This window comes from Podarcis bocagei, assembly GCF_964188305.1.
Source record: "Podarcis bocagei genome assembly, chromosome: 4".
NCBI lineage: Eukaryota > Metazoa > Chordata > Lepidosauria > Squamata > Lacertidae > Podarcis > Podarcis bocagei.
Genome location: NC_138128.1, coordinates 38,458,379 through 38,519,326, shown reverse-complemented (window position 1 = coordinate 38,519,326; position 60,948 = coordinate 38,458,379). Strand labels below are relative to the sequence as shown.

Below are 60,948 nucleotides of genomic sequence, written 5' to 3'. Positions count from 1 at the left end.
AGCACTGGTGGAGGGAAGTCACAAAGTTGTATTATCACCCACCTATTTTATGTACTTCTTTCTTACCTTAACTTTTCTCTTTCGGTTTTTTTAATCCTTTTTTCTTTTCTTTTTCCTTGTTATTTTTTGTTGTCATTATGTTATTATGGTTGTAAGTGTACGTGTATGTGTAGTAATGTTTGTATGAATGTCTAATCAAATCAAATAAATATTTTTTTTTAAAAAAGAACAATGTCTGCTTGGATCCATGTGATGTTTCCCCTAATCCAAAACTGACCCTAATCTAAGGCTCCTGCAAGATGTGATTACAGTAATAGTAGTTACCAGAGTCTTCACTGATAGTCACATATAATGCAGATGCAATTCAGTTGTACTTGAAGAAATGGTGCAGCGTAGATGTTAGAAAGAAAACAAAGCCGGAAGTTTGTTGTTCTGGATAGAAGGTTCAGTTTGGATGAGAAAGACCAGGATTCAAAATCCTGGCTTGACTGAGCTTTGAAGCTTTTAGCCTAGCATGCCTCACAGGGTTGTCATGAGGATAAAATGATATTAACTCAGGTATCCTTCCTTGACCTCCTTGGAGGAATGGTCAGAAAGAATTTTTGCTATTAGTTGTACTAGTTCTTCCGTCTATGAGTCTACAAATGCTTTCCAGACAAGAGTTAGTGGGATAGGGGATAGCTCACTAGCCCTTAGGCTGTTATGGTGGGAGCTAGATTTGTGTCATTACAGCTATGAATAGAGTGCAAATGCTTCCAGATGATGACAAGCAAAGGCAGCATCCTGGCAGTAAGACATTTGGCTATGGACTTGTCTTCCCTAGGGAGATTATTCAAGTTCCACCAGTGGAATATTTAACAAAACTGCAAAAACCAGCAGAACCACAATGCAAGGAGTCCTCTTCCACTCCATCTTACTTTGCACTCCCAGATAGAATACTGGACAGTTAAATCACCTAGCCTATCATCTTGAGACAGAGACCATCTTGGCTGTGAGTCCTGGAAGACCTACAAGCCTTTTCCCACATGGCCTGGGAGTATGGGTTCCTGATTGACTCAGCTTTCTATTGATGTAGAAATTGTTCATTTTGGTTGTATATCTTTTTATGTTTTATTTTTTGTAAAATATTTCTTTTGTTACGTTGTAATTATGTGTTTTTTCATGTTAGCCTCTTTGAGCATGATCTGAACTATGAGAATGTGGCATGCAAATAAAATTACGCATGTACGTATGCATCATTTGCAGACACAAAAGGAGTCAAATAGACGAGTGTAATTTCTTTTCTTTTCCCCTCTTTGTGAGACTTGATGCACGCACTTCAAAGGAATGTTGCAGGCACTGTCCATCTTCTCACTGCCCTTGAATTATCAGCCTTCTAACATGATGCTATTTACTGTGGTCACTGATAAAATAAGCTGCAAGAAATACGTGAACAAAAAGGAAAGCCCTTCCATGTTTTGTCTTCTCTCACACAAACCTTCAGAGAAACATCTGCTTTTGTGAGTTCTGGGTAAAGGCTGCAATCAAGTGTCAGAGAAACTACAGAACCTGATTCAGAGGAGATGCTGAATATACGTCAAACCTGATTCATTTGGCCTGTTATGATGCTCCTGGAGGGCACAAGGAGAAGGGGACGAAAGAGGACAAGATGGTTGGACAGTGTTCTCGAAGCTACCAGCATGAGTTTGACCAAACTGCGGGAGGCAGTGGAAGACAGGAGTGCCTGGCGTGCTCTGGTCCATGGGGTCACGAAGAGTCGGACACGACTAAAGGACTAAACAACAACAAATTGCCAGTGTTACTGTTCCTGCATTTTCCTGTGATTTATTTTGCACTACTTTTATCAGTCTCTACACAGACTTAACCAGAGTTATAAATCAAAATGTTGAGACTGAAGCTTAGACTTGTGCTTACCACATTTTCCTGAGCAAAGTGGTGCATACAGCACTATCCTAACCATGTCTATTCTGAGTAAACAGATATAGACTTAGACTGTGCATCAGCTTAAATCCAAATGCTTTGGCTTAAGTAAGCTCTGAACCAGAATGTAAATTTCCTCCAGATGCAGTCATCAGAGTTCTTATATTTTTCTGCTTTTGACTGTTTTCTAGGACATGCCAAAGCTTCTAGGAAAAAAGTTAAATCACGGCATGAGTCTGCTATAAAAATTCCTTCTGAAAGCCCCTTGTGATCTCACTGGCTTGTGGTATTTTTTTACACAGGTTAATATCGTATTGATATTTTGGATACGTTTACTAGCCAAATTGTTGCTAAACCACTAAAGACGTTCATTTCATAGCAGGAGCAGAACATTCTTTCCACCAAAGAAGTTATTTAAGCTGTCCAACAGGACTACAAATTTTGAATGTCTCCTTTTTGCTTACCCGATACTTTTCACAAAGTGATGATTTCATGTAATAAACAAGCCTTCGGATGTGGGGAGGATAAACTTTTTGGGTGAAGACCTGTGAAAAGAAAACAAGGTTCAGAAATTAGGGTGAATTCAGTTCTTGAATGTTTTGCTAACCTACTCATCTCATCTCTGTCCTTTTGTCTAGCCAGAGTAATGCTGATACGAAGATGACAGGGAAAACTAGTTCAAATAGTTATACTGTGTGTCACAGAAGATGCTCATAAGAGCCAAGCTTTGCAATCCACTTTGGTTTCTGTCCTAATTGATCCCTTAAATGGTTTGACATCTGGTTACTTTAAAAACTGTGGGAGAAATCATTTTTAAAAAAAAAAAAAAAACCATAAAGGGCAGCAACTGCTTCTACTTCCTTTTAACATTATTGAAGCTTAGGACCAGCTTTAATTAAACATTTTCTCATGGATTCCAGTCTCCACACACACACACACACACACACACACACACACCACTATTCTTCTTCTTCTAGCCAGGCAGATGGTCAGACAATCAGATGGTTCTGCTTTGAAGGCAAAGAAGTAAATGATGGGACTGGGGACTTCCGGGTTAGCGCCATCGGCGAATGGCGGAGTTCCTCCGACCGGAGGAACTGGCTCCATGGAAACTGGGTCTTCCCGCCGCGGCGAAGGTGGGGACCCGCTAGAAATCCCAGGTGGAGGAAGCCTGTGAATGTGGGGTTCGGCAGGGCACCAGGAGCGCTCCCCCTACACACCGGAAACCCCATTTTGGGGCTCCGGAGTGAAGTGGGGTGAGTGGCGCGGTGCTGCGAACTGATTGCTACTTTCACGGAGTGAAGCCGCACAGCCATTGCCGGAGAGCGCTGACTTTTTCCTGTGGACAATTGGATTTAAAACAAGTACCCGTGAGTAGAAACGGAAAATTGGATCAAGAAATATCTTAATTTGGCACCGAAGCGGGAAGGTTCAAAACAGGAAGTCCGCCTTCCGCTTTTTGTACATAGACTGAAGCAAAAACCTTGTAAGCTAAAGTCTGGAAAGTCATTTAAAAAGTTTAAATTTCCTTCATTTATAATTATTGAAACCCCCTTGGAAGCAGGAGAAAAGGGGGGGGACTTTATTTAACGCCTGCAGGAGAGAGTGAAGAAAGATAAGTTTCCACCGTCTCTAACCTGGGAACGGGGTGTCAGAGACAGAAATTCTTGGAGAGGTTCATTGACTGTGAATGGAATACTTTGATAGATAGCTAAAGAAGAGAAATAAATTGATTCCAATGTTGCCTTCTGCATTCTAAAGAAACAAAATATCTGAAAAATTAAATGAATTTTCCTTTGTTGGACTTGCCTTAAAAAAAATGGATACAAATAGAAATTGTCTCCTCTAGAGGGAGCTTGCTAAATTGTTGCTGCGTCTACTTGAGGACTCTACAGCTGTCAGATTAAGATCGAGGGACCAGTCCTTTTTGACCTTGACTAAATATGAGCTGGGAGGAAGTTTTGGTGCTTGCTTTATGCAAGATAAGTGCCTTGCTGGAACAGATGCATGAGAAGATGGATTTGATGAATGAGAAAATGGATTTGATGACTGTTGTGGTTAATAACTGTGGACAAACAGGGAATATTGATACAGAAACTATTCAGGGACCAACTCAGGAACCTGTACTGATTGGGCAAGTGCAGAAGATAATGGAGGAGGTTGCAGTTGCACCTCAAATAATACAAATGGAGAGACCCGAGGCCCTACAGGAGTATAAGCCGCTGTCTTTGAAGATTGAAGTTGGAGTCGGCCAGGGGGAGTCTGGAGCTGAGGAGGTTCTTAACTTTGGAGAGACCTCGAAATATGTTTTAAAATATTTTTTGGACTACATTGATGATTGCGGGGAGTGGGATTCTGGGGTATGGGCTGGTTGGATGAAGGGAGACGAAGATAATTTTGGGTTGGAATCCCCCAGAGACCTACTCCCCAATGAGAAAGGAAAGAAACTAAGAAAGAGACCAACAAAAGACAAGGAAAAGTGCAAGTATAAACAAGAAGAAGAAGATCTGCAGAAGGGACATGGAAGAGACTTAAGGGCCTCGGACATTAGATTACCAGGTTGATGGACTAGATGGAATGGACAGTAAGGACTGACACGACCCGAGACCAGGAAGATGAGACGTTGGATGAAGATTGGAAGAAAATTTATAAATATTTTTTTTCCCCTAGGGAATTAGCCTAAAATTAATGAACATTAGGGAAAATGTTGGAATGAAACTATATGACTCTAGTAGAAAAGATATCAGGAGTTATGTATAATCGAGTATTAAGCGTTAAGCTCTAAAGTATTTTTTGGTAAGATAAGGTTAAATAACTTAAGGTAATTTGAATAACAGAATATGGGGAAAGGATGGAAAGGATTTGTTGAGTTAATTAATAGGTTAAATTGTCAAGATAAATTATTTAGTAAAAATTGAGAAAGATGGAAAGAATTTGCTGAAATAATCAATCAAACTAGAATACAAAAAGGGAGGTGTGAGGAGGTCAATGAAACAAGCAAATGGAAGTTAAAGACATGTAATATGGGATTTGTGTCTTTTTTTCCTTCTTTTTTATCTTTTTGCTGTATTGTTGCATTGGTTTTTATGTCTTTTTTCTTGTTTTTTTCTATGTATTGTAGTGTTTTTAATTTTTTTCTTTTTTTTTCTGTAATTTTGAAATTATTAATAAATATTATTTTTTTAAAAAAGAAGAAGTAAATGATGGAACTGAGCCTGCAATGTGGAAGCCATGTTGGAGCTCTGGGCAAAACATGCTCTGATATCACCACAGCTAGGTGTAAGTGCTAGGAATTCAAAACTCAACACTAGGACATGGAATACAAAGCAGAAACCAACTGAATAGATAGAAAGTGTGTGTGTAAAATCTACAGCCTGTCCTGCTACACATTCACGCTATAGACCGGGGTAGCTAACAGTCCTCAGGCATGAGGCACATTGACACAAAGTTTTTAAAGGATACATTTTGGAGGTCAAGAGTAGCAGTCTCAAAAAGAAGATGGCCGCCAAGAGGTCAAAAAATGTTTGCCATGATAGAGGTCAGTTTAAAAATTGTGAGTGGACCTTGTGGTATCACAATGGGGTACCTATGAGAGCAATTAGTAAAAAAACACCAAAAAAAAATAATTAATGGATGAAGTTGAGAGGAGGCAACAACAAAAAACACCTTTTGGCATCAGGAGCACAGTGGGGATTCCATGGGTTCATCAAACAAATATTTAAACTATTTATACTTTTACTTTATTTCTACCAATTTGGAGGGTGGGGGGGCAGTAAAAACATACTGAGGGCTATATGTAGCCTTCAGGTTATGGGTTAGCCACTTCTGCTGTAGATAATGGATTTTGTGGTGTGTTTTGAATGGAAGCATACAGATATGTAGGTTTTCAATATAAAGTGGTATTTATGCATGCCCGTTATACAGCTGCACAGCGGTTCAGGTGCTGAGCCTGCAGTGAAGATGCTTGTATTTGGTAGGCATTTGTGATGGCCTGGGACTTGGGCTCGGACTCGGAACAGGAGGAGTCTTTGTACACACCAGATTCTCTGCCTCAGGCAGCAGCTGAACCGAGTCTGGGGCCTGATTCTGAAGAACCCCAGTCTGCACAGGTTCCGCTGCAACAAGCACCAGCTGAGCGGAGTCTGGGGCCTGAGTCTGCCCTGGCTCCAGATGCGGGAATTACCTCATGGCCCTCTTCTGGGCAATCACGTGCAGCTGCTCCACTACCAGTTGAGTCAGGCGAGGATGAGGCGGCCTTTGGGTCTAGTAACCCACTGACATCTCCCGAGCTGCAGAGACTGAGGTCTGAGAGAAGGAGAGACCTGAGTAACCGCAGGAGTGCTTGCCTTCGGGTGAGACAGGGAGGTGAGTCACCAGGGGATCAGGACCGGCCGTTACCCCATCAGAGATAAAAGGCTGTCGGACCCCGCCCCAGGTTGTGGGAGCAACATTGCTGCTTGCTGGAACCTGCCTGTTACCCTGTGCCTGACCTAGCCTGGTTTCCTGCCTTGGCCCTGTTGGACTGACTCCTTGTGGAATCCTTGGATTCAGGACCGGACCTGGACCGCGTTGCTTGGGTTAACCCCTGGGCCCAGCACAGCATTCTACACTGAGAAGAGAAATTTCTTGTTGTTGTTTAGTCGTTCAGTCGTGTCCGACTCTTCGTGACTCATGGACCAGAGCACGCCAGGCACTCCTGTCTTCCATTGCCTCCTGCAGTTTGGTCAAACTCATGTTGGTAGCTTCGAGAACACTGTCCAACCAAGAAATTTCTTACTTGGGATAAATTTGCTTCCATGACGACATTTTTTAGGATGATGGGGTTGTGTGCTTGCTTGCTTAGAAAAGCTGAATTAGTAAGCTTTTCATTCTGGTACAGAAGAATGTTAGCCTGGCTGCAGGTGAAAGGAAGGAGATCGACGTGACAGATGGTTAAGAGCGTTCATGAATTAAATAGTACGCCAAGAATAGAACAACTGCATTTATGAAACTCTCTCACTCATTCAGAAAGAAAATGCAAGGCTGGCTTGCCGAGGTGAAGAAGGCATGGCTAGAAGCTAGAAAACTCTCATTCCCCCACAGGTGGCTGCTTTCAGAACCCAAAACATTCTTTTTATTCAGAGGGAGAAGCAGCAACTATAGTATTCAAGGTCTCTTGTGACCTCAAACAGCTAATTTTCTCAGCCTTTGCATGCCTGGGTGTTGGGAGTGGGGCGAGGGAGGGGACACAAGTTGCCTGCCTGCTGCTGCTGTTGTTCATTATGCCATAATTTTACAGTTTAATACAGATGGCACCCCTAAGGGCACTGAAGCATTTGGAAAGGGCAAAGACCAGAATTCACAAGTCAAACCAAGAGTTTACTCTTTCATAGGAATCCTATATGTCAGGCATGGGATAACCTCCTTCAGACCAAGAGCCACACTCCATTGGAGAGTGGGGCCAGAGAGAAAGCAGCGAGTGGAGCAATGGATATGGCTTTGTATCAGGGTGGTAGCCATACGTGGTAGGGGAGGCATTTATTGGTTTGGTATGTTGTTGCTTTTATTGTGTGTTTTGTGTTTTTAATTTGTATTTTTTTATGCTGTAAACCACCCTGAGGTATTTGGATGAAGGGCGATATACAAATTTAATAAATTGGGGGGGGGGAGGAGGTGTTGTTGTGAGGTAGTTGCCTCAGGTGGCAGATTGGGAGACAATGAGAGAGGTGACAGATCTGAGGAGCATGCCAGTGTGATGTAGTGGTTAAGAGCGGTAGACTTGTAATCTGGTGAACCGGGTTCGCGTCTCTGCTCCTCCACATGCAGCTGCTGGTGACCTTGGGCTAGTCACAATTCTCTGAAGTCTCTCAGCCCCACTCACCTCACAGAGTGTTTGTTGTGGGGGAGGAAGGGAAAGGAGAATGTTAGCCGCTTTGAGACTCCTTCAGGTAGTGATAAAGCGGGATATCAAATCCAAACTCTTCTTCTTCTTCCACCACCACTGCTTGCTCCTCCTCCTCCGCTGTTGCCACTGCCTACTCCTCTCCAGCTTTCTTTTTTCTCCCACGACAACTTTGATGGGGGCAGCTTTAGCGGCAGTAAGCCATTTTCTGTTTCACCTCAAGCAGCAAAACGTCCCAAGCCAGCTCTGCTTTGTACATTAGGCTACATAGTTACATTTCATCCACTCAAAATTCACTAGATTACACACAGTTACACACACACACACACACACACACACACACACACACACACGTGTGTGTGTGTGTGTGTGTGTGTGTGTGTGTGTGTGTGTGTGTGTGTGTAAAATTTCTCTGCCTTGGGAGATGCTTCCCACAATCAAGATGCAGGAATCCTACTGCTGACTCTATATTGCTATAGTTAATTCAGCATGTTTTTCTCTGTGTTAATGGCAGAAACATGCAGTCAGAATTACAAGATAAGCAGCATGGTTTTATTATCCAAAGCTCTCAGTTTGAAAAGGAGCTAACAGAAAATGGGGGGGGGGGGATAATCTCATGGATGTATATGATTTTGTTGGAATGGGAAACCAAAGATGAAATGGTTAAATCTGCTTTGATTCACTGGGCTAGAGATGTGGGACATAATATCCAGATGGAGTCGTGGGGAAAATTGTGGAAATCAAATCTGAAATTCCCAGCTTGTTATCCTCTGAAAGAAAATTTTATGAAAATGATTCATAGATGGCATCTGACACAAAGCAAATGAGCAAAAATGTATAAATCTGAGTCAGGCATCAGAAATGTAAAGAAGTAGAAGGTACATTTTATCATATGTGGTGACATGTAGAGTGGCTAAGGATTTTGGGGTGATGGTCTATAACAGGCATAGGCAACCTTAGGCCCTCTAGATGTTTTGGCCTACAACTCCCATGATCCCTAGCTAACAGGACCAGTGGTCAGGGATGATGGGAATTGTAGTCCGAAACAACTGGAGGGCCGAAGGTTGCCTATGCCTGGTCTATAATGAGGTAAAGGAAATATTTAAAGTGACTCTTCCGAAAAACACACACCCCAGAAGCACTTATTTTAGGGATAACTGGAGCAGATGTTCCAAAAAGGCAGATTAACTTATTTTTATATGCAACAGTGGCAGCAAAGGTACTATGTGCGCAAAAATGGCGAGAGGAGGTGGTACCTACTAAAGAAGAGATGCAATTAAAATTGACGGAATATGCCAAATTGGCAAATGTAGCTATGAAAATTAGAGATCAAGAACAGGAAGCTTTTAAGGAGTATTGGAAGATATTTGTAGAATATCTAAAGCGCTATTGTAAACATGCAAAATTGCAAGTAGGATTTGAATGAAGAGCAGCAGTAAAATATGTATCTGAGAATAAGCAGAAAGAATAAGGCAGAGTAATAATATGCAACAATATTAGAGAATATGGGGAAACCATGGAGGGGTGGAGGGGAAGTCAAATGGTAAACGAATATTAAATAGAAAGTATGTAATGTGTATTAAATTTGTAAACCTTTGAATTTCTAAATGATTTTTTTTAAAGAAAGAAAAAGAAATGTACAGTTAGAATATGCAATAAAATGACAGGGAGAGGATGGAACATGTTTAAAAGAGATAATTGGAATGAGAATTAGTTCTTCCTATGAATTTTGGACTTTGTATTTTGAGGACTGCTGTCTTTCAAGACGTTTTGGGGCCAGTCTTTCCTATTCATAAGCTTCTGTCTACCTGAATCCTTTGTCTGCAGCTCAAAATGCAGAGTATATCCAAAAAATTCTTTTCTCAGTTTTAAAAATTATTCCCTGCCCAAGAAAAAAACTCTCCTTTCTTCTTGGGGAGCTACAATCTCTCCCAGAGAATTTAGTTTATTTGAGCTCTGTGGGTAGTTTTATTTTATTTTTTGTTTAAGGTGCTGAATGGAAACTTAATGTTCCATATCTAATTAGCAATTTTGCCTGCACCTGCCCCTTCTTTCTTTCTCTCTGCCTCACACTGTCATCCCTCTGGCCATCTGCTGTTCCAGAGTCCTTGCAGATGGCAGCAGCTATATGTCTGGGCAGCTCTGTGCCCATGTGTGTCTCAGGGAAAACAATTTAAAGACAAGAAGAGGCTTATTTCAAATTCAGATGTCAGTGCCCTTGAAAACAGCAGGAGGGTCGAGTGCCAGCTACATTCCTCTGTGCCCAGAGGTTTTTTGTTGTTTTTTTTTAATGCCCTGAGAAGTAATCTGAGCAGTTTCTTGGCATCTTTTGTTAGGCTGTAAGCTATTCATACAGGAGCTTTTGTTTGTCCTAGGGAGTGCTCCACATGGCGATTTTGCCAATCCTCAGGCATTCAGAAACAAGGAGGCAGCTTTCCAAAATTCAAACCTTGGTCCTGAAACCGTGGTGAAGTAGGAATAATGCAAATGGATGGAGCTAGCTTCCAAGTAATGTGTTTGGGTGTTCTCAGATCATTTGGGGGGGGGGTCTTACATACAGCTCTGGTGACAGCAGTCCAGTAGCAACTTACTTGTTATGCAGAATCAGCAAATCATTAGGCTTCAAGCCTTTGGGTTATCTCGGAAACACATTTTCTGTATTTGCTCAGATGCTGTTAATTCCAGTATAGTGGTACCTCAGGTTAAGAACTTAATTCGTTCCGGAGGTCCATTCTTAACCTGAAACTGTTCTTAACCTGAAGCACCACTTTAGCTAATGGGGCCTCCTGCTGCTGCCGTGCCGCCGGAGCACGATTTCTGTTCTCATCCTGAAGCAAAGTTCTTAACCCAAGGTACTATTTCTGGGTTAGCGGAGTCTGTAACCTGAAGCGTATGTAACCTGAAGCGTATGTAACCCAAAGTTCCACTGTATATATTGTTTCCAGAAGTATGCAAGAAATAAGGTACTTCTTTCTGTTAAGAGACACTCTGAAGTGGGCATTTTAGAGCTCTGGGGTTTTTTTATCCTACAGAAGAACATTTCCAGATCACTAAAGTGGGAGAAGATTATCTTGTGGACATGTGCATTGTTTTTGTGCAAGGGAGCCTTTGACAGGTAATCAGAAATGATGTTCTGTCCTTGTAGTCTGTAATGCGCTATGCTACTTACGTTTCTCCTCTGAAACAGAGTAGACTTCTTAACTCTTCATCCTGTACATCAATATTCAACCCCTCCCAAATATATATGCAAAGTTAGACTATATTGTATGACAATGCTGGTTAGAGTGCTCCCCCTCCATATATCCATTCTTTTGTTCTGCCAGTTCTCCAGAACAGCAACATGAAATTTGGTCCAGTCTAGGACCCTCTTCATACACATCAGCAGGAAACTGAACTACAACCTCTAAAATTGGGGTGCTCTCCAAACCTGTGCCAAGGTTTTGAGTGATTTGCAGCACCCCATGAACTGAGCAACTGATACATCAAACTCGGGGTTTGTACTTAATATTGGTTTGGAGAGAATCCTAGATTTGGGGGTTCATAGTTAATATTACGGTAAATACAAGCCCTGTGTTTGATGTATCAATTGCTCAGTTTGTCGGGCACTGAAAAATGTGGCGTTTTCACTGCAAAATGCTGCAGAAAACCCTCCTGCAAAATCTTGGCACCCGTTTGGAGCCCAAGGTTTGGGGTTCGTGGTTAATGTGGCCCACATTATTATTATTATTATTATTATTATTATTATTATTATTATTATTATTATTATTATTTATACCCCACCCTTCCCGGTTCAAAAACCGGGCTCAGGGTGGCTAACAACAAATTTAAAACACTTAATTGTAAAAGCAGCATAAAATACAGTATAAAAACATGAATAAAAATAAAATTCAAAGTTCAGAAATCAATTTAGGGGAAATCCATCCAATAAGCATTAGATAATCCCCAGGGCTAGCTGAATTGGTCCTACTTGGGCCAGCGAGGAGACCAGGGGAGAATTAGCTGTGGGGTCTCAGAGTGGGTAACCTTCATAAAAGGGGAGGGGGAGGGAAGAGAAGGGAAATAAAAGATCAGGCTGAATTCAAATTAAAGGCCAGGCAGAATAGCTCTGTCTTACAGGCCTGACAGAAGGAGGTTAAATCCTGAAGGGCCCTAGTCTCATGGGACAGAGCATTCCACCAGGTCAGAGCCATCACTGAAAAGGCCCTGGCCCTGGTGGAGGATAGTCTGACTTCCTTAGGGTGCAGGACCTCTAAACTATGGTTATTCATGGACCTTAAGGTCCTCTGCGGGGCATACCAGGAGAGGCGGTCCTGTAAATACATCAGCATGTAAGCAGAGCCCCTTTACAATCCAGCTGAATGCAGGGATGACTGCAGGACTGACTTCTGTGTGTATTGGTGGCAGCGCACCCACCTCCCCATGCATTCTTTCAACACATGGAGGGGCCATATGAACCCTGTAGGTACTGTCTATAGACAGGTTCTGTCTGTCGAGGCAGATAACTGCCTGTTTCTACTTCAAATGTAGAAATGCTTCTGGTTACACTGCTAGAAGAGCCACAGTGGCAGCAAGAGGCCTGTGCTTTTGGCATGTGCCAAAATGTGTCATCCAAAGTATGTGCTTAGGTTGCACTTTCAGGCATACTAGGAAGGAGCATGGGGAAGGTTTGCGGGACAATTGCTTTCAAAGTAACAAGAAAAATCTGTAGGTTGATCACAGTTGTTTGCTGATTCATGTTTTCCTTGCCAAATATTTTAGATGATTCACTTGGTAGATATTTCTACCAAGTTTGAGCACCTGGGGGAACCATATGTGTGTATAGATGTACATATCTGAGGAGTGTTTAAGAAGGTTTCTGTTCACTCAGGTGGTATTATGTAAGAGAGGACAACAGTAAGATTGAATTTTATTATGTATCATTACTATTATTTAAAGCCAGCCATTTAGTAAAGGTAAAGGTACCCCTGCCCATACGGGCCAGTCATGTCCGACTCTAGGGTTGTGCGCCCGTCTCACTTAAGAGGCCGGGGGCCAGCGCTGTCCGGAGACACTTCCGGGTCACGTGGCCAGCGTGACGAAGCTGCTCTGGTGAACCGGCACCAGCGCAGCACACGGAAACACCGTTTACCTTCCTGCTAGAAAGCGGTACCTATTTATCTACTTGCACTTAGGGGTGCTTTTGAACTGCTAGGTGGGCAGGAGCTGGGACCGAAAGATGGGAGCTCACCCCGCTGCGGGGATTCGAACCGCCGACCATGCGATCGGAAAGCCCTAGGCACTGAGGTCTTACCCACAGCGCCACCCGTGTCCCAGCCATTTAGTAGTTAGTCTTAAAAACATATTCCTTTTACCTAGCTTTTATTTATTGTTCTGACTAGAAGGCAGCAACAGCTGAGGCTGCAAGCAATTTGGAAGTAAATTGTTCCTCCATTTATAAGCAAAAGCTACTCTTGAATTCCCCCCACCTACCTCAAACTCTAATCAGAAATGCTGATTGTTTTTTCTGAAATGAATCAGCATGAAGAGGTTTTTAAAGTAACAAAATCCTACTCCAAGTGGCTAACAGTAATACTCTTGCCAGAAGGCTGAGTTCAGAAGGCAAGAAAAGGCACAGGAGATAACATGAATGAATTGGTGATCTCAGACTTGTGATTTGTCCCACAATCACTTCTTGATGCTTTGGATGATAATGCATGGCTTCCTAGTGTGAGACCTTTCTTCACCTCCAGTTCTAAAGTCTTGAGAATTGGTCTGACAGAAACCAGAAGCTCCATTAAACAACCCAAGCCATCATTTACTGGTATTTTATCATTCTCGCCTACTTGTTATATGTCTACTACAAGATTGTTTCCACTTACGGTGCAGACTCTTAGCACTTTGTAAGCCCTTGGTCTCCCTGACATTTTGCCTCACTTGAATCGTGCTCAGGGATCTCTATAGATTTCTTTTCCCACACAGTGGTACCTCGGGTTAAGAACTTAATTCGTTCCGGAGGTCCTTTCTTAACCTGAAACTGTTCTTAACCTGAAGCACCACTTTAGCTAATGGGGCCTCACGCTGCCGCTGTGCAGTTTCTGTTCTCATCCTGAAGCAAAGTTCTTAACCCAAGGTACTATTTCTGGGTTGCGGAGTCTGTAACCTGAAGCGTCCATAACCCGAAGCGCCTGTAACCCAAGGTAACACTGTATTGTTAGCAAGACAGTCTAAGAGCCGCTGTCCATTTTCACTGGACATTTAAAAAGCTTCCTCTTAAATGCATTGTCTTCCCCATTTGTATTTATTATTACATTTATACCCTACATTTCCTCCATGGAGTTCAAGGTGGCTCTCCCCTTCTACATTTTATCCCCACAACAACCCTGTGAGGTAGGTAAAGCTGAGATACAGTGACTGGCTTTTACCCAGTGAGCTTCACGGCTGAGTGGAGATTTGAACCCTTGTCTTCTGGATCTTAGTCCAACACTCTAACCACTACACTTCCCTGGGTCTGTTGTTTCTTCTAAGGTTCTTATCTCTCTCTTTTTGCACTGCAGAAAATTGAACTTTCTTTTAAAAAAAAGAATGGAGCACCTTGGATTATCTCCTTGGAGATTTTCTTCATTTCTAAGATGAATTGTTACCATGTGTGCACTGATTTATTTTGTGGGAGAGCCTATGACTGATCATCAGTTGTTGTTGTTGTTGTTGTTGTTGTTGTTAATTAAATTTGTATACCACCCTTCATCCAAAGATCGCAGGGTGGTTCACAACATAAAAATACAAAATAAGAACACAAAATACAAACAACAGAAACAAAGAACCGCTCTCCCACAAACACATGTAAAAGGCCATTGATTGTTTAATCGGCCAAGATAATTAACTATGAACCCCAACAATTTGGATCCTCTCCAAATCTGTGTGAATGTTTTGCAGTTGTTCTGCACCAAAACCCCCAAAAAGCAACAGTGTCCAAGTCACTTCAAACCAGTGCCAAAATGGCAATGGTTTTGCTGTGTTTTGCAGTGGAAACCACACATTTTACAGCACCCCACAGACTGAGTAGTTGATACTCAAAAGGAGGGTCTTAGCTATCACTCCAAAACCCAACATTCACTCCAAATCTGTTCCAAAGTTTGGCAACAGTTTTGCAGCAAGGCCTGGTTACATAGAAACATTTTTGTCTGGCCCCTAAAAGTTATGGAATGAAGGTACCAGACAAGCCTCCCTAGGCAGAGTATTAGGCACATAGGCACAGATTCACATTATTTCCCTGCTCTGCAGTCTGTATGCAGAATGCCCCAGGTTAAATTCCCACCATTTCCAGGTGGGGCTGGAAATGTCCTCTGCCTAAAACCTGGAGGGTCACTGCCATTCTGTGAACTAGATAGACCAATAGTCTGTCTCAGTATATGGCAGCTTCCTGTGCTCCTGTGCTTCTAATAGTGCTTTGGTTGTAAAAAGACTGTAGAAAGACTCACCTGCTTAGCCACACAGCACTGTCACACCTTCTAGAGCAAAGGGAACAGAGTGAGATGTACATACACACACACACATAGGCTCTACACCCTCTGAAGCAAAAAAAGTCAATTGCAATTGTCCATGCAGCTTATACCGTATTTTTCGCACCATAGGACGCACTTTTTCCCTCCTAAAAAGCAAGGGAAAATGTGTGTGCGTCCTATGGAGCGAATGCAGGGGGGAGGCAGGCGGGAAAAGCCCTCAAGAGCCGCACGCAAGCTTCGTGCGCTCTTGCGGGCTTTTCTCTAGGAGGGAGAAGGGACTGACTGGCTGCAGCAGTCCCTTCTCCCTCCTGGGGGAAAAGACCCCAAGAGCGGCACCCTCTTTAAAGGCTGCGCAGCTCCTGCAGGCTTTTCTACTAGGTGGGGGAATCCCCCCACCTCCCAGAAAAGCCAGGAGAAGCCGCGCAGCCCCTTTAAAGAGCGTGCGGCTTCTGCGGGAGGTGGGGGAAGCTGCAGCAGATTCCCTCCTCCCGGGCTCCCTTTGAAGCGGCAATGTGGGAGGGGAGCAGCTTACACTCGTGTAAGCAGCTCCTCTCCCACTTTCCTGCTTCAAAGCAACCACGGAGGAGGGAAAGAGGGGACCCATGGATCCTCTTCGCTGCTCGAGGCTGCAGCAGATTCCCTCCTCCCGGGCTCCCTTTGAAGCAGCAATGTGGGAGGGGGGCAGTTTACACTCGCGTAAGCAGCTCCTCTCCCACTTTCCTCCTTCAAAGCAACCACGGAGGAGGGAAGGAAGGGGACCATGGATCCCCCGCTGCTGGAGGCTTCAGCGGATTCCCTCCTCCGTGATTGCTTTGAAGCAGCAATGTGGGAGGGGGGCAGTTTACACTCGTGTAAGCAGCTCCTCTCCCACTTTCCTCCTTCAAAGCAACTACGGAGGAGGGAAAGAGGGGACCCATGGATCCTCTTCGCTGCTCGAGGCTGCAGCAGATTCCCTCCTCCCGGGCTCCCTTTGAAGCAGCAAAGTGGGAGGGGAGCAGCTTACACTCGTGTAAGCAGCTCCTCTCCCACTTTCCTCCTTCAAAGCAACTATGGAGGAGGGAAGGAAGGGGACCATGGATCCTCTGCTGCTCAGGCTGCAGCGGATTCCTCCTCCTTGATTGCTGGGAGTTTCTCTGGGCAGGAATTCCCTCAGCTTAAGTGGGGTGGGGGAAGTGTGGCAGGTAGGGGGGGTACTGAGAGACACATGTCTCTCAGATGAAAATTGGGAGTGGGCATTGTGTGAAGTGGCTGTGGATCTCCTGCCGCAGAACTGTAGGACTGTATAGAGTTGGGAGGGCCACCCAAGGGTCATCTAGCCCAGCCCCCTCACAATGTAGGAATCACAGCTAAAGAACGCCAGGCAGATGGTCCCCCAACCGCTGCTTAAAAGCCTCCAGTGGTGGAGACCCCAAACACCTTCCGAGGTCATAGAATTGCAGGGTTGGAAGGGAACCCCAGGAGTCATCTAGTCCAGCCCCGGTGGACAGCAGGCGCAATCCATCCCGTTGCACAAGACTAAAGATGCTGTGCAAGGCTAAAGAAGAAGCCAAGGCAGTGAGCGGGATGGATCGCGCTTGCTGCCTTGTCTTCTTTAGCTGCACTGGAGAGGTTTAGCTCCTGGCTGGAGAGGTTGCGCGGCTATGGATCCCGTGCACTGTCTTGGCTTCTTTGCTCTTTGGGGCTGGGGGGGGGAACCCGGGCTTCCCCCGCAGCCCCGAGAAGCTCTGGGAGAAGTGGACAGGCTGCATGCAGCCTGTCCGTTGCTCTTTGGGGCTGGGGGGGGATAATATTTTTTTCCTTGATTTCCCCCTCTAAAAACTAGGTGCGTCCTGTGGTCCGGTGCGTCCAATAGAGCGAAAAATACGGTAGTTGAAGAATATTGTTAAATACCCCGAAGGCAGATTTGCCAGCTTGCCAGCTACAAGGAACCAGGCAGAGGGCCTTCTAGGTAGTGCCACCCACCCTGTGGAATACCTTCCCCTCAGATGTCAAAGAGATAAACCACTACCTGACATTTAGAAGACATCTGAAGTCAGCCCTGTTTAGGGAAGTTTTTAATGTGTGACATTTTTATGTATTTTTCATCTGTGTTGGAAGCCGCCCAGAGTGGCTGGGGAAAGCCAGCAAGACAGGCAGGGTACAAATATTAAATTATTATTATTATTATTATTATTATTATTATTATTATTATTATTATTACTCTTTGAAACCTATTGGCTACCTCTGCAAGATCTGCCTTTCATCTGCAGATATTCGCATGAATGAGTGTTCATCTCCATGTGGTGGTTCTTTCTAGAATATATCCAGGAATTAGTCAAACTGCAGATTATGATGATGCATGTTTGGCTTTCATGTTTAAGACCTCACAAGAGGTCTTAAACAGGATTGGGCCATTGCATTGGTGGAGGGTTGGTTTTTTAAAACCCTTTACCCCTGCACCCATTGAAAGCTCCATCTGCACTGGAAGGGAAGTTGCCACTGGTGCTGATGACAGTTCCCCTCTGCACACAAATACAGCTCAAGGGTGATTGTGTGTGATGATTTTCATTGGGGTACCACAGTGAAGATATAAGGCATTTTAAAAGAACAAAAACAAAAAAAACCCCTCCAGACACATTGCAGCCCCAATCCTGATTGGGGGCAGGTACCCGTCAATAATTTCGATCTTGGCATGGCTCTTTCACCTATCCGCTTACAGCCTTTAAATACCCTGCTGAAAATATACCCCGATCGTGAAGCCGCACACTATTTATGGGAGGGTTTCTCCAAAGGTTTCAGAATCCCGGTCGCTGTTCCCCCCAATTCCGGCGTACCTCAAAATCAAAAATCAGTTAGGGAGAGGCCCGATATAGCTAGGAAAAAGATAGAGAAGGAGATCAGGGCAGGAAGAGTGGCCGGTCCCTTCAATGAGCCACCCTTGGCAGGACTTCATCTATCTCCCCTAGGCATCGTCCCAAAAAAGGCTCCTGGTGAATTTCGGATGATTCATAACCTCTCATACCCTAGGGGGGGCTCAGTCAACGATGCAATTCCCCAGGAGCTTTGTTCGGTTAAATACGCCTCCTTCGATCAGGCAGTAAAAATGATTCGGAGATTTGGGCAAGGGGCATTCTTAGCAAAGTGTGACATCGAGTCGGCCTTCCGCCTTCTCCCAGTGCGTCCAGAGGACTTCCGATGGTTAGGCTTTAAATTTGAAGGGGCTTATTTTATTGACAAGGCGATGCCCATGGGCTGCTCCGTGGCTTGCGTGGCCTTTGAATCCTTTAGCACATTTCTGGATTGGGCATTACAACACAAAACTGGGTCGCTGGGCGTGTCGCATTACCTTGATGATTTTATTTTGGCGGCTGACAGTAAAGCCCGTTGTTCAGCACTCCTCGAGGCCTTTACAGCCTTGGCGAAGGAATTGGGGGTACCTCTAGCCGCCGACAAAACGGAGGGCCCGGCCACCTGTTTAGTGTATCTGGGTATCGAGCTGGATACTGTGGCCCAGACCTCACGGTTGCCAGTAGATAAGCTCATGGCACTCAAGGCATTGATCCAACAGCTGTTGCCCCTAAAGAAAATTACCCTGAAACAGATTCAATCATTGCTGGGTCATTTAAATTTCGCCTGTAGGGTGGTGGCGCCGGGGCGCCCCTTTTGTAACCGCTTGGCCAGATTATCGGCGGGCCTTAAGGCACCACAGCATAGGGTACGCCTATCCAAAGGAGTCAAGGCTGACCTGGGCGTCTGGCTGCAATTTTTGGAAAGGTACAACGGTATATCTCTATGGCAGGACTCCATGGCACTGAGCACGGACTTCCAGGTTCAGTCAGATGCGGCAGGGTCTCTGGGTTTTGGGGTCTACTTTAAAGGCCAATGGTGCGCCAGACAGTGGCCCCAGGAATGGCGAGGTCAGCCCATTACCCGCGACCTTACATTTTTGGAATTTTTCCCGATAGTAGTAGCGGTACATCTTTGGGCGGAGCAGTTTAGCAATCATAGGGTTTGTTTCAATACAGACAATCAGGCAGTGGTTTCGGTCCTGGCAAGACAATCCGCGCGCTCCACCAGAGTAGGAAACCTCCTACGATCCTTTGTACTTCTGTGTCTGGAACGGAACATATACTTTTCGGCCAAATTCGTACCTGGCGTTAATAATGACATCGCGGATGCTCTGTCTCGTTTTCAGATGGAGCACTTTCGCTCTTTAGCGCCGGACGCGGAGCAATCATCGATGCCTTTCCCGGAGCATCTCTGGAATCTTGGGAGAGAGAAGTAATGAAGGGAGTATTCGGTGCTGTGGCTCCGTCCACAATGCGTTCATACAGGAAGGCTTGGGCGGATTTCCTAAAATTCCGTAGTAATACACAGGGCGCCAGGCCCTTCGCTACACCTTCAACGAGAGAGGTCCTCCACTACTTGGCTCACCTGAAGGAGTTAGGCAGGGCACCCAAAACCCTTAATATTCAGTCAGCAGGGATTTCTTACTTTTGTAAAGCCTTTTTTGCGACTGACCCGTGCGCGGCTTTTATCGTACGCAAGACACTGGAAGGATGGCGCAGACAGCACCCCCCTAGTGCAGATAGGAGGCGGCCTATAACGTATGACATCTTGTCACAGATGCACAAAGCATTACGCTCAGTGTGCTGGTCTAAGTACGAAGCGCGCCTATTCTCGGCTGCGTTCTCTATATCATTTTTTGGTGCACTACGTATTGGGGAGGTCGTCTGCGAAGGGGGGGTCAACCATACACAGAGGGGCATCCTGTTAAGCGATCTGACCCTGTCACAGTCAGATCTAATAGTTAGGGTGCGGAGCTCAAAGACAGACCAACAGGGTAGAGGGACTCTTCTCCGCCTTCCAGCAGCCCAGGACAAGGGCCCCTGTCCGGTAAGGGACACGAGACGCTTTCTATACCTCAGGCCAAAAAACCCGGGTCCCCTGCTGATCCACGCAGACGGGTCACGATTGGCCAGGCAGCAATTCACCAGGGTGATGCGTATGGCTTTGACGGCATGTGGGCTACCAGCGGCTGAGTTCGCGGCACATTCTTTCCGCATTGGGGCGGCCACCACTGCTGTGCATCTGGGGCTCTCCACCAACAGGATTAAAGAAATGGGGAGATGGAGATCCAATGCTTATAAAACATATGTCAGAAATAGCGTATGACTAAGGGGTATGCCGCTAAACCCCTTTTCCCTGTCTGCTTGCTTTCCAGGATCTAAAAAGGTGCGCATCTGGTTGGTGGGCCACAGTATAGTTCATTGGGCCAGGACTCGGGCCATGAATACAGGGCTAGGGCAAAATCTGAAGTTGCCTGCGAAGGTGGAGCTGGCGTGGCTAGCGCGGAGAGGGATGCGCTGGAGTGAGTTCAAGCCAGCAGTGATGGCGAAGGCTGCCTCTGAAGGGCCTCCTGATGCACTAGTGATCCAGTTGGGCGAGAACGACCTCGCATACCGCAAGGCGATAGATCTCAGATGGAACATTTTTGATGACCTGTCCGAGCTGGTGACAGCGTACCCAAACATCAAAATACTGTGGTCCTCGTTGCTTGAGAGGAGGACATGGAGGGACTGTGCGAGCCCAGTGGGTGTGAATAGAGCAAGGAAAGTTTTAGAGCGGGCAGTTGAACGTAGAGTGGTGGCCTTCGGCGGGTGCATCATCCGACACCCAAACATACAGTTCAGCAACGAGGCCCTCTACAGGCGGGATGGCGTGCATTTGTCCGATGCTGGGAATGATATATGGCTGGGAGATATCATAGCAGGGATTAGGGGTTGGTTACAGGCCTGAAGGTATTGGCGGCGAGCTTCGCTCGAGTGGCGGTTAGGCATTGGCAGGGGTCTATTGTGATGCAAATGGATGGGGGGGAAGGACACGCCATCACCTTCCCCCGAGAAAAGGGTAGTCCGGTAGAGGACTCCGGGGGCGTTTGCCTTGTCCGAGACCTAGTAAGGTGAGGGCCGCCGGCACGCCCACGAGCGGTGACACCCGTGGGGGTCCTAGCTGGCGTACTCCAGCAGGGCACCCCCACGGTTAGTGTTCAACCCTTCCCGGTTCCCATGCCGGGTAGTCATAGGAACCAATGCCTAAGGCCAATACCTTCAATTCTGTAATCAATAAAGTTGTGGCCATTTTCGCCCATTAACCTTAACTAACGTGTCCTGTGTCTTCATTTCTTTGGGGGAGGGAACTTGCCACGCAAAGCCATTTCCGAGTCTAGGGAGGAGAGGGTGTTGCGGGCTGGCCCCTCCCACAAGCGCGGGGCTGGAGTTTGGCCCCGCGAGAGCCAGGGAATCCCCGGGGGCGTGCCTCTCCGCCTTCCCCCTGCCCGCAAATAGGCGGGTTGGGGAGGCGTGGCCTGGGCTATTTAAGGCCAGGCACGCCCCGGGATCTCCCTCTTTCCCCTCAGCAGCAGAGAAGTTTTCCCCAGCCCACCCACCCTTAGGTTAGGCAGTCTTGACCTTGCTATGGACTTCGGTTGGTCGCCGCAAGGGGCCTGGTAGGAATTTTTCCAAGTTGGCGACTTTGCAGCCTTTTGGTTTTTTCGCCTACCTCGTAGCAAATCGTCACAACTTTCACGGTTTTGGCGGTTAGGCATTGGCAGGGGTCTATTGTGATGCAAATGGATGGGGGGGAAGGACACGCCATCACCTTCCCCCGAGAAAAGGGTAGTCCGGTAGAGGACTCCGGGGGCGTTTGCCTTGTCCGAGACCTAGTAAGGTGAGGGCCGCCGGCACGCCCACGAGCGGTGACACCCGTGGGGGTCCTAGCTGGCGTACTCCAGCAGGGCACCCCCACGGTTAGTGTTCAACCCTTCCCGGTTCCCATGCCGGGTAGTCATAGGAACCAATGCCTAAGGCCAATACCTTCAATTCTGTAATCAATAAAGTTGTGGCCATTTTCGCCCATTAACCTTAACTAACGTGTCCTGTGTCTTCATTTCTTTGGGGGAGGGAACTTGCCACGCAATTCCCCTCTGCACACAAATACAGCTCAAGGGTGATTGTGTGTGATGATTTTCATTGGGGTACCACAGTGAAGATATAAGGCATTTTAAAAGAACAAAAACAAAAAAAACCCCTCCAGACACATTGCAGCCCCAATCCTGATTGGGGGCAGGTACAGCAGCAATTTAAAGATAAAATAAAAGGGCAAGGCCCAGCCCTGCATTTAATGTAATGTTTATATAGTTCAGCAAAATTAAGATCTAGATAAGCCCTGCTCTCAGGCTTATACTTTTAGAAACTAGATACTCAAGGGGAAATGAGTGGAAGGAGATGATTAGAGGAAGATTAGTCTGAGAGATGCAGTTTAGATTCAGTCAGGTTCAGGTTGGTTTTACTAGGAAGAAGAAAGCTACCCTGAAAACGTCACATGAAAATCAAAGAAAATTCATGGGCTGAGGTAGAATCCAGAAACCACTTGCCATGTGAAGGAAACTGCTGTGGTGTCTTAGTGTGACTGTAGTTTACAACAGCTTTTGATGGGGACTGGATAATTCGAACGGTCTCCAAAACAACGTAGATGAAAATTCACACATTTAAATAGGTGGTATGGGATATACTGTATGTGAAACATTTGACCTACATCAAATTTTGGACCATTGGTGTACTGCATATTTGAACCAGTCTTTGTGTACATATGAATCCGGAAGGTTTTTCTGTTTGGCTTGTTCCTTCTGTTGCTGTAGTACTTTTTAAAAGAAGAATTTTTATAGCATGCTTCAACCATATTCTTATGCTGGCTTACAAAAAAGAATAAACTAAAGGACATATTAATTAGGAAGGACTGGTGGGGGGCTTTTAATATGGTTGTTTGGGTTTTTTTTACTAAATCCACCGAGAAGGGTCAACTTCAAGGACAAATCTGGGAGAAGGTTTTGTGGGTTCCCAAACTCAGGGACGCTTCCCTAAAATATCCTGTATGGTCCTCTCATCAGACTAGGAGTCTGAGGGATGTTTTTCCCCATGGGTTATGGTGAAATAAACCCCAGGGCCAGCTTTTCAGTTTCCAAAGCTCTCCTTACCTACCAACAATCCACCTCTCTGCAGAGAGGGGTCTGAACAGAAGGGCCTGTTGGAAATTAGGGCATAAGGAGTGCGTGAGAGAAAAGCTTTTTCATACCAAAGGGACTGATGTTACAGCAGGTCTCCTGATGAGAAGGAATGGCTCTCTCCACCCCCCTGCTGAGATAATGGGATAGTGAGAAGGAATATACAGCAGGGACTCATGGTGTTCAGGGAAGGGCATGAGAGTTAGTCTTTGACCTGAGGTGAGCAAATTGCTGCCTTTTGTCCCCTTGCATTGTATTGGGAACAGAAGAGGAAATAGCTGCATTCCAGACATTACCATGTCAATGTAAACAGCGGAGGGGAGGGGGAGAGGAGGAAGGCAGTGTGTGTGTGACTTTATACAAAGGGATGCCTGTCTCCCTCCCTAGAGCCCCTCCCACGTTATTAAGAAAAATAATTTTGCTTTGACATGAAATGAAGGCTACACTTAAACATAAAAAACGACCTTGATGTTGACACTAAAACTACAGCATCACATGCATCTAGGGACAAAGTTTACTCCTCACCAACTGGGGTCATGCGAAAAACACATTTTCAAAAGCATGTGACAAAGCAGCAACCAGAATTGTTCTGGGCTGGGAGCAAATAATCCTGCCCACCTGTGCAGGAGGCACAGTGGGGAATGCCGCAGAGAGCCTACAAAGAACAGTGGCTTTAATGCAGACTGAAGCATAAGGCCAATAAATGTGTTCAGAAAAAGTGTGTGATTAGAATGCAGATAGAAGCTTCTTTCTATCGTACTCCACATTTCCCCACAATTGAACTTGAAACAGCATATATTAGGCTCTCATCTAGGAAATGACCAGGTGCTCACCTGCTTAGCACTGTCAGGGTTGCTGCATCATATGCCTTTAGACCACTGGTGGGGAATCTCCAGCCTGTGTGCCCAGTTAAGCCTAATAGGGGTCCGATCTCAGACCATGAGTCCTCAAACCCACTGACACCACACCTGATGTCATACTATAGGCACAGGTAGGAGCATCAGGGTAGCCAAAATAGTACCCCCCAGATCAGTCTTTCTCAACCTTGGGTCCCCATCCTGGTTGGGACTGGTGAAAGTTGTAGTTCACAACACCCGGAGGGTACCAAGTTGCTTATCCCAGGCCTACATGAAATCTGCTCTTTTTCTGCTAAATATGTTTAGCAACAACAAATACGAGCAACAACAAATGAGCAAGAATGTGAATTAAGATTGCAGAGGCTTGGATCACTCAGTGGTTGATGCTTATCAGCCTATTCCAAAGCCCTTCAACTAAGACTTTTCTGTTGCGTTCCAGAGATAGCATCTGTTTAGTGGCATCTCTCACTTCCATGAAGAACAATGAAAAGTTGGAAGGTGAATCGGGCTTCTTACTATTCAAAGATAATTGTGCTGAGGCAGGAGTACATAAGGGAACATGCTGTCTCCTATAAATCAGTATTGCACATTGTCTTTGAAACATCTGCAGCTGCCTCTGGGTCTGGAGGGCCAAGCGGACAGAGAGAATTGGAAACTCATCCATCACACAAAGGTCAAAAGATGAGTTTTCCACTTTCCACCATCTGCAGTGCACTCTAGTTTCATTTCTATTGTGTCCTGTGCTTTATTTTCAAGGCGGCTTTGACTTGGCTCTAGCCACAGTGATTATGCAAAAACAAAACAGAACCTGAAACTACCTAATCAGCAAACCGGAAAGTAACCTACAACCTTCTTGATGTGTTGGGCTGTGACTTCTGTAGTTTTAGTGGAGCGTTCAGGCTTGCTGTAGCCACCTGAGAATGATTCCCTGCCAAGCTGGAGATATTTCCCACCCTCTGCTCCCAGAATTTTTCATTCATTCTAAGTTGGCCTTGTGCAATGGATTTGCTAGATCCATGCAGTGATGCATGTTTTAAACTCTGTCACAGTGAACCTCTTCTAAGGCCGAGGCCAAGCAAATCAAAGGAAAATGGAGGAAGTGTGGTGACATGAGACCCAACAGGGAGGGAGGGAAATAGCTATTCCTACAAGACGGTGGCTAAAAGGGGTTAGTTCATGGTTGCCCTGATCACCTGTGGAAGAGATCACCTGGAAGCACACTTGGTGTCAAGAGCTGTATCATTTATTTGCCCAGACGTATGCAACTTATTATAACATCTTTTGATGGAGGATGTGTAACCCACCCCACAGTTTTTAATAGTTTAGTAGTACTTTCTTTGGTTTTTAAGTGCTGTTATTCTTTATTATGAATGGTTGTGTGTATGGCCGCCAAGAGGGCCAACATGGAGTCCTGCAGGCTTTCACTGCGCACCTCTGCTCCCTGGTGATCACGGAAGTGTCCTCTCTGCCCTCTTTGCCGGCTTAGCAGAGCGAATACAGCGGACAGAAGCGATGCAGAGTGTGGGTAATAAATCAGAACACACACAAGGCGTTCTCTTATCTTCTTAGCCTTTAATCATGTAGTATAACAGCATAAATCATCCCGGCGAAAGCTCGCACATTCTTCCCTCTCGCATGGCGTACGAGACACACACTGAAAACACTCAGAGTAAACCACTCCCGTAAGTGTCTGAAACCACGCCTCAAGAATGTGAGACGTCACTCAGAACTCTTTAACCCTGTGAGTTCTGAAACCCTTAATAGTGTGATGGTTGTTGTTGCTGCTGCTGCTGCTACTACGTTCATCCCACCTTATATCCAGGGAGTTTAAGGTTCCATGCACATGTCTCTATCTCCGCATTTTATCCCCACAACAACCTCGAGAGGGAGGTTAGGCTGAGAAATAGTATAACCAAGGTCACCCAGTGGACTTTTTTGGCTGAATGGGGATTTGGACCCTGGTCTCCCAGGTCCTAATAGGAGTCTAAGCACTACACCACATTCACGTTCTTTAACTGAATGTTTGTGTTATGCATTAGACTCTAGGATTGACTATGCTTAAGAGCAGCTGAGGAACATCTTTAAACAAATAAGATATGAGGGCACAGAATCTCTGCTCCAGTACACTGATGTGTTGGAACTGATTCCATGTGCAAACAACTATTATTCTTTAGTACATTTTTATCCCACTGTTCATGCAAGCAACTCAGGTTGGCATACGTGAATCCCCCTACTTTATCCTCACAACAAGTCTGTGAAATACGTGAAGCTGAGAGCTAGTGTCTAGCCCAGGCTTCCTCAAGCTTGGCCCTCCAGATGTTTTGAGACTACAATTCCCAGCATCCCTGACCACTGGTCCTGCTAGCTAGGGATCATGGGAGTTGTAGGCCAAAAACATCTGGAGGGCTGAGGTTGAGGAAGCCTGGTCTAGCCCAAGATCATCCTACACCACACTGGCTGTAAAGGGGTTGGGAGAAGATGGTTTCCCCCCTCTGGAAGTAGGTGTTGAGTAGTTCTGCCTTCTCTCTGTCACACAATAGCATTTCTCATCCCTCACAGAGAACCTACCACTTGCTTGTTCTTCCTCTTACTTCAGACATAGCCAAAGACACCTTTTTATTATTTTTAACCTCTCTTGCAAGCCTGAGCTCATTCTGAGCTTTAGCCAGCCTTCACCCTGCAACTGTTGACTACTTGTGTATACGCCTCCTTTGTGATTTCCCCTTTCTTCCCTTTCTTATTGCTCCATTCCTGTTTTTAAAAAGAAATGTTCATAAACATTCATTTTGTTGCAGGTCCCATTTGCTACTTAGCAGTATTACTGAAAATGTATCACTGGAACTGTCCTACTAGGGAATAATCTTTCAGTCTCAAACTTACTGGTAGGAGCAAGAAAATGCATCATTCTGAATATTCATGATGCAGATGTTTGTGACATCATCACAGCAGTATGTGAAATTTAAATATTAACTTCCATCCGTGGTAACACCCTTGGATTACAGCCCATATATTTACACAGCCATCTCTTCCTTTAGCCCATGTCATTTAACTGAAGCACATGCCACAATAAAAATGATTCCGTAACTGATTACACAAGTTCACGTCACAACAAACATGTTCATCCTTTTAAAGAGCTCTCTGGTATGTTGAAAACATTAACCTAATGTAATTTGTGCATGATGAGCAGATAGCAATCCTAATTTTAAAATGTGCTGTTGACATAATTTCAAAACTGGGGTGGCTAGTACTTGAGGTCCCAAGAGACTGTCAGTCAAAGTTGTTTTATGTTTAAGTGGAACACCAATCTCTTGATCACCTATAAGGATCACCATTGCCAAGCCATAAGTGGTACAGCTCCAATCAGGATTCCCAGGATCTTGCCAGAAGATAGTGCCAATACTTTACATCCATTAAACATGCACATCCTGCCCCATTTCTCTACTAAAGGTAAAGGTAAAGGGACCCCTGACAGTTAAGTCCAGCTGCAAACGACTCTGGGGTTGTGGCGCTCATCTTGCTTTACAGGCCAAGGGAGCAAGCGTTTGTCCACTTCCGCAGACAGTTTTTCCAGGTCATGTGGCCAGCATGACTAAGCCACTTCTGGCGAAACCAGAGCAGCGCACGGAAACACCATTTACCTTCCCGCTGGAGTGGTACCTATTGGATGAGAATATTCCGTGTGAAGCACAGAAAATATGTCCTTTTTTTAGTGCCTTTGTACATTATCATCTTCAAGCAATGACATGATAACCCTAATAAACCTGTCATTTAGGTCAGTAGCCCCATATAATGAATGGACCCATCAGAAAATTGAACAGACACATTGGCAGTGCACCATTACTGAAGATGAATGTAAAGGGGTAGGCAACCTTTTTCAGCAGGGGGCCAGTCCACTGTCCCTCAGACCTTGTGGGGGGCTGGACTATATTTTTTTGGGGGGGGGTGAACAAACTCCTATGCCCCACAAATAACGTAGAGATGCATTTTAAATAAAAGGACACATTCTACTCATGTATAAATACGCTGATTCCCGGACCTTCCGCAGGCTGGATTTAGAAGGCAATTTGGCCGGATCCGCCCCCCGGGCCTTAATTTGCCTACCCATGGATTAATCCCTTCCTTACATTGTAATCCTAAACACATTTACAAGCAATCAAGTTTTGTTAAAATCAGTTAACTTTACTTCCAGATAGATGTGTTTTTACTTGATAGTGATCTCCATGGGTTAAATCGGAATACTGATAATATAGAAAGGTGTTTTCTATGCCTCTTTCCCAGTTCTGCAAGCTGAAGTCTGAGCATTTCCCAGAAGTTATGTAACACTAAAAATAACCAAGTTTCCAATGACTAGGACTAGGCTGGAGATATACTTATTGTATGTTTATATGTCTTTGTTAAATATTTCTTTTCAAAGGGATATTTCCAGCTTCGTGCCTTGGGCTCTTCCGCACAATCAGCTCATTGTACCATAAATGCACTTCTGTTCCTCATTTGTCGCACCTACACCTCATGACTTTCCTCATGGTTGTGCTTCTGTTGCCTGCGTTTCTGCTGCCAAACACTCAAAGCCAAAGTATTTTCTATTTATCAAAGTAGAGCACTTCCATAAAAAGCCATTATCATAGTGCTCACCACATGAAATGTGGGTCCACAACTGCTGTGAGCAATAATCAGATATATTTTTCCAACATGGCTAGTGATCAGCCACGCAACTTATTATTTGCATCCACAGGGTGCAAGGAAAAAAACAACCAGTGACATATTAGGAAACTTTACTGCTTTGTTTTCTAGGGTTGATCTAATTCCTTAGAGGCTCTGTTCTGCCAGAGATAACATGTAATAAACAAAAGTATCTTCTCCTTTATGCCTGCCCTCCTGTTTCTTCTAAAGCTTCTGCACCTATATTCTAATCCAATGTTGTCTTCAGCCTTCAGTCTAATCCTCAGTCACAAAATCAAAATCTATTCCATCTCCTTGGCTGTCTGTCCTCGGAGTAAAGCAGGAAATATTTGGAAACTTGCCATCTCGAGGGAAGAGCAGGAAAGGGGAGAAGAATTCCCAAGCCACCCCCTGGAATGTTCCTGCAAGTCAAAGGATATTGTGCCTTTTTGTTAGTTGCAAACAGCCATCACCTGTCAAATGGGGGCAGATGGGGGAAAAGAGAAGCTTCATTGTGGGGTGTGCAGTGAGAGGAGCAGATGGTAAAGGCAGGTTCTTTCTTTTTTAATCAGCCTTCTTTGGCATTAAAGACAACAGATCCTCTCACAGCTTTGATTAAATAAGATTTATTTCCACAGGCAGCTGGCAGGCAGAATGCTTATCCCCAGTCAATAAATACCCCTCCTCTAACAACAAGCTGCCTGCACTCGCCTCATACAGACACACAAATACATGAACAGAATTTCCAAGAATGAACTCCCTGAATCCACAACCAAATTGCCCAGAAAACGTAGACTAAGGACTCTTCCCCATATAGTACACATAATAAGCCCTTGTACTTTTTCTTCTTTGTTGGGAGATTAAACAGAAAAGGGGCTAGGTCCCCTTCTGAAAGATGCTGAGACCTCTCCCCTTCTTAGCATGCAATCTTCAGGACAAACACAGAGTACTGTAGTGCTTTTGTTTTTGTATTTATAAAATCACACTTCTTATGGTAGCTGTCTTGAGCATCCCATTACTGGATGGAAAGGCAGAGGGGGAAATGTTTCAATAATAATAATAATAATAATAATAATAATAATAATAATAATAATAATAAGCACTTTATAAAATGGGGCCAGCAGGCTCAAGTCTGGCATGATTTTGTGACTTGTGGCCTGGAATTTTGGTCCCACGACCCCCAGTGTCCTTGAGGCTGGCAGCAGCTACTCAGCAGAGAGGGCAAATCATTCTGTGCCCCCTACACTTCTGGGTATTATCTTACCTCCTCTCAAGTCAGTCTGAAGGTTTAAGACACCTTGCAACGTTTCACAGCTTTGCAAACTGCTTTGGCTGAAAAGCAACGTACATTTTAAAAATTAAAATAAATGCTTTGGGAGATTTATGCCCTGGTATGAAGAGGGGGGAAAACTATTCTGGGACTGCACCCCAGGAATCCAGCAAGAAGCACCCCCAAAAAAAATTCCAAGCAGACCAGTTAGATTTCTTCCTGCACTGTGAGAGCAGTGAACAATGACTAATATAATAGGGTAGCTTCATGGGAAGACAAAAGAGGAGTGTGCCTTTTGGAGGGTAAAGTCAAACTGTTGAAAGCTTACAGTACCTGCTGTGACTGTGGAGACCAATACAAGAGAGACATGTTTTATTACTGATGGGGCACATGAAGGCATCCAGTCGTGCTGCTACAGATGCACCATGGTCAGTGGCCGACTTTGGGCTTTAAAATTTCAGCAGCACCTTGTGCGCTGCCAAACTTCATCACCTCCCCCCCTGCCGCTTCTTGCCTTCCATTGTTCATCATTGTTGCAGTGCCCTCTGCAGTGCCTTCTCAGCTCAGTGTCCAGTATGGTTGAACCAGTCACACTCCCCTAAATCCACCTCTGCCATAGTGCTTCTTCTCTCTGTGTTCCTTCCGGCAGTCATTCCTCCTCAGGTCACTGTTATGGATACGTGACCAGTCTGATTGTCCCCAGGCACTGTGGCTGTCGACAAGGGATTCCTACACAGCAGGGTTAATGTTGCCAGCATTCATGCCACTTTTGCAGACATCTTTGTAACACGGACCTGGTGCCTGAAGCCAGCTCCCTGTAGAGCGGTGTTTCCCAACCTTGGGTCTCCAACTGTTTTTGGACCACAACTCCCATCATCCCTAGCTAGCAAGACCAGTGGTCAGGGATAATGGGAATTGTAGTCTGAAGACAGCTGGAGACCAAAAACAGCTGGAGACCATCTTCCATTCTGTGGAAATGACCCAGCCAGCATAGACATATTTGAGACAGGTGTGTGAAAATGCTGGGAATATGGGCTTGGGAGAGCACATCTGTCCTGCCATGTGATGCTCAAAATCTTCCTGATGCAGTGCATATGGAAGGCATTGAAATGTTGCCCCTGATAGGTGTAAGTTGCCCATGACTCACTACCATAAACAACACGCAAGCCTGGTAGACCTTCATCTTGGTACTGGACATTAGCATCACATTCTCCCTTTTGGAGAGGCAAGCCAATGCCGTAGCTGCCTTGCTAATACACTTGTCCAGCTCAGCGTCAATGGAGAGGCTGCTGGTTATGGAGGAATCCAGGTAGACAAATTAATCTGCTATCTCAATCATGTGGTGGTAGACTCAGATCTACACGCTTTGTTTTAATTATACCAAAATCAGAGGCAAATATTAAGGCAAGGGCAAGTGTGGCAAATCTGGTTACACAAATCCCCCACTGCTGGCTCCGTTGTTCCTTTACAACCTTCTTTATCCGCTTCCTAGAGTCGCCCTTAGAGATGCCATTACTGTTGGGGTACATCCAGATAGATGTATTTTCAAGGGTCAGATATGCTGATTCAGGATGCCTGACAATGTACACAAGCCACAGGGGAAACGGGGCCAATTCTTGCTAGCCTTAGCAGCACACTAGAGATTCAGTGCAGTCTAAAAGTTGCAGTCACAAAGCCCTACATTGGTGGGTACTTTTTTGCATGGAGTATCTTCCCTCTCTGCTAAGTCTGGAATTGGATGTTTTCAGCAGCTGATGGATTGCTGAATGGGGCACAACTGTAGTAAGCCTGAGGCCATATCATCAGACCTTGAGGCCTGCCCAGAAAAGTAAGCAGCCTTGCCAAAGGACAGGGAAACAGCAGGAACCTCAGAATTCGGGATCCTCTCCAAAAGCGCTGGAAGAGGTGAGTGTAGAAAGTTGAAGAACTGTGAGTGGAAGGAGTCATATTTGCTATCTTTTTGCATTTGTGCAAATCCACCTCTTTCAACCCCTTTAAGCTGGGGAACTGGGTGTGTGAAGAGCAGCTTATTGATTGAATAGGACACAACTGTGGGCAGCCTGACAAATCTCATAAAAGCAAACTCTACCCTCAGCCAGTTCAGGGAACCACTTCAGCTTTGTTCATGCAATAGTTGGTGAGTTTGCGGTCTGGTAAGAGGCTGAGTGGTGTGGTCAATGAGAAGCGGTTACTATCAGTACTCAATTACAGTACTGATACTTTATTGGCAGTTTGTGTTGAAGGTTTCATTGCATCTTTTTGTAATGCGTGCATTTTTAAAAACTTGCTGCACATTGCTTAAAATATATTTCCTCTATTAAACTGTACAGTAATGGTCTTAAATAAACTGGCTGCGGGGGAACTCCGCTCTCTGGAAGATGTATTAGAAACGGCCAGGAGCAACTAATTTATTTTTGGAGACTCCTCACAAAACAAGCTCCCCCTGCCCCTCTTTTAGAAGAAAACGTAGCTGAGTTGAGAGGGGGGAAGGGAGAAAGAGAGGCTTAAGCAATGGGAGGCACTGGGGAAGTTACGCGAGTTTTACGCTCTGGAGTCCGACCTAATATCTGCGTGCCCCTCGGCCAATTTAGAATAGATAGTAATGAACATTTCCAGCGTATTCGTGGCCTCCTTCCTGCGCACAGTGAGGCGTCAGGCCATTATTCCGCGGCGCGCACGTCGACTCGGCTGCACTACTAGTGGGGACGCAGCGTCGCGCCCCCTCCCGGGCTCTGGCGCTAATCGCAACCGCGGGAGCGAACAGGCTGCTGAGCCGCCTCGACAAGCCTCTCTTTGCAGCGAGCAGCTTTTGATCGCGGAGTGGGGGGAGGCGGACCTGGCGCTCTCGCATTCCTGGCATAGCAGCAGCAGCAGCCTCTTCGCGCGGCCCAGCCTCCCCGGCTCTCATTACAGCTGGCGGAGGCAGGCTGTGCGCTCAGTTTGCCTTCCTTCCAGCAGGGGCGGACGCAGGCAGGCGCTGCGCGGGGCTTTACATGCACCCCCTCGGCTCACTCAGGCGCTGAAGCCAGGAGGAGCGCGCAAGCCGCGGAGCCGGACATTTGCTGGGGTTGAGCCCTCGCTTCCTGCCCGTCGCTAAGAGCGGGTCCGAACCGAGCCCGTAGTTTAGCCCGAAGCCATTGCGATGGTCCGGTAAGTTCCGCGCCACGCGGGAGCGACTGCAGGCAAGGGGAGCGCGCGCGAGAGAGAGGCACACCGAGAACGGCTGTGTGACATATGTCCTTCGGCATAGCTGGAGACCGCCAAGCAGCGGCCAACTTTCCCAGCATTTGGAGTCGGTGACACACTGGTGGGAGATCCATCCAAAACCCGAACTCTTGCTATAGAACGGAGAGGGGGGAGACCTCCAAAGTGATTGCCCTGTTTGCTTTGCCTTGGACAAATTTTCTGGCTTTCCCTCCTGAATTTTGATCTGGAGGTGCGTCTCCCTTCAGCTCCTTGCCTCCTACTGGTGTCCTCTCCCCCCACCAAAAAAGAGGGGGGGAATCTCCCCCTACGTTTCCTAGGTTGTCTTCATTCTCGGTTCGCCTTGCCCGAATCTCTCTCTCGTGCGCGGGCAGGTAACGTTTCCAGACGTGGGTGCGTGGGTGGGACTAAGGTGCTGCTCCTTGGGGCTGGGGGGCGCGCGTGGGCTGGGCGGGCAGGTGCTGCTAGGGGCATCCCTCTCGCGCGCGGCCGCCTTGGCTTTGTCTGGCCTGCCGCTGGCCGCTGCTTCCCGGAGCCCGGAGCTCTCGCTCTCACTTCGCAGGAATGTTAATTGCAATCCAAACCCCGATGATGTCAGGGCAGAACTATTTGGAAAACAAAGAGCGGGCAGCGAGGCAGGGGAAACTCGAAATACTGCGCAGATGGCAATCTGCTGAGTGCGCTTCGGGCGATCGCTCTCCATTACATGCATTTATTGGGCTGGAAGGACGGCGACGGGTGGGGGCGCGGCGGGATCCTGGCCTTGGCTGCCGCTGCTTAAGGAGACTTTTTGCATTTTTTCCACGGGAGTAGAGCGTAGAATTTGTCGCAGATAGTTAAGATAAGGAAGCACTCAAAGAGGCTGGTGGCACTTAAAGACGAGCAGCCTAGCAAAGCAGCGCCGGGGAAGCGTGCATAGGATTGCAGCCTGAGGCTTAAAGCTTTGCGCCCATTCCTAGGACTAAGCTCCATTGAGCTCGGTGAGTCTTAACTTCCGATGGACATGCCTGGATTGCTCCATCGTTTATTGTTCACCTTTTAAGGTGAACTCTCCTTAAAAAGAAATAAGCTAACATTTGCTGCAAAAAAAGTACTTCTGGCATCCTTGACCCTTTCTGGAATTTAGCATCAAGATAATGGTGTCTCAGACTTTATACACTGTAAAGTGCAGTAGAAATATTTATTCCCATCGTTAAGCCCCCTTGCCTGGAAAATAGTTATGGAGCTCATAAAATGAGTGCAGTTAAAAACCATGAAGCAGCTTGTCCTATTCAATGTGCTATAGAAATACCCAATAATGTCTGGTTGTTAAAATTTTGCAATTCAATTAATTTGCAAAAATTACTTGTTAATACCCCCTTTTTTCTCCATTTGGTTATTAACTTGGGGTAGGGTTCACCTATGCAATTAATCTCAACTCTTTACAGTACAAGGACTTAATATAGCATTGCAGAATGGCATTACAGGATGGAAGGGTGGGAGAACAGAATTAGCCATCTCCTGTTCGTTTTCCCTCTCCCCACTTCCCTTACAGGACCTTGTTTCCCAAATAGCTTACTAAGGTAAACTAGAGCATGATTTCATTGGAATTGGCTTTGCCCTTTCTGTGACCCTGGTAGTTGGGCCATCGGCACCATGCAGTTTTAAAATATTGCTTACGCTAATGCCTTTGGTCATGTGCAGAGTGCCTTTCCTTGGCCGGAGTCAGTCTCTGTGCATCAGAAGGTAAGTTAGAGGACATGGGTTGGTTTCCAGCTGTGGAGCCACCCTGTAGCAACTGCAACTACTGGCTGCTCTGCAGCACCGACAATACCTTCTTTGTGAGGTTTCTGTTCTCATTTAAAGGAAACAAATGTTTAACTGGAATTTACCCAGAGACCATTTTCATGCTCTGATTTTCATTCTGGCGTTGAGTAAAATATTTGTGTGTCGGTTGAGTGACTTGTGACTCCTCACCGATGAAAGATTTTCTGCAGCCAGTTTAGTAGATGGTCCCTTTTTAGGATAATGCTAAGGATAGGATGATTGTTAAACAGGTAACAGACTTGCCTAAATAGGGAATGAGCCTTCTGGGAACACCTTATACATGATACTTGACCTTCTTTGCCATTCTGAAATATGACCTTGAGAACTGTTATAGAACCAATGCAGCCTGCAACTTCTAGATTACTATTGTAACTTGTTGGCTGATGTTTACTGAGTCAATCATGCTTCTTTGCTCCTGGCCTGCTTAACAAGGTTGTTGTTAGGAAAAACTAGATTTGAAAAGAGCACATCACTTTGTTCATTCCCCACAGTTTAGCTGTGATACTCTGCATCCCTACTTGGGAGAAAGTCCATTGAAACCAGACTTTCTTCTGAATGGAGATGCACAGGATCTTCAATAGATTGCTATCCTACAAAGGACTTCCGGGCTACAAGCCCAAGAACAGATGGAAGAAAGCCCTATTTGAGACACATTTATTTATGTTGTTTACCCCAAGAAGTCTGAAAGACACACAACAGATATAAATGAGCAATTAAAACAAACACAACTAGTTAATGTTTACCACGCTGGCATCCCACCTTTTCTCCAAGAAACATGTAAAGATATGTGATTTCATCCTCACAACAACCTTGTTAGCTTAGGTGGCCTTCATGAGGGGCATGTGACCTTTTTAAAAACCAGGTCCTAGTCCCTTAAAGCTCAAGATGGAAAACTGGAAGGATTTCTTCCTGCAGACTCAACCAAGCAGTGCTTTCTATCCCTACTGACTCTTGTTCTCTTCACTTTTAGGATCATTTGGCTGGGCCGTCACTGTTAGATTCCGGGGATAGTATCTTCTGTACCTTTGGAAAGCGCTTTGGGCAGCCAGTTTAGCTGAGAATGAGGACAGCTGAGGATTCCTCTGGGACTGTCCTTCACCGCCTCATCCAGGAGCAGCTGAGGTACGGCAACCTCACAGAGAACCGCACTCTCCTGGCAATACAGCAGCAGGCCCTGCGTGGAGGAGGAAGCGGTGGCAGCCCACGGTCCTCCCTCGAGAGTCTCACCCAGGAGGAGAGCCAGATGGTCCAGCAGTCCACACGGCAGGAGCCACAGGGCCAGGAGCACCATGGCGACCACTTCTACCTGGAGAACAATATGTACCACCTCTACCAGCCTCAGCACAAGGGAGAGGAGCTACCCACCTACGAGGAGGCGAAAGCGCACTCTCAGTATTACGCCTCGCAACGAGGCCAGCAGGTTGGGGTTGCCGCGCTTGGGGCGCACGCTGAAGGCGGGCAACGCAGGGCCTACACCTCGGACGCCAGCAGCCCACACCAGGACGAGTCGCTGAAGGAGCTGAAGCACGGGCATGTGAGGTCGCTCAGTGAACGGCTCCTGCAGATGTCGCTTGAGAGGAACGGAGCCAAAGCTCAGAACCACATGAGCTCTCACAGCTACCCTCAGCTCTCTAGGCACCATCATCTCGCTGTCCCTAGAGGGAAGCCCTCTGAGGCACCAGAATCTCGAGGGCCTCCTCCAGAATACCCCTATGTCATCCCTTCGCAGGAGGCACCAGGGGGTTACCTCCCAGACCCCAGGCATCACTTCAGAGAAGGCCCAGCATTTCAGCATCCTGAAATCAGGTAACCAATCACGCTGTTGCTCTTTACACACCCTCATGTGTTTCAGATGTTGGTGAAAGATGGGATGATTCCACAAAGACTTAGGTGATGGACTGGGTTAGTCATGCAGTTGATACAAGGCTGGTAATTCATGATTGGCAAGTGTTCGGAAGGTGCTTGAGGAGAACTGATAATTTACTTTGCATGGTTGTTCTGGTTCCTTTGGTTGGAAAGTACCTTCCCTTTTTTCCAAGAATGGAAGTGATTTTGAAATGTAATGAATGGAAGTGGGATGTGGGAGATGGGAGATAACAGACTCAAAAATTTGTGTACCTGATCAGCTTGAGAGGTATAAACTAGCTTCCAGTGCTGCTGTTTTTCCATATTTACCTTTAATTGTGAAAACCACCTTCCTTTGTGGGCTTGAATGTTTGGTTCTCATTGATTGATTGATTGATTGAATTTATATACCACCCTATAAACTGTACTTTGGAAGGAGGTACTAGTGAATATAGAAAGGTAGCAAAGCAAAAAGAGATGGACATTTGCCTAAAGATGCTCATTGTCCCAGGTAAGCAAAGAAGCTGCAGGTTATAGAAATATTTGAAGGAACGAAGCACCCTACAAAAGAGAAGAGGGTTGCTTCATTGACTTTTAGCCTCAGCTATGAAGCAACTAAGTGAAAAGGCTCAAAATTCACATGGCTTTGTTTTGGGATAGGGCGGGTCAGGGCTTCACCATTAGCCAATCAAGTCATGTACAAAATGATGGGAGGAGTCAAAGAGTTGCTTTTCTTCCTGTACCGTGTACAGCTTCATATTTAGGAAGATGGCATATGCAAGATTAAATCTAGGACACATGTAAGCAAGGTGGGAAAAGAGAGCAACAATGTTCTGCTTAGCAGAAACTGCATGTGATTCTTTGCAAAACCTTTTCTGGTTAGAGGGTGGTAAGTGATGAGTGTTTTCAGAGGTGGAACCAAGGTGACCAAAGTCTGCCCTACCTTGAAAATGGGGGACTAGTTTTGGAAAACCATTAAAATGATATACACTGAAATTCAACCAGGGGGATATGAGGAAGTCACTTGACAATGTTACTAAATTTGGTTTAAATATGACTGAGATTTATGTTTGTTTATCTGTTTGTGTGTTTAAAAAATATTTTGGAAAATCAATTAAAAAAACTGAAGAAAAAAAATGAAACTGGGGGACTTATCCTATCTCATTAACATGCCACTGCCCTTCCAAGATTGTGAGTTGTACTGCCATACTATATGAGTATGCTGAAGGTTGATCTTTGGCATTGTACATCATTCTGAAGTTGTTGTATGAAAGACTTACTTGCTCAGGAATATTCTATTTCTACTGATGTCTTAGGACATTTATAGCTGGCTTCACAGCTGCCTGCCACAGTTTGTGACTTGCTGGCTAAAGCAGCCCCTTTATAGAAGCATGGGGTGGGGACTGGGAACAGAACCATGGCTTGCTTTCTGTGAGGCAAATGGTAGTGAATGCTGACAGGAAGAGATAATGTTGGAGACAGGAAATAAGACTCTTTCCAGGGGAACAAAAGGAGAGGGTGGTGGCTACATGCTGAGAGGAAGGTGCATTTATTCTTGCTTGCTCCAAGATCACTTCACAAGAATGTCTGAATAAGCCTCAGTCAGATGAAATCATATATTCTTGGACAACACCTTCCCATTCAGGCACCAGGAAAGTGGCCATTTGAATTCTAAGAATTTCAAGCTGTCCTTCTGCAGATGTTTGAGTTGTGAGCAACCTCTTTTTTTAAAAAAAAAGTCAGGCTTGTGAATATCATGGATTCTTCTAGATTTACTAAATTGCCCGTTTCATATTCTCAGGCCATACTTGATTATTGCACCTAGATAACGAGCATTTAAACAAGTTCACAAAATTTGTTTTTATTGACCATTTGAACATACCCAGATTAAGCTGCAGTCCTCCCCATACTTCAAAATAACTATGGATTCAATGGGGCTTGCTTCTGAGTAACCATAGGCGCTCACCCATTGACATAAATTGGCTTACTTCTCTGACAACATGATATTATGCATATTTACTCTGTTCAGTGGGCTTTCGTCTAACGTGTTTAGTAAGTAAATGCATTTAGCATCCAAGTACAAGTAACTTCAGTAGTAATCTTAGCTGCCACAGAATTATCAATCAAATCTGCAGAATAATAAATTAATCTTAATGTATACAAATTTTTCAAACTGGCACATTCTCCTTTATATATTCCATTGTGAATCAAAATACTGGTTTCTTTAATGCCAGGAGCTGTAAAAGTTTGTGGTGAGTGGCTGCTTCTTTCAACACAATTCTGTACTCCTCTGTGTTTTAAACATATGCCAAATGATGAGTGAGATCATGTTTGCTCTACAAACACAGGGGGTCTGGGAAGGAGTAGCTTGTAAGGTTGCAATGGTTGCGAAAATATTATGGCTTTAAACATGGACTCCTCTTTACCCCGGTTCTTATCCTCCTCTTAACTATTCTGATTGACCCTCACTTTCCTTCGCAGTCAAACTTGGCCAGTGAAAAGTTACATTTTTAAAATCAGTGGTTGGCACTGACTGATGCCATAGAGTCCATGTCTTATGAAATAGGGGCTGTGTCTTTCTCAAAAAATAAATTGGGAGGTATTCAAGAATCTTTTCTGCCTATAATAATTCGCTGGTGTGCCTCCTATAACCCTGGGTGGGGGAGTGGGAAGAGTAATTTATGAAGGAATATGATAGGAGTCTAAAACAATCTGGCTTGCTTCCCCAGACCCTGGGAGTGGTATTCAGTGTAGCGGTATTGTGACATTTCTCCTTGTGAATTGGAAAGTTCTCCTCCAGGGTGCAGACAGGATGGTGGTTCAGGGTGCACACAGGAAGGCGGGTGGAAATCCCATTGTGTTAGCAAGAATTTAGTTGAATTGCTGAGCTTGGGAGTAAGCCTCATGGATTTTTCGCTGACTGAACATGTATAGGATTATACTGTTAGTGAAAAGTCAATGTGAAAAGTCCCTGTACCATTAGGTTTTAAAGCAATAAGTTCAAGTTGCTGTATCCTTGAGGCCTAGTATTTTGGGCTGTTCATTTGAGTGCATCAGGTACCTGCTTGGAACTAGGGTTTGCACAGTACTGCTGCAAAAATCAGTGCTCAGGCCTTCTTTCCCAAAGTGCTTGCCTTTAATTCGTTCACCTCTGCTTTCTTTATAGAGTGATGCAGGCGCAGATGCCCCAAGCTTACCTGCCCCACCAACAGGCTGCCCTGTGCCATAGTCCTCTGGGGTCTCTCACTCCTGCTGGGATGGAGGCTCTTATGTCAGCCCAGGCTGCTTCTGCCAGTAGCCACTTGTCCCAAATGAAAGCCGTGTTGATGGACAACGAGACGTTGCTGAGAGAGAACGAGAAGCTCCGCAGGGAAAACGAGATGCTGCGGAGGGAAGTGGAAAACTACGGCGAAAAAGCCAGCTGCATACAGAAGGTAAAAGAGCAGGCATAGTAGCTGTCGTTTTCTGAGGAGCTCACTCGATCCAAAGCACTTGCAAGAATGCAGACCCCCCTTATGGGTTGCAGCTATTCCAGGCAAGATACTCCACACCTGACAATTGCTCCTCAAGGTGCAAGAGCTGGGGTGAGGAACGTCCGGCCCAAGGGGCAGGGTCTGATGCGGCCATCTTGGTCTTCCTAGTGTTGTCTGGCCATACCGTTCACCGGGTCTGTGGTGCTCTCTCATCTGGTGTATTTGCTTAGCTGAAATGTACACTTGAGTGGTGATGCTGCTGCTGCTTGCTTGTCTGGATGGAGGGTGGAGAGGAGGATGGGGGTGTTTGTGGAAGCCTCTGGTCATGTATGAGTGGAATGTAGCCCACTATACAAAGGTAAGAATTGCATTCTTTGCTGCACCCACTATTGTCTCTGGCCCCTCTGACCACTGACCTGTAGCCTCTGGGAGGTTGCCCATGAGGGAATGTGACTGAGAAAGAGTTGCAGCCGCTGTTCTAGAGGTTAAATCCATTGTTTAACGTAAGAAATGGATTCCTTAAAGCCACTTCTTGACTGCCTCTCTTCTAAGTTGACATTGCTGGTAGCAAGACTGTCAGCATGCCTTCCCCACCATGGCTCCTCCCAGAGGTGCAGCATCTATTACCATCAGCTATGCTGGCTGAGGATGCTGGGAACTGTAGCAAACCAGAAAAAAGAGAGAAGAAGCAACTCAGGATGCTGTATATTTTATTTATTTAAAAAATCCAAGCAGGAGCTATAGGAAAGGGGACAATATATCACATAAAATTACAGAGCATAAGCACATAGGTTTTCGCTCACAATTAAAACAGATGAATGTAATTTCTTTGGCCTTGTCTTCAGGAGCATTTCCTGAAATCCTTTGACTCTTGTCTTTTGTCCCCCAGAACAGCTGTCATGAAAATACATCTCCCTTAATTTTGTTTAATTACCCCCCCTCCCCATTAAGCAGCTGTGGAGCACAAGCACCACAGCACACAACAGGTCTTAAGCTGCAGCAGTTGTTGAGTGCATAGAAAAGAGTCCATTCACCACCTCTATTAGCAGTTGTGCCCTCTCCCTATCAAGCCCTCCCTGTTGGGGTCTGCACTAAGGCGAGTCACAGAAAGCCTTTTGTGCAAAGGCGCACAAGGAGAGGCCTGTTGTGTCCCAGCTTCAGCCAAGGGTGAGACTGCTCCCTTTTGAACTAGCGAGTTATTTGGGGACTGTAAGGGGCACGTGCCAGGGCTGCAGAGGTGGGGATGCAGAGGGAATGTGCCAAGCCTGCAAAGGAAAGGGGTAAAAATGGAACACATAATTGGATGTCGGGACCCTGCCAGCTGGTACTGGGGTAGGGGTGAGGGAAGAGAAAAGGAAAGAGTGCAGAATATACAAGCACCATTTGGATTTGTCTAGCACTGATAGCCTCTCTGGGAGAAACAGAGGGAGGGTGATAGGATCAATTTTATTGCTTGTTTTCAAAATAAGCGCCAAGCCCTGTTAACTGCTGAGAGCTCAAGCCCCAGCTTATGCTAGATAGCTGAGCAAAGCAGCAGAGCATGGGGCACAGGCATTTTAGGAAATCAGAGTTGCGCACTGGCTTGTTTGATTTATCTTGGAATGGAATCCAAAAACATTGAGAGCTTTTTGGGCTGGTATTTTAGTTGCGTATCTGGGTGAGAAGGCAAGTGTGTGTGTGTGTGTGTGTGTGTGTGTCATACATGAAATTAAGTGTCCCATACAAACTATAAACTGCTTAGAAACCATTTTAATGGCCTTGAGTTGTCTCATTAAATCCTGGAATTTGTATTTAGTGAGGGTGTCCATTTACTCCAAGTTCAAAAGTCTCAACATTTAAAAAGTAAATATTTTTCCATTAAATGCTTGTATACATACACATGCAAAATACAGCTGTAATGGAGCAGTATTATTAACAACCAATCTGGCAACAAAAGGACAAGGTTTTGCTCAGAAACAGCATCTTGGGACAGGTACATAGTAAGCAATGTCTCCCTGTATATTGCATTTTACATTTTATTCATTCCTTGCCATTTTTTTCATGCTTTTCCTGTGCTTTGCCTTCCTGAGCAGTACTGCCTATTTGTTTCATGAATCAAAGCAGCCTACAAAATTCAAATCCACATTCAGAACCCAAGTTCCAGATATTAAGAGATGGTTGCCTATATTCCCATTCAGTGTGCAAAGTGCATATCTTGAGCAGTTATCACTAAGGGGCATTCATATATCTTCCCATACAGACTATTCATTTTAAGTAAAGTCTCTTTGCTGTCTTCTTTAGCTGGAAACAGAGATTCAGCGAATTTCAGAAGACTATGAAAACCTAATGAAGGCATCTTCTAAGAGAGAGGCATTGGAGAAGGCAATGAGGAACAAGAAGGATGGAGAGATGCGGCGGTTGCAGGACTTCAACCGAGATCTGAAAGGTAAGATGACAGAGATGGCCTAGTATACTTGGTCCCAATATCTGTGTAGAGGAGATTTTTGTTATAAGAAAGATGCATGCATGACTGAAGCTTCCAATCCTGTATACCTTTAAAATAGAGATGGGGGAATCTGTGGACCTTCAGGTGTTGTACTACAACTCCCATCATGCCTGTCCATTGCCCATGCTGACTGAGACTGATAAAACTTCAGAGTCTGGCAATATCTGGAGTGTTGCAGTTTAGCCACTCCTGCTTTAAAGCAAACTCCTTAGGCAGGCAGTCGAATTGCATGTCTGCTCAACAGAGGCCCTGACTCAATTCATGTAATTGTGAATGAGCTACAGACTTGTGCATTTCCTCCTCCTCTTGTGACTTCTCTATCTTGTCTGTTAAATTGTAGGCTTCCAGTTGTGATTTTGTAGTGTGTATGCCTATGGGAATCTGTTTAGCTATGAGCTGACAATAAAGAGGGAAGCTGTGCACATGAGAGCCGAGGAGCGTGCAAGCCCATGGCTTATCCAGTCCTTCAAACCATTGTCTGGAAAACTTTCCAACCTGCATTGTTTAGCTTGGCAGACCCTGGAAGCCACATGATAAAAAAAATTAAATACCTTGGGTAATATCAGACATTATTCATGCTAGGGAATAGACCTCCTGAAATAAATGGACTTGCATTACTTAACAATATATTTCCGTGGGCATGCTCTTAGTATAATTAATGTTGGATATCTCCCCCTAAGTTTCTGTACCCTGGCACTAGAAGAAAGATATAATAAAGAAACCCAACAAAGCAAAAAATGCGGTAAGAGTGTCCCAAGGCTTTGAACTCAAAGTGTTGCTGGTTCTACTTTAAATATATATAACAAATATTTTCTACTCCATCAAAGCATACTTGTTAGTAGCCATGCAACCCTGCCATTACTGTCTGTAACAGGAATGGAAAACTTGTGGCCTTTCAGATTGCTGTTGGACTACAATTCCCATATTTCCTGACCATTAGCTATGTTTCCTGGGACTAATAGGAGTTGGAGTCCAACAACACCTGGAGGACCACATATTGGTAGCAGACTGCTATCACTTGACAGGTTATACCACTCCTTCCTATTACTCCACGAACCTCTGTATGAAATAAATTAAATCCTGATTTATTTATTTTCTTTCGTTTTGCCACAGAGAGGTTGGAATCTGCAAACAAGCAGCTGGCCAGCCGGGCACAGGAAAACCAAGAAGGGAACCAAGGGACTATGGCAAAACTTATTGCCCAAAGTAAGTCTCTTCAGAAGGCTTCTGCTGTTGTGATTGTAGCTCTAACCTAGTTGGGCTGGGTTTGTTTGTTTTTTAACACTGTGGTCCTTATTCCTGATGCTTTCCTGTGAATGGGTTGGGAAGGGAGGAAAAGTAAAGGTTCCTTTAAGATTGAAGAGGAGGCGTATCCTCTCTTGGAAGCTTTTTGCCATTCCCCAGAGAGCGCTAAGCTGTTCTTGGCACTTAAACTAGAGGCATTAATCACCACAGCCATCAGTGTGACCTGGATTCTTTGCATTCCAGTGGCTGTTACGGCTGTTCCAGCACACAAGCTACACTCCCTCTGCTGAGAATCCTGGGCCCAACTTGTTCATTCTCTCTCCCCCTCTCTCTCCTTCTCTCCTGCTATTGTTCTGAATTTTTTGAAAAAGGAGAGATAGTTGCCAAGGGATGGGGATAGTACTTGTTCTTAAGTTTTCAATACCCAACTTAAGGAAATGCCTTCAGTCCTTGAAGATTTCTCCTGCTCCCTCTCAGAAGCAGATCTTTCTTCCTGGCCTTGTAAATGCAAAACGGATATTCTTAAGCAAGATGCCCTGCGCACAATGACTCAGAAAGAACTTACTCCCTCGTAAGTTTGTTAGGGCTGCAGTAAAAAGGGATATACCCCAATGGCTACTTTGCTAGTGGCTCTTCATTGTTGAAACTAAATTATGGACCAAGCCCCAGTCCTTTGCTTGTATCGATTCAGCTTTATATCAGCCCCACTTCTTGTGGTCTGGGAAGACGTTCCCTTGCTCAGAGTTATGAGAGTGAGGGGAAGGGATCTCCAGAACCGATGCAGGAACTGCCAGAGCTCTGTTCCTCCTGGTTCCTGGTAAGGTATGAGGGAGGCAGCTCTGTAGCCAGTCCAGACATGCATGGTATAAAACTGCAAACACTTAAGTAGTATTTATTTTAGGCATGTATATACATTGGTTTTCGTGCAATTCGCTTTTGTGAGGAAAGTGACTACAAATACAGTTAATTATAACAATAACTGAAGCTTTTCAGATGACTGTGCCAAGTTCCCACAGGTTTTTCTTTTTGTTCATTGTGGGAAATGTGCATGGTGCCCCCATCGTGATCATATCATGGAAAACGAACAGTGTGGGAACACCTAAATCAGGACATTGATACCTAGGAGCCATAGTATAAGAGAGAGCATCTTGGCACAAATTGGTACACTCCCCTGCCCCATGGTGTCAGTCAGCTTCCTGGGCACAGGTCCAATGTAACCTCCCCACCCCCACCCCCATGGAATAATTAAACAAGTTAAAGGTCAATGGCTACTAAGAATGGAGGCATCACCTATTTGTCTCCCCATGACTTGTTGAATGGCTGCTTTATTTTGTGGTGCCTAAAAGTTATTGGTTGATACTGTGTGATTGGCTTTTGGCTGTGTTGCCCCCCCCACCCCAAATGATGGTTTGGTTGTAACGACCTTGCCTTTTCCTCATGTTTCCTCCCAGATTATGAGCACCAGCAGGAAAGGGAGAAGCTAGAGCAGGAGGTTGCACGGCTGCACAGCGCGAACGATGACCAACGCCGGAGGGCAGAGCTGCTGGAACAGGCTCTGAGCAGTGCCCAGGCTCGGGCCGCTAAAACAGAGGACGAGCTGAGGAAGAAACGAGCGTATGTGGAGAAAGTGGAGAGGCTGCAGCAGGCACTGGGCCAGCTCCAAGCTGCCTGTGAAAAACGTGAGCAGCTGGAACTGCGTCTCCGCAACCGGTTGGAGCAGGAGCTGAAGATGCTGCGGGCTCAGCAGGTGAGAAGGAAGGCCGAGCAACCCTGTGCTTCCAAACTGGGGCTATTTAGTCATTTCTGAAGAGTTGCAATCCTATTTCTTCCCCTTGAAAGACGCCCATCAATTTCACTTTTCTGTAACTTGAAAGGAAATGCTTATAAAATATTAGAACAATGGCATCTCCAACCCAATAACATTGGGGGTCCTGAAGCCTCAGGTGGCAAATTTGGAGCCACATCCTGAAGAGATTAATATTACAAATAATACGATTAATAGATGTGGATTGCTTTCAAACTGAAAGTGCCCAAATTCTCAAAAGTTGTTTGGGTTACGGTTGTATACACAATAACCTGGAAATAAATCCCAGTGGTGTGAATGGAACTTAACTTCTGAGTGGACACATTTGGGTTTGCACTGTTAATTCTGGGTCATTCCCAACACCAAGCACATTATTGTAGGTGTGTTAATAGGCTGTTTCCACCAGTAGCCCAGAATGCAGACTCACTTGGGCCTCTCTTCCTCACTGATGATCTAGAGACAGATGGGAGCCCCTAGTGGAGCATCACCCGAGCTGAACCCCCACGTGCTCTCTGAGCAGCTGAGAGAAAGAGAAGAGAAGATCTTGGCCCTGGAGGCTGATATGACCAAGTGGGAGCAAAAGTACCTGGAAGAGTGCACCATGAGGCAGTTTGCCATGGATGCCGCTGCCACGGCGGCCGCACAGCGGGACACCACCATCATCAACCACTCTCCGCGCCACTCGCCCAACAGCAGCTTTGATGAGGACCTGCTGCTGGCAAACCACAAACATCAGGAGATGGAGAACAGGTTAGTCCTGTGTGAGATGGCATACAGGGTTACTCGTCCACTGCTCTGGTCCCAACACAAAGGGAATGATTGGTCCCCTTGGCACACTGCATGCCTTGAAAAAATGGCTTCTTTGCTTACATCCTGCAAAAACCTGCCAGAGGGAAGCTTGTGCTCCTGGTGCCTCTGAGAAGTCCCTTAACTAGTTAACAGCAGGAAAAACAGAGACAGGGGTTGGAGGGAAATCTCAATTGAGCTGCAGGAGAACTAGAGTCCAAAGGCCTAGAAAGGCTTCTGGTCTGATCCATGCAGCTAATGGCTGCATGCTACTTTCAGAATCTGCATCCCTCAGAATGTCAGTTGCTGGGGAAACAATTATTATCATATATATATTTATACCCTGTCTTTCAAGGCAGCTTGCAGATTAAAAACATGAACCACAAAATACAACAGCAGGGTTTAGAGCACCTGTCCTGCTTCTGAATTTTCCATAGGCCTCTGGATGGACTAGGATGCTGAAATAGATTGGCTTCCTTTGGTCTGATCCCACAGGGTTCATCTTCAGATGCTTCAGAAAGAATGCTTCCTGCATATTCTGATGTCACCCTGCCTTTTTCCTCACATTCTGTTTCCCCCCTCTCACTTCCCAGGTTAAAAGTACTTCATGCGCAAATACTCGAGAAGGATGCTGTCATCAAAGTCTTACAGCAGCGCTCTCGCAAGGACCCTAGCAAGGCTAACCAGGGCTCCCTGCGGCCTGCCAAATCTGTGCCTGCCATCTTTGCCGCTTCTGGTACCCAGTATTGGCCAGGTGCCTCTGTCAGCGAAAGTGGTTCCCGAGGGAGTCCAGGTAATAGAGGCTTTGCTTGATGCTAGACAAAGGGAGGGAGGGAGTCTATATCTAGAATGTACACAAGGGTGCTTTTTCTACTAGCTCCTGTTAAGCTTCCCATGAAACACTTGATGGTAGCTATATTTTATATGGAACCGGCATTCTGTAGCACCCACTTGTTGTTGTGCTGCTTAGGAGTCCGTTTCAGGAAGCAAAGCTTGGACACTTGTGGATGCTCATGTTCTGGATAAAATGCAGAAGAGGGTATTAGCATGCAGTTCTAGGACCCCCCCCCTCCAAAAAAACAAAAAACAAAAACCACACACAAGGGCTTGTTCTTGGAAAGCTCCTCAAATTTCGCAAACCTCTTCTCACTTCTATTGTGTTTGCTCATCTAAATGGGGCTCCTTTTCTCCTTCCTCCAGCACCCAAAGCCTCAGCAGAAGCAGCCACCACATCAGCTTGTGTCCCTCATGCCTTCCATGCCAAACACAGCAGCAAAGATGGGAGTACGCAGACAGAAGGCTTACCCGAGGGGACTCAGTGTGATGAACCCCAGCCTCAAAGCAGCGCCAGCAGTGGCAGTGCAGCAAATTCCCTAGGTGAGTGCCAGCGGTTGCTCTAACCTACAGAGTGCGGCTGTGAGGCTACCCTAGTGCCTGCCAATCTCCTAATGGGCTCTGCTAATAGCTGTGCTTGCAGTAAACCCTGTGAACTGCCTTCCCACCCCCCACCAGGGATGCCAGGCAAGGTTCACATAACTAAGAGGTGAACACAGAGCTGCTTTCAGCAGGCTAAATGCCAGGATCCAGATTCCTGCCATAGTGACTAATCATGAGTTTCGTGCAATGCGGTACAGGATTATCCTCTAGGAGCAGGTGGAGCAGAAAGTAGTGGGGGGGGCAGTGTGTTTGGAGGGGGGAGAGAGGGGAGATTAAACAAAGGCTTACGCGGAAAGGCTGCATTGATTAAAGCTCCCTAAATTCCTTAGTAGTCTCTTAGAGACCCTTTTCCACAATAAAGCCCAGATGTCCCCAACTTCCCATTGTTGGAATAGCTTGGCGTAGAGAGGAAAAGTTCTGAAGGAGGATTCAAGACAGGAAGGTGAAATCTTGATTGTCTTCCTTCTCCTACTCTCCACCCATCCCACCCTCCAGAGATGATGGTACTTGCCTCTACCTGTTGGGGGGGGGCTCTTTCCACACTCAGAGCTGTAAACCCAAGATATTTATCCCCTGCCTTGAACCTACAAAGAGAAGGTGCCTAGGCAAGCTTCATACTGGGAGCTGGATTTGATCAGCCTCCTCCAACATGTGGGTTGAATGAATGACAGATGCCCATGGTTAGGTCAATGTGCCATGTGTTTCATTAGCATGAGGCAAGGGCTGAAGGTTTTAGTGCCTTGGCCCATCAAGTTTTTTCCCCCAGCGGGCTGCCTGTTTGCCAAGTTATTTTTCAATAGATGGCTCTTGAGCCTCCCTCACCCCCTTAGTTTCTGTCATTAGGATAAAAGGTTCAACTGTAGAAGACACACTGAACGTCATTGATGGTTTGCACTGCTGCCTTGCAAAGCTTTGCACTCTTCCGCAAAACACTTTGCATTATAACATGGGCTGTATTTATTTTTCCTCGCAGAGATTTTGCCAGCTGCTAAAGCCGTGGACTTGTCGGACATGCTGGAGATTCTCATCTGAGGAACTGGGGAGTGGGAATCCTCCAAGCACATGACCAGATCTTGCCACTCCTTAGCAGATTGCTGCCTTATCAGGGGACGGTAACAAACCAAGAGAGCAAGGACCGAAGGAAGCCTTCAGCGGATTAGGATGGCGTGTGGCGTGTAGGGCAAAGACTTTTCAAGAAGGACTTGATCCTTTGATTTTTCAGGCACAAAGCTGTGGCAGCAGCATGCCTCTCTGTTTGGGTTGTGAGCCTTCACGGTTGCCCTGACAGGTCTCTCCCTTCCACCAGTGGACTGAGGAGGAGCAGCTGAAGCACCATCAATTGAGGCCAGTCCTTGCACAGAAGCAACTGCTCCATGACTTTCTTAGCCACTGGCGTTCCCAAGAGATGGGAAGGCAAACGCCGAAGCCAGGTGGGACTCTCGTGCTGCCTGGATATGGCCCAACAGAGTGTAGGGTAGCAGCGGGGGGGAGGGTCCATGCTGGGGTTTGGCACCAAACGGGTTGATACTCCTGAATCACTGGGCTCCTGGCAGGTACCTGGACCTGAAGTGTAAGCTGTTGTAAGCAAAGAGTGTTTGTCTGGTGCTTGGTGTGGCTAGAACTAATTCCTTGCACCATCTCCCCTCCCCACTCCCCCCACCACCCCCCATCCACTTTTCAGCTCCCAGGCAGAAAGACTGCTGCCGATACTGGGGATTGCTAGCAGTGTGTTCCCATTGCCTGGGGGATAGCACATGGCCTGTCACAGGTACTGGGGAAAGAGGAACAGAGGAGATGGGTCCCATCTCTGTCTTTATTTTTGTAAATAACTTATATAAGAACAAGCCCAAATAGTAATCAACATTTCAGCCACCGCCCCTCTGTTTGGATCTTCCTGTCCCCTTTATGATATCTGCAGTGGATCTGCTTGATCTCTCTCTTTGCTCCACATCACTTAAACTAGTTTCCCCCCCACTCCTTGTTTTGTTTTCAGAATTTCTTCAGTGTTTGCTTTTTCTTTTCCTCCATTTCATATCCTGTTTGTCCGGAGTTAAATATCCGCCTTCAGAGTCCTTCAGATTCCATTTCCTTTGAAGCAATTTCCCATGATGCTTCAGACTGGAATTTCCCTGCTCTTTGTTTGAACAGCAGCCACAAGCCAAGTGCTTCTGTTCCTGGATTGTTGTTTCCAAGCTGTTGTCGTCTTCTTCCTTTTTAAGGCAGAGGCATCCCATGTGGTATAGATCAGCACAGCTGTATTGGGATGAATGGCCCTGATCCCCAGCTTGGGGATAAAACTGGGGCCATTCCCATCAGCAGAGAATGCCATGTGGTTGAAAGCAGGATCATGGTTTGGGCCTCTCGCTGATCTGAGCGATGCTGATTTGCAGGCGAAAATCATTTAGAAATGAATTGGAACTATTTCAAGAGAGCGAGGGAAGTATGGTGCGGTATGTGTGTGGGGGTTTGTGCTTGGAGCCTTGTGTGTTTATGAAGTGGAGAATGTGGCCAGCAGCTAGTAGTAGTTTTCTAAAAGAGAAAAAGGGCATTTGTGGGAATGATGCGAGTGAATATGCAGATTCTTTGTGTCACGAATGTGCCTTTAAGAAAAAGTTCTGGGCAAGGACTGATTACTGGTATATCATTTCTCTAGAACCACTCCAGAATCTGCAGTACCACGCAGGAGCCTTTTACACTCCCCTGCCTACTGACAGCTGGCTTCTGGCAGTAGTCAGTTGCAATATTCACCAAACCTTGGTGCTTTCTTGATTCTGCCTTCACACACCTTTGTCTCTGCTAAACGTGTGCATTTGCTGGACAACTGCATTTTTTTTATTAAGAAATCCCCCTTCATATAAGTATGTAAAAAGGTGTTCAGTTATTGTGCATTGTTTACAAAGTAAAAAAACAAAGCAAAAAAGTTATGAGAGAAAGATACACAGCTTAATATATTTTGCATTAATATTGGTATTCCTGTTTTAAGTATTTTTGTGCTGTGAACTTTTTTCTGCCAAAGACAGTGAGGGGTGTTTTTTTCCCTTTATTTTGGGTGCATTTTAAGTTATCTTAAGTATTTAAACGTAAACCTGACCATTTTATTATGCCGCCCTATACCGAGATTGCTGTAGCATTCCACTTGGTATAACAATATTTTAATAATAAATAAATATTGTCTAATAAACTGCAAGACTGTTTCTTTTCTATGCCATTATGATGGGGAAGGGCAATAAATCCACACATTGTAACACTTGTCGTGCTTCCTTGTTGTCTTCTGGGCTCAATCCACAACTTCCTTCATAAAAGCTTTATAAACAACTTGGGGGTGGAATTTACCTAAGAAGCTACGGTACTTCCTCTTTCTCTCTCTGTAGTTCATAATGCAGTCCTAATCATATACATTTCTATTCTAAAGCAAGCCTGTGCTGTGTTCAATGGAATTCAGTTCCAGGTAAGTGTATGGAAAGCCTATGCACTTTCCTGGAATTAAGCTCCATTGAACTTAATGGGGCTTCTGAATAGACATGTATAGGATTTGATTTACTCCATAACCTACTTCTTTAGCCCAAGGAGCTCAGTGGCATCTATGCATACGCCCCCTTCACATTTCCCGCCCCCCTCACAACATCCCTGTGATGTAGGCTTCGCTGAGAGAAGGTGACTGGCCCAAGGTCACCAAGGATTTATGTCTCCAGGTCCAACACGCTAATCAGCTTGTTACATTTGCTCTTTGGAATGCACTGTGAGCATGTTGGTAACATGACTCATGCAACATATTCAGACTGCAGGCATGCATAAAAAGTTATTCTTGTTGGCAGCTCCACAATTCTAGAATGGTCCTTGCTAACCCTAGTCTGCTTGTGGGTCTTTTGGAACCGTGGTCTTGTTCTCACTGACTTTTTTTAGGGTAGGTGTTAGTGGGCCAGAATTAATATATTCAATTAAATGTTTGGGGAGAAGGGAATCCCTTGGCTCATTAACCATGAAATTCTGGATTAAGACTTCAAATTTATATATCACACCATCACTGTACCTGGCTTGGGTAGTGGGAAAGTTTAAATGATGATTTCTTTGTTGCCTGCTGTTGCGCTAAACCTGCCCTAGATGAGGTGGAGCTAATGAAGAACTGAGCCTACCAAACTTCACCCTGTCGAGGGTCCCTCAACTCTGATTTGACCATAGCCTTTGGTCTTTGCAGGTTCTCTGTCCTTCCTATAACACCACTTAGGAAATGTAACAAAAATCACAGAACAATGAGCTGAAGTGCAGGAAAGATGGATTTGACTTGGGCATGAGAAGAAGCTTCCTGTCTGAGAAATTGGTGGAACAACCTGGTTGGGCAGTCTTACTCACTGGAAGTTTTTAGAGACAGCACTGGAAAATTCCTTGGCACCCATTTGTTTAGCACTTCCTGCCAAAAGGCAGATGAGCAGCCAGACAAGATCTGCACAGGACTAGGTGATGGGAGAGCACAGCTAAAATGTGAAGAAGACTTGCAAGATGATGAGCAGCCTTTGTGAGATGGATTCCTGTAAGGTTGGGTTGGGTTGGTGGTTTAGTACTTCTGCAAATCTCCAGGTTCCCCCAAGCATGTGATACTCTTGTAACACTGTAATATAAACTATTTTATACAAAATATAATGAAAGTAAATCTCTTTATTCATTAAAAATAAAAACTATAGAAAGTAACAAACTATGTATAGGAAATCAGAACCAAATGATACTTTGCATTTGTAATTTTGATATTTTAAACAAGAAAATAAAAAACACTATAATACGCAAGTGAAAAATGTGTTGAGTCCATTTTTCACACAGCGTTAGTCCTCCTGACAGTAGTACCATTGAAATTCAGGACTGAAGCCAAAAGTGGTGGCCAGCTGGCTGGCCTGTAAATCTGCCACTGCCTCATCCAGACTGAATCTTCATCCCAAGCCAGAGCTTCGTCCTCCTTGCACTGCTCCTTCTGCAAGCCCAATTCTTCATCCGAATTGGCAGCAGCAGAAGCAGTGGATCCCGAAGCTGACCACGGAGGAAGAAGATGGCCAGCAGCAGAGCCACTCAGCCTGAGGGTCTGGATCCTGGGACCCCTAGCAAGCAGAGGAGCCAGGAGAGCAGAGCCATAGCCTCTTTTGGCTGTCTCCCACCTCGGTCACCCATCCACAACCTCTCCTCATGCTGTAGTTTGCAGTACCATCCATCTGTCACCAAGTGAACTGCAGCGTGACAACACTCTTACATTTTATTATATGTGTAGATAAGATACGCTGGATGTCATCAGCAACTTTAACAGCACTGGAAACGCTGGGTGGCTGAGCAGTTGGGATGTTGATGCTGTCCAGTACCATCTGTTGTGCCTTGATAGTCTGCTGTATCCAGTTACCAGACCAGCAGCTGCAGGTACCAGTCTGCCTACTAGTACTTGCTACGGCCCATGTGAAGTCTTGATAAATATCCTTTTAAAAAAAATGTGATACACAATAGCTGGTTTGCTTTTCCTTCTCATCTCCTGTTTGTGTTGGCTTGGCCTTCCCTACATTGAACATGGCCCCTTAAATATGCCCACATTTCATTTCATTCCAGGGATTGGACACCCACCTTCCATCCAAACAGTGGAGGAGAGTGAGTGTGGCAGGGGCTGGTGTAAGTGCCTTTCTTTCATTCATGAAGGTGCATGCCTGTCAGGGCTGGAGTCAGATGCTGGTCAGCAAGAAGCAACAGAGTCAGTTGACACTGAAGTTAGCTCTTAATTCAAGTAAACTGCATAATAGCTCAGCAACACTTCCCAGTAGGTCTTGCTCCTATAGAGTAGTTGCCAGGATTGGAGGTCCCTGCTAAGGCTCCTCCTCTCCCAAGCAGTCTCAAACTGTGTCTACACACCTCTGGCTTCTGTTCTGCTCTCCTCATGATCCTGCACGTTCTTGGAGACCAGAGGGGAGGGGAGCTTGTCGCAACAGGAGAGGGAGACCCCAGGGATTATTCAGTCTCTTGACCCTCCTCCTCTGCTTCAGCCTTGGAGTCTGAACTGCTCCCTCTCACAGATTCCTCCTGTTCACTAAACCTGTCGTCCCGTCGGTATCCAGCACCTCCTCCCAAACTGCTCCCCCGACCTCTCCTCAGTGTCCCACCACCAATCCCTAAGCTCTGAGCCTTCCTCCTCCGGGATCTCCCTTGGGCATTCCCTGGCTGGTGCCTCCCACCACTCCTTGTCATCCAGCCAGTCCCTGACAATGCCCGCACTAGTTTTTGTTCCTGTCTCTTTTTCTGCTCTTTTAGAAGCAGCAGCCATCTTTGATTATGCCACAGCTTCGCAGCTGCCATTTTTTGCTATGAAACGTGCACAGCAAACAGATAGTGACGGGCGCCCATGGCAAATGTGTCCACAGGCCCGAAAACGTTGCCGGCCCTTGCTATTATTCAGCTAAGACACCGGCTACTTTTTCGTTTTATGTCCTGAGGGCCTAGTTTCTGGTTGGGCTCCTAAGTGTTAACACAATAAATATAACAAGGGAACAATCTGTGTGGCTGTGGAAACACTATATGTGTGTTAGGCGGATTCCACCAAGTTGGTGGAGATAGTAACCGCTGTGCCCTCAGCGATAGGCGCAAACAGACATAGAGTTTACAGTTGCATTCCACTGCAGGGAAGGGTACACGTCCAAAATGTCCTGTTAAGGTCCACTGACATTTTCTGCTCTGCCATAGCAGTTTGTATCCTGCAGACACTGACCTTGGTGGTTAATCTGTAACTATTAACAATGCATTTGGCCCTGGTATGTGCTGTGATTAACCTGAAGAATTCAAGTAAGGAGCCAACAGGGTTATTGAAGAGATGAAAACAATGCTTAAACAATCTTTCTGCCCTTTCCTTCTCTGAAATAAACAGTGATAAGCTGGACAACCTTATTTATTGTAATAATAAAAAAGATTAGCTATTTTAAGACCCAAGCAAAGTGATATTGATGCATTCACCTTTCACCAAGGTGAACACTGATCAACACCGATTGTGACTGTTAGTGGTCTCTCCATACAAAGCTTTTTAAAAACTGATTGCGCTCCACATATAGATGGAATGTAAGCATATGTGTGTAGAAATATCCACGGTATTTCTTTTTTAAAAAATAAATAAAAGATTTGTCACATGATGCTCAGCAAATGAGCAATGTGCCATCAGTTAAGCAGAACATTAAGTGATGAGGTATTCAGATTAAGGTAAGAGGTTGAGGCTCATTTGCAAATGAAGCCAGCTGAAAGACCCGGGCTTCTGACACCTCCGCACCTCTTCTGCTGTTAAACGTGAGATACCCTTTGTGTTCACATCCATATCATACCCTTAAAGCACAGTTAACACACATGGCCCCTGGAAAATCCCATTTCCCAGGACTCTAGGGGCAAACCATGAAAGCTTATACGGTAACAACATTTATTGGTTGACACATCTGTCTGTCTTGGGAGCCAATGGAAGGGAGTGCCTGATAAAAACATTTTTGCTTAGGGAAGCCTACCCAGGCATGTAGAAAGTTGAGATATGTTTTAATCTGTCTTTAATTGGATTTTAATTTTTTTGGAATGCTTTATATAGTTGTTTTTAATTGTTTAATGGTTGTTTTCAATGTTTGACCCACTTTGAGGATTTTTTGTTTACAATCATCCGGTGCATAAATTTCATGAAATAAACAAACAATGCCTTCCTCCACTGTTTCTGTAACAGCAGGAACAGCTATTGAGCAGCTCTACAAGTTTTAATCCATGTATAGTAAGCACAGACTCATTCATATTTGAGCCTCTCACTACTGAGTCTCATATGAAATGGTCTGAAGAAGCCATGAGTCACCCTATGGTTTCATTTACATGTATTGTATTGCCAAGTCGTGCATCTTCTGGGAAAAATGCTATTGCATAGTCCTCCCGAGAGTACAGCTCTCCACTTGTGGGATGACTGCCAACCGGAAAAGGAAGTTGTTATCAAGAATCTCCTGCACAAGAAGCATCATGCATTGGAAGAGGAAAGGAGGACAGAGTGGGCAGCTAGATCATTCCCACCAGTTATAAAGCCCTATTCTTTCCCGTGCCATGTTTTAATCCTAGGTCCTAAAAGCCAGTTTCTCTGAATGTATATAATCACTAAAGATGCTCAGGTCTAGGTTTCACTAGACTATCTATGTCTACTCAGAAGTTAGTCTTCTAGAGTTCAATGGGATTTATTTCCAGATAAGTATCTACATCAGAGATGGGAAACCTATGCTCCCACTATTGTTGATGGACTACAACTCCCATCACCCCTCACCATTGGCCATGCTGGCTGAGGCTGATGGCAGCTGGGGTCCAACAACATCCAGAGGGTCACAGGTTCCCCCTCCCCAGTGTAAAAGATTGGCCCTTTGGATATAAAAATAAGGGGTGGAGGCCCTCGCCTATTTCTTAAAGGCAATGGGGACATTGTTTATCTGTTTGTTGCATTGGTATCCTGTCCTTTCCCCCTTAAACTACCTGGGTGTCTCAGGTGGCTTATTCTCTAGATATTGGCTAGGCCACAGCCTGCTTACCTCAGAGATGGACCTTTGGAATCTTTAGATTACTTGGTAGCTCTGGGAATGCCTAATAAATGATTGTAAGTGGTCCAACACCAAGGGTGATCATATATAATAGAGGAACGGCCTCTAATGGTTAGGGAGATGAATTTGGGCAGGTACTGCAATATGATGTGGCCACCTGACTCTTCTATGTAGCTGATAAAGATACAAGAGTCTTGAGCTCTGTTGCAACAGATCCTCCTATCCTGAAATCTGGGTCACCCATCTTTTTTTGGTAGTTAAAAAAAGAGAGAAAGAGAACAACAAATGGTCATAAGTCTAAATGCATAAATCACGTTTATGGAGAATAGCAGCTCGCATTTCCTTCCTTGTTTCCATGTACATGTGAAAGTTTGGATGCATGTAGCCTGTGACAATATACTCCTGTTTTTCAAAAGTAACTGGTCATGGGCAGCCAAAGACATTTAGCTGCTGGGGCATAGGCCAAAATGGCACTGCCTAGTCTACACGCAGAAACTGATGAGAGAGGCAGCTGACTATTACTTCAACACTGATCATAACACAGCCTCCTCCATCACATCTGAGGATAGCCAGCTAACTTGGTGCATGGCAGGATCTGTAGGATACACAGCTCTCTTCTCCAGCATCTCACTGCCACCACTGAAGCACCTGTCACCTGGAGCAGTTGTCTAACTCTACCTAATGGTAGGGCCAACCCCGTAACTGGTCTCTTCGACAAACATAGGCTAGTAAGGGAGGTCCAGGTTAATTTTTAGTAGTTCCCCTTAATAAAATTGGCAGGAATTGTCAAGCAAAGAGGGAACTGTAATAAATCATATTCTTCAGAACATTCACACAGTTGAAAAAGACAAGTGCCTTGATCTGGTAAGGCAGGCTTGCTTGTGGAAGTGTCACTCACTGGTGTGGAATTGTGGGTATTATGCAGTGTGAATAAGCATCTGAGTGCAGGTTCTGTCCAGCTACACCGCATTGCTCTTAATGAGATAGAAAATCCCATCCACATTCTCGACACAGTTAATCACATGTGCATACTTTTTTCTGTGTGAAGTCCGTGCTGGGTCAGGGCCAACAAGTACACAGCACAACACTACCCTGTAGTCTAAAGAGTGGTATGGGAAGGAGGTTTGAGTGTGTAGCACATATTTTGTTGGTGCTTCACTGTGCTTTGCATCACTGACCACAAATGATCTCCACGCCGCCCTAGTCTTCAATGAATGATGAAGCAGTCATATCACGGTGACTCAAGAGACTTCATTGGAAAGTTAACCAGACATTTGCAACATCTTGAAGTCTTCTTTCTTTCTCTCCCTTTCTCTCTCTCTCCCTCCCATTCACACCCACCCACCCACCATAGGAGCCAACTGCCAGGGGCCGAGGTCCTTTTGCCCACCTATAAAAAATCTGAGGGGGCTGGGGGAGCCCAAAGTTGATGGGCATTGCCATTCAAATGATATCTGTGTGTTGCGTCTTGTGATCAATTATGTAGGGTGGTTTTATTTTGTGGTTTTATATTCTGATTTTGTTCTGTGAACTGCCCTGAAACTTCCAGGTATAGGGAAGTGTATTAAATAAGTAGGTAGGTAGGTAGGTAAGTAAGTAAGTAAGTAAGTAAGTAAGTAAGTAAGTAAGGTCTCGCCAGTCCAACTTCATTAGTTCTTCTGAATCATTCAAAGATTTCCTAACTGTGTGAATCAGAATTCACACCCATGCCTTCCTAAGTTCCTTATCTCTCCGAATGCAAGCTCTTATCAGCACCATCTCACTGATGGCTGATTCCAAGCTTAGTTTGGAATGTAAGGTTCCAACCTCCAGAAGTTCAAAGCAGGAGCGGAAGAGCTGGCAGGATCCACGATGATGATGGCAGAGAGACTCTCCTCGAAGGGAGGGAAAGCTTTCTATTCTCAACTTGCAAACCAGGGTGTGTTGCAAGCAACCGCCTAGTGCGAAGAGGAAAACCTACGAGAAGCAACCGACTCCCATAGCTATGACTTATTGTTATATAACATTTGTAACTTGCAGAGGCATTGACAGCCCTTATTATGTTGTTATGCGCAACAACCCTGTGAAGTGGGTCAAAGAAGGTGTTGCCGCTTCCCCCACCTCTCTGGCAGGGCTCGTCTCGTGCATTTCGCCACCACATGATGAATAGGAATTCAGTGGGCAAAGCTTTTGCTGCCATGCACTGATGAAACAGTTTCACTTGCTGAATTCCTGGCAATTCAAAATGCAGGAGCCACACAAGAAGAAGAAGAAGAAGTGGGGGTAACCCAATTGGTTAATATATATATATATATATCCTACTCATCCTCAAAAAAGAGTCTAAAATGGCTTACATGCATCAACAAAAAAAGACCCATAAAAACCATCTATTTGTGATCACACAAATGGAAAAACTAAATGCAGAAGGCAAAATCTAAAGCAGCACTGAACACTTCTCTTTAAATAAAACACCACCCATTTAAACAGTTTCCTGCAGAATTAAAGCCCCTTGACCCTGAAAGCTTCCTGAAAAGGAAGCTTTTTACTGTGAGACCAGAAGTCATTAAACAAAGGAGGCCAAGTGAGCTTCCAGAACCTCACCCTGATTGCGTGGCGAGTTCCCGCCCCCCACCAGGGTAAATAAAGACACAAGACACCATAATTTAAGGTTAATTGGGCGAATTAGGCCACAACTTTATTGAATTCAGGAATGAGAGGCATTGGCTTAGGCATTGGTCCTATCGACTATCCGGCTCCAGCCCATTTGCTGGAGACACGGGGAAAGGTTAACACTATATCGGGGGAGTCTCCTGCCGAGGCACGTCGACTAGGAGCTCCCCCGGGTCACCGCTCTGGGGCGTGCCTTTGGCCCACACCTCCATAGGCTTCGGACAGGGCCACGCCCCCCGGAGTCCTTTAACGGACCACCCTTCGCTCACTGGGGGGAGGTGATGGCGTTCCTCCCCCACACACACATCCTCTTAACCCCTTCTTACCAATGCCTACCGCCAATGCCGAAGAGTTGTGACGAGTTGCTACGAGGTAGGCGAAAATCCAAATGGCTGTAAATTGCCAATTGGGAAAAATTCCTACCATGCTCCTTGCGGCGACAGACCGAAGTCCATAGCAAAGTCAGAGACCTGCCTAAAGCCTACCTAGAGGGAGAGAGGGTGGGAAAAAGTGAGGGCTAGCCGGCGGAAAGAGGGCGAACCCCATCCGCGCCGGCCCTAAATAGCCCAGGCCACGCCCCCCGCCAGCCGATTGGCTGGCTGAGGGGGCAGACCCGGTCGGGATTCCCCTGTTCTCGCGGGGGCTGAAACCAGCCCTCGCTCACGTGGGGTGGGCGTGAAGCCCGCAACCCCACCTCCTGGGCAGGCCGGAAGTGGCTTTCCTAATGTTCCCATTCTATGGATGAGCAACTGAGGCTGGGAGAGCAGGAGCCTTACTAGTTCCCCCGAGCCATATGTATGCACTGGACCAGGAGTAAGTTGTCAGCTGCCACTAATTCTTATGGGGAAAGTCAAGTGTTGCTCAACACTTTATTAGGAGCAAATCACTAGGTGGCCAAAATGCACAATAGTGACTTAGAATTAAGTAACAGGGCATTTAACACAAGAAGGTGTTTATGGTAGCAGAACTTAGCTCACAGTCCTTTTACTCACAAATGGTTTTCCCATTTATCTCTATTTTAGTAGCCTTTTTGTTATTGCTAGTGTTATTGAGAGCCAGAAAACTTTCTTGATCTGCTGCAAATCACCCAGAGAGATACTAATAGATCATTTTCTAACATCTGCCCACCTCCGGCCTCAGGCTGCCTAAGAAATTCACAGCTAAGGTAAGACTTGAACTGAGGACATGCTGGCTCACAGCTGACACCCTTGGCCAGGGGTCAGCAAACTTTCTCAGCAGGGGGCCGGTCCACTGTCCCTCAGACCTTGTGGGGGGCCGGACTATATTTTGAAAAAATAATAATGAACGAATTCCTTTGCCCCACAAATAAGCCAGAGATGCATTTTCAATAAAAGGACACATTCTACTCATGTAAAAACACGCTGATTCCTGGACCGTCCGCAGGCCAGATTGAGAAGGCTGTTGGGCTGGGTCTGGCCCCCAGGCCTTAGTTTGCCTGCCCATGCCCTTGGCTACTGTACACTGCACGTGGGGGTTTAGACTAATGAAACCACTGGATCTCTTTCAGATCTATGATTCATTACAACATCATCTCT

General features: G+C 45.6%; 1 protein-coding gene and 1 long non-coding RNA gene across 3 annotated transcripts; one reads left to right on the top strand and one right to left on the bottom strand.

Annotated features, from left to right (window-relative positions):
* Window positions 1-1,617: 1,617 nt before the first annotated feature.
* Window positions 1,618-36,080, bottom strand: LOC308586337. Its single transcript, XR_014007826.1, has 3 exons — window positions 34,973-36,080; window positions 2,385-2,465; window positions 1,618-1,766 (listed from the first exon to the last, which is right to left on the bottom strand). It is a non-coding gene; the product is annotated as an uncharacterized lncRNA (long non-coding RNA).
* Window positions 33,009-51,029, top strand: AMOTL2 (angiomotin like 2). Of its 2 annotated transcripts, none has more exons than XM_081192597.1 (10): window positions 33,009-33,259; window positions 36,090-36,925; window positions 40,131-40,398; window positions 42,718-42,862; window positions 44,036-44,128; window positions 45,619-45,914; window positions 46,429-46,721; window positions 47,351-47,550; window positions 47,958-48,134; window positions 49,168-51,029. In XM_081192597.1, exons 2-10 carry the CDS (start codon window positions 36,180-36,182, stop codon window positions 49,224-49,226), a joined length of 2,277 nt encoding a protein of 758 aa, XP_081048723.1. In that variant the 5' UTR covers window positions 33,009-33,259; window positions 36,090-36,179; the 3' UTR covers window positions 49,227-51,029. The 2 variants fall into 2 exon arrangements, with proteins under 2 accessions (XP_081048723.1, XP_081048724.1); XM_081192598.1 differs by lacking the exon at window positions 33,009-33,259 and adding an exon at window positions 34,078-34,293.
* The last annotated feature ends 9,919 nt before the right edge of the window (window positions 51,030-60,948 follow it).

Coding starts and splice junctions, on each gene's coding strand:
- AMOTL2 (XM_081192597.1), top strand. CDS start 36,180: ATGAGGACAGCTGAGGATTCCTCTGGGACTGTCCTTCACCGCCTCATC. Junction 40,399..42,717: donor AAGCCAGCTGCATACAGAAG/GTAAAAGAGCAG, acceptor TGTCTTCTTTAG/CTGGAAACAGAGATTCAGCG. Junction 45,915..46,428: donor AGATGCTGCGGGCTCAGCAG/GTGAGAAGGAAG, acceptor CTGATGATCTAG/AGACAGATGGGAGCCCCTAG.